This window comes from Telopea speciosissima, chromosome 4, assembly GCF_018873765.1.
Source record: "Telopea speciosissima isolate NSW1024214 ecotype Mountain lineage chromosome 4, Tspe_v1, whole genome shotgun sequence".
Lineage (NCBI taxonomy): Eukaryota > Viridiplantae > Streptophyta > Magnoliopsida > Proteales > Proteaceae > Telopea > Telopea speciosissima.
Genome location: NC_057919.1, coordinates 65,409,534 through 65,470,481, shown reverse-complemented (window position 1 = coordinate 65,470,481; position 60,948 = coordinate 65,409,534). Strand labels below are relative to the sequence as shown.

The window sequence follows — 60,948 nt, the reverse complement described above, 5'->3', positions numbered from 1 at the left end:
TAATATCTTTCTCCAAGCCCAAGAAACATCCCAAGAACAAGTAAACACAAACAATCACAATGCTCTTCTTTCTATAAGCAATATTCCAAATAAGTTTAATTACCCCCAACAATATTTGAATCCTTTACTCTACGGCCCTAAGCCACCTTCACCTTTTGAAAGACAAACCCTAACCCAACTCATTGGGATAAAGAAATCCAGAAGAATCTTGACCTTTCCAAAGACAAGAGAACATAAGAAAGTCATCAATCATGGAAGTGACTAAAACCTGGAGACCAAAAACTCTAGACCAATAAATATAAGAATTTTGTACCCATACTTGGACCTTCAAAAGAATACTTGTTTCTAAGATTCCATCCGCAAATAAATGGATATTTTTCTCAGCATATGGAAATGCTAGCCCTATAGCATAAAAAAAATATATATAATAGCACCTCAGCAACTCAACAAATTGGGGCTCACTGCATATTAATGCTGCATGGCAAGCATTCCTCTTGCATCAAACCTCAATAGCACCATGCCCTTGGCTGTTTTAAATCATTCCCCACTTGAAAAGTAATTAGTTGTTTCCCACTAAATTCAATTTGCCCCTTATTCTCCACTTAAGCTCCAATTGGTTGCAAGGGAAATCAAATCAAATCAATACTAAAGTAGAAATTGTAGTAACCATTACTAACTCCAAAACATCACAAATTTGACTATTAAATTTCATTTTACTTTGCAATAAATTCCTTTGATTTGAAAAGTAAAATACATTTACGATGAAAAGTAAACTTACCAAATTGGTATGAGTGTTAGATAAGTTACACAATGATAATTGCAAAACTTTACTTTCTCTTTTCAGAAGTTATTTCAGTTCCTTCACTTACAACCAAAACAGAAGAATGAGTGTATATGATACTTTAGACTTTACACTATGACATTTTTTATTTTTATTTTTTTTTGGGGGGGGGGGGGGGTGTGTGGGTTTGGGGGGTCTGACAGAAAAAAAAGATCCCACTTAATACTTAACCTGAGCATTATTGCTGGCTTGGAAACAGATCACCCTCAACAAAGAAGGTTCATGAGGGTTAACTTCAATAGCTACATGCATAGCAAATGAGAGAAACATTGTACCTCGTTCTAACTTTTTCATCATTCAAACAAAAACTTGGCTTTCTATTTCAGCTCAGTTAATGCCATTCCAAGAACACAAGCAACCTTGTCAGCTTAGGAACGAGTCAACCACTACCAGTTTTCAACCAAAAAATTGTATAAGAAAAAGGACTGTTCTAAAGTTTTTTTTTTTTTTAAATAAAAATCAAAATGGCATCTCACCAAATATTAGAGGTGCCACTTTGTAACCCAACATCGCACAACATATAAGCCCCTTCTAGGAATTTCATTTTCCCCCCTAATAACAGAAAGATGCAATGTCACCCTCAAAAAAATATAAAAAAAAGTGCCAGCCATATCTGGCATGAAGAAGAAATGGGGGAGACAAAAACCTGCCAATCTCCATGTCTTGCAATTCCTGGGCAGACGTGGTAAAAGAAGCATATCTAAATCAGATCTTGGGGAACACGCGCTACATTAGCTTTAGTAAGATGGAACCTATGCCATGTCAGAATGTCACAGCTGCTTTACGGATAATCTCTCTGAAAAGAAGAGAACAAAAAAATTTAAGAGAATTTTTTTGGGGGTTGGGGAGGGGGGGTAGTTAGTCAATATCAAAGACACTTCTAAAATCCAGTACAGTAGAATCTGATCAACATAAGATGATAAGAAATCTTCTTAGGATTATCTGCAGCCCAAATCATAAGATCGTCTTCCTAGAACTATCTGCAGTCCGAGTAGCACACACCAGAAATGGACTATCAGCAAATTATTAAGGATAGATGGTACATGTACAGTACGTGAAAACCAACCATTCGTTTGGTCCACCAGGAAGACCGTTGCAAGCACTCAACCTTGAGTTTTCCCTAAAACACTCACATGGTTCTGAACCATCAGAAACAATGAAGCAAAACAAAATTCAATTTTTCGACTTGGGAAATGTCCTAGGTGGGGCCATCGAATGGCAGGTCACAATAACAACTGTACATGCCATGTATCCTCATCTTGTGCTCATACAAATGATTCTTCTCTTCAGTAACCAAAGCATAAATCTAACCATCCTAAAGTGGAAGAAAAATTGGACTTGCTACATACTTATTAGTTCATAAGTAACAATCATTGAGGTCCCATAGAGTGACATATTCAAAAACCGGGGTCCAAACCCTCTGTAAAAGCCTCTCCACCCATCTTCATGAAGGAGTGCCTTTGTTGTCTTCATAACTGAAGGTCTTCCAACACCATAATTATCCAGGACCTATAATTATAGTACAAAACTACTTAGTAAAAATATGAAAATCCAATTTATAATTGTTTCACACTTGCAAACAACACCACTAGTCCAGAGAGACCGCAGCTAAGTTTCATGAGTATAGGATTAGACACACACTCAATCTTATAGTCCAAATGACAAAATTTAAAAGGAAATGAAAATAAAAACAGAGATGAGATTCACCTGAAGTCGTGTCTTTATGGTGTCTATTGGAGTAGTGAGTACTGAAGAACAAGCACCAGCCACAGTTCCTGCAGTAGCTTGGACAGTCACCATCTCCATATGTGATGGTTTCTTCTTTGCATCGTTTGTATAGCCCAAACTCCTAAAATCATGAGAACAAAAATTATAGATAAAACTAAATCATTAAAAACTACTTTCCATAAATCATTATCAGCTATACCTCCAAATGACATGCTGGGCAGCACCATATGCACCCCACCAAAGTGCAGAGGCGGGAGATTGGGTCACAACTGTTAACCCAAAACCTCTATACATACCACGAATCCCCTCAGACTTCATCACTTTATGGATAACATCAAATGGCCCAGTACAAACTGTTGTTCCCGGAAGGCCTTGTACCATTAGTCGTTGGCAAGTCTGAGAAATACATATAATTGAAATGAAATGAAGATGGAATTTATCTGATGAAAGAGAGAATAGAAGAAACCGATTTGGATTGAATTTTCTGTTGGCATTTCATTTTTCAAGATTTTCTACCATGCTTCAGGACAATCTTTCATGTCTCACAATTTTAGAACATAAAACACAAAAGAAACAAATGAAAAAAAAAAAGACAATCTTTCATGTCTCACAATTTTAGAACATAAAACACAAAAGAAACAAATGAAAAAACAGACAATCTTTCATGTCTCACAATTTTAGAACATAAAACACAGAAGAAACAAATGAAAAAAAGAAAAATAGAAGCAGCTAAACTTACCACATCTAAAGGCACATAGTACACACAGGAGAATAGATTTGACATCATGCCTGCCACTCCATTTGCAATACCAACACGTGTTGCTTCGGGAATATCTAAACCTTCAGTGTACTTCAGCATCATATCTTTTGATACCTCAAGTGAAGTTAAAGCCAAGACCCGACCAGGCAGTGATCCAACAGCAGAGGTACCAAAACCTCGGAAAATACCAAGGATACCATCATTCTTCAATATACGCCTGAATACTGAGACTCCACGCATGTGTGCCAGTCCAGATCCAGCTACTTGCATTCTAGTTTTTACAACTCCCGTTGGATGTAGTAAGGCCGATTGAGCAGTAAAGAGGATGGCTCCAATGACATGGAACCTTGACTTATCCAACCTTAAGTTGAAGCCCATTCACAAAGGGAAAGGAATAGAAGCATAGAAAGAGTTAATTTGAGTAATGCTGATCTTTACATATCACAAAGACAGAATTTGAAGTAAAAATAAAGGGAACAAAAGAACAATCTGGTCAAGTTTTGAATAAAACAAAATGATGAAAGTCTAATAGGCTACATAGGAAACAAAACAAAAGGCGGCAAATTTAAAGAACTCCTATTAACAAATAACAAATTGTAGCAATCATCCTCTAATACAACTCAATCACTTGATCTGTTGATCATGTTGCCCAAATGGATGTGGTCAGATCCTGACATGAACCTGTATATCACTTGGTACCATCCTTTAAAGAAAGAAAAAGTTTATGAAATGATGATACAGCTTAATCTATTAGAATTCATCCGAGCAGATAAAAAACGGGCCAAGTTATTTTAATCCATTTCAACCAGTAGGTTACTGGTTAACCAATTTGATCAACTGGGTGGACTTTGTTTTGTCACAATGTACTAGATGTCGGTCAAGGATGGGGTCCACCCAATAAAACCTCTGTAGCTTACAACATGGATGGTGATGCAGGCTGCTTACACCGTTATTAACAATATTAAATCAATTCCAGAGAGGTTCAAAGCTTATTTGAAACATCACCTGAATTTTCCCCAAAAATGTCAAACCAACAGTTCCTAATTTAGGAAGAAAGACACAGAAGCAAAAGGCAATACAATGTTTTTATTTAGTGATAAAGGAGATCGACATGAAAATGATTTAACTACTCATAAAAAGAGGGGGTTGAGAGGAAGAAAAGGAAACCACCATAACAGAAGGCATTAAAATGCTTCAACTACAATTGATCCCTTTGCACATTTGGAAAAGGAATGATTTTTGAATCTCAGTTTATGTCAAATGCAGTTTTGAAATCTTTCGAAATTGGGAGCTGATGATACTCATACAGTAAGGTAGTGATACAATAAAAGATCCAAAACTCATTATTATGAACTAGAATTATGTTGGATTTGGATTTTATGTTTTGTATTCTATAGTGGTTCACATAATTAGTATTAGGCTTGGGTATGTTTGGGTCGAGTTTTGGATCCATTAAATATACAGGGGTAAAATTGTAATTGTGCAGGGATTAGGTTTTCCTATACATATATTGTCTGTGGGGAAAAACCTAGACACAACCATCACATTGTGAAGTGGAGAGTGTTGAGTGTTTTTCTCGCTTAGTGAAAATTTTCTGGTTCATTGGGGTGGATCTAGGCATTCGTGTCGAACCATGTGAAATTCCTCACGTTATATGTGATTGTTTGCTTGATTTCTTCCTCGTGGTTGCACATTCATTCCCAACAAGTGGTATTAGAGCAAGGTTTGACAGATCATCACAAGTGGTGCGTGGAGATCTATGAAATGGGCGGTGCGCAAGAAGAGCGAAAGGAGGTACACCTGTAGGTCAGTTTTTTCTTTGTGGAAGTGTGTGGATCATTTTTCATTCACATACAAGGAAAATTAGTTAAGGAGAAACACTGTATGATTCTAAAATAAGATTCTGTTACGTGAGGGAGAAAGGAAAAAAAATAAAGAAAGCCACGATTTGAACAGTATAGGAGAGAATAGTGGGAGAGTGTGGGAACTTGGCATGGAGCCATTGGAAAATAAAGAAAGAAAAAGAAACAAAAACCAAACAATCAAGTAGGTTCGGTATAAAGAAGAGAAGGTATGAGGAAGATAGATAGGGACACCTACGGTGAGTTTTGGTTTGTGTTTGTTTGATTCCCCCCCCCCTTTTTAGAAAGTGGGTGTACTGTACACACTAGAAGGGAAAAAAAAGATTGGGTGGAATCCAAGACGTGAAGAGTTTGTTCAAGGGTAAAGTTTGCGATTCCAAGGTTTCTGATACTGCGGACGTAGTGGATCATGTGAATCGGGAAGATTCCGCTCCGTTGGTGTAGATCGTGCAAATCCGTGGAAGATCAACCATATACATTAAGGTTGATGGTGGGCACAGAGGGCATAGATCGGATGATTAATCGGATGGTGGTGAAGGGTTCAAGTTTTTCTAAAGAACCTTTCAATGGCCATAATAACTTCACCTTGTGGCAACAACAAGTGAAAAATATTCTTACACAGAATGGGATAGTCAAAGCTCTTAGGAAGAAATCAAACAAGCTGATCAAGATGACAAAAGATGAGTGGCTAGAATTGAGGGACCTAGCGAATACCACGATCCAGTTGTATCTTGCGGATAACACTCTACATGAGGTCATCCGAAGGAAGTCTAGGTAAAGTTGGAGAGTAGGAACAAGTCCAGGTCATTGACAAATCAACTGTTTTTCAAGACACAGTTATTTGGCCTTTGGTTGTCAGAGGGGGTGAAACTTGAGATGCACTTGGATGAGATCAACATGATACTGACAGAATTGTTGGCTCTAGTCGTTAAGATCCAAAAGGAGGAGAAAGCAATTCTCATTTGGCTTTACTACCTCCTTTATTTGATCACATTGTAACTACACTACTGTTTGATAAGGATACTCTCAAATTTGATGACATTACTGATGCTTTGTTGATGAATGAGACACAACAGAAAATAGCACTGAGGGAGCGTCAAAGGAGGGTAGTGCCTTGGTTATAGGTGGTGGTCAAGGAAAAGGCAAATCAAATGAGAGACATGAATAGTCTGGCAAGTACAAGGGTTGCTCCAAGTCAAAAGGTTGCAAAATAACTTGTTATTATTGCGATAAGGAAGGTCATTAAAGAGGAATTCTTCGAAGCATAAGGAGGATAAAAAGGAGATTGAAGATAAATCATCTAATGTTGTTATTGTGGAAGGGTCCCAGAGTGATGGAGATATCTTTCTTACTACTTCATCCGATATGGAAATTTCAGATATGTTCAGTCAGGGAATCATTATCTGGTTGCCCATTTCATATGTGTTCAGTCAGGGATCAGTTTCCTACAATCATACATGTGATAGTGGTACAGTTAAAATGGTAAACAGTGTTAAAAGCAAGATTGAAGGGATTGGAACTGTACATATGCACATGTTTGATGGGATTGTGTGAACTTTGATTGGAGTAAGGCATGTACTGGATCTAAGGAAAAAATCTGATTTCACTGAGAACACTAGATTCTAGAGGTGTTTGATGCTCATTTGAATGTGGAGTTCTCAAGGTCGTTAGAGGGACTATAGTTGTGATGCTTGAACGGATGATTGGGATTCTGTATAGACTTGCACGGAGTGTCGAAACAAGTGGAGCTAACGTTGGAACTCAAGCAAGAAGTACAGGTGAACGATGAAGGCTGTAGGATGTTAAGGTTGCGAATATATCCAGGTCTAGAAAGAAGTGGGTGTGGGTCATGCCGGTTGGTTATGTATGGACAAGCAGAGACAATAGTGGAGTTTGCAGAATCAACATCACCACCGATCTTCTTCAGGGTGGCATGTAGAATCCAAACCAAGGTGGAGATTGTGAGGTTTTATGTCTAGTATTTTGTAGTGGTCCACAAAATTATTATTGGACTTGGATATGTTTAGGTTGGGTTTTGGGTCCATTACATTTATAGGGGTAAAATTGCAATTGTGTAGAGATTAAGATCTCTAGGGTTTACTATACATTGTCTATGTGGGGAAAAAAGCCTATACACAAGCAAGGGAGATCACATTGTGAGGTGGAAAGTGGTATAGTGTGTTTTATTGGCTTAGTGAAAAAACTCTGATTCCTCGTGCTGTGTGTGATTGTTTGCTTGATTTCTTCCCCGTGGTTGCACATTTGTTCCCAACAAATTACTGTTAAATATTGCAGAAAACCTAAGAAGAGTTTTTAAAATATTTCAAACATAGTGAAGGGAGTAGTGGTTTATTAATCGAGAAAAGCATTTTAAGTTTGGGCATATCAGTGGAAAAACGAAAATACACAACCATTTTAAGCCTCAACCGTGAGAAGAGAACATCATCCTTGATTAATGTAAATATGTAATGCATGTTTAGGACTTAATAGCAGGCGAGCGCATCGCACTTACAGGCGTGATAGCCCCAATGACTGCGCCTGGAGGCTTTCTCCTGGAGACACCCCTCCAGCAAGTTGAAATCCATTAAAATCCAAAGGGGGAAATCAGATCAAGAGTAACGACCATACTGCAGGCGATAGAAATCCAATTCAAAGTTCAAAGACAGACGATAAAGAAAAAGCAAAACCATTTATTGTAACTTCTACTCTGAACCGAAAGAAATAAAAAATAAGAAATACGAAATAGAGAGAGGTGAAGTGACGAATCCGAGTCAAAGCTACAAGGCTAAAATTTATAACCTGATAGTGCAGATTGAAGAAGGAACTTCGCCAGAAACAAAGACTTTATAATACAAGAAGAGAGATGGAATCAAGGAGGGAAGAAAAGCAGGAAAACAGAAACAACCTGTCCCAATTGATGTCGGTCTCAGACAGAGCTAACTCCGTGGTTGCAGCAGCCTCAACTTCCACAGCCATCGGCTTCCCGCCAGTTCCTTTCTCCGAAGACCAAATGCCAACGATGAAGACGACCACAACCTCGGTTTTAGCAGAGCTCCACGAAGCTCAGAGATGATGGTTCTCAGCTTCTGCTGCCTCGTTAGAAAATAATTTGACCGGTTGAGCCAGAAGAGGTGAGAATGTTCCAGGCTTACAACATCAGAGAGAGACCGACACACGAATATTTGGAATTTAAATACCGATGCTGCGATGGACTGATGGAGTCGACGGTCAGAGACTTCAGAGGGGGAGGCAAGGACAAACACCAACAACACACGACGGTGTTACTTGTACTGGAGACAGGGATTACGTGCTTCGCTTTTACCCTTTTAGGGCAAGTCCCTTCCAATTTCTCGTCAATCTCTATGGGTGTGTCGGTGTGAGGCCCCATTCCTTTATTCCTTTGATGCCCAGCCGCAGATTCTCTCCAGTCCCTTGAACCCACGGGTGAAATAAAAAGGAGAGGGTTCCACGGATCAGGCTCATCTTCAGAGAGCCTAGCGCCCAGGGTACTGTCAGGGGGCATCCAACGGATGAGTTATATCGCACATATCTTGACACATGTCTAGGGATGTGTGCGACACAGTCCAACGGCTGGCAGCACGCACCCTAGGCGTGCTGGGCTCCCTGGAGACGAACTAAATTCGGGTTCCACCAGCGTTGTCGAAAGATTGGACATAATCTTTGGATAAAGAGAATGCCACTCGGTTGTGCAGTGCACATCGCCCCTGCACCTGACACAATGGCGCGAAATGATCGCCACACCCCTTGAACCCCAGAAATGACCAAGGGTGTGACGGTTATTTTACACACTCATGTATTAGGGCATAGGCGGCGTGTCTGACACAATTGGGTTGCATTCTTACATCTTTCTTTTGTTTTTGTTTTTGACATAATCGGTCCCCCACTATTTTAACACTGCACTATTTCCATATGCGGGCTTGGTAGATTGGTGCATGGTCAGTTGGCTATTCTGGCTTAAGGTAGTCGGACTAATTTGTGTATAATCAAATTTTAAATGGGCTAATTGATTGTTTGGGCTATAAACAATCTTTGAACGTTTTATAAATGGACTATATATATTCGGCCAAAATGAGATTAAATGGGTTAATCGGTTTATAAATGGTCAGTATTTGATCGAGTGATTGTTAGGCCATTTGTACTGGGAATGCCCTATTATTTATTGGTCGGTGCTTGAGTCCAACACATTTAGTTATCAATCAAGCCGATTTCAGGCTCAAACGGTCGAATGAAATGGGTTTTGCCAGTGTAGGCCAACTTTTGCCACCCCTAGGTTCCACATCCCCTTTGTTTCACCAGTACTTCTAAGTGACTGGAGAAGAGGTTTCTTGCCTCGTGGTAACCCAATCCCAATGGTGCATTTTGAATATCAAGCATAGAAAATCTCAAAAAATAGGTAGGATAATATATATATTTATTTACATAATAAGTAAAAGAGAAAAATCTCTCAGTCACCAATGAGAGGGTGGGAGACATATTCGTTGAGTAGATGCCCACATTTTATCTGAGGAAAGAGAGTGTCAATGTAGACTTTATGACTCATTATGTTAGAGGGCATGAAAGGAATCCCCACTCTGGCATCGTAGGGACCATTTATCTATAAAATTAATCTAACATTTGATGAAACTAGGATGCAACATTAGATATGAGATTAATATTCTTAAAATAAAAAATTTTATATTGTATTTGACATTGAAAAATCTTCTCATAATTAGATGATAATGTAAACAAGATATGCACAACATGCATGCATTGATAAGAATTTTTCCATTAGAACAATGTACATATCATCATAATTTGTTTAAGTGAATTGCTACCAACTCTATGTGCTAAGTAACATGTCCCATGTTCTCTAGACCGGCATGTTTAAAGGGTACCTTTTGATGAGTTTCCTTTGTGCATTTTAATCTACCACTCCAATATCAAGTTCAAACAAAATGTTGCAGTATCTATGCTCCTCATCTCGTCCCCCAATCCATTTATTCATCAAAGATAAAATGTTAAATCAAAGGCTTACAAGATTTACCAGACTAATTACTTTTTGCTCAAAACCCCACTTGGTGCACCAAGAGAAGAAAAATACTGAAATTTTTCTTTGTCCCCCCCCCCCCCCAAAACCCTTTTGTTTTCTTAAAAAAAAAAAAAAAACTCCTTATCTTGAGATGAAGAAAAGGTAGGAGTTCAAAGGCGTGAAACTCTCTTGGTACTCTTTATGGTCTTATCTAATCTGCCATTTAACCTGCATTTTGAAGATTTCCATTTAAAACGTATATAATTCTAGGGAGAATGTTCTGGTCATTGCGCCCACCTTCATGTGCCTGGGCGCAGCCTGCGCTACGACACAGAGAACAGCGCCCCATAATTCTATATCTCCTTTTTCGTCATGTTGACCCTTTGTCTATGCTTCTCTGGTCCATCTCTTTCTCCTTGCCCCACAAAACTGCATAGAGTCCCACTACTATCAATGCTGACCCCAAAGCACTAAAACCATAAAATTGTGAGTTAAGATGTCAATCGCTCTTTTACAGATATCAATATGCACGATCAATATTCAGTCGGGATGCAAATTTGGCCTAAGCACACCCCAAGCTTGAAAAAGATTTAGGTTGGGCTTTTCAGCCAGCAAAGCTGAGATTTTCAGGCCCAAGGTCACGTTGGGTCAGCCTGGTCAGGCCTAGGTTGATGGCTCAATCTAAGGCCAGTCCAACTCGGCCTGGCCCTGTACATATAAATATATCTGGAAAAAAGAACACTGTCTAGTCGTGTGCAGCCTGTACCAGACACAACACCTCTGAAATGACCACCCTGCCTCCTACAAAATGAAAACCCCATTGGTCGATGCGCCCTGTGTGTGCTCCCAGTGGCCCTTGCGTTGGTGCAGGGGACATACAATCGGTATATATATAGAAAAACTTGTTATCATCAAAGTGGTGAACTTAAAAATTGTTACCTTATTTTAATTGTCCCTTATCTTTTTCCCAAAAATTATTTAATGCAGTATATAACGTAAGGATAAAAAAAATTATTTTTAAAAAGTTGAAAGTTATTTAATACATATTTGGGGAAAGTTTTCATATACGGCTGTGTAAGCCGTGTATGTGAGAGGGTGGGAGTTTCAAGACATTAATTAATGGTGGAGGTTTTATGACTTTTCCAACTCTTTGTGAGAGGGGACACGACCGTGCATGCTTACATGGTCGTGTATGAAAACTTCACCTTTTAATAAAGTTTTAATGTGAAATGACAGGATTTAACATCATTGAAAAAAATGTATTATACTAAAAGGGCAAAAAATAAAATTACAATCTTGTTGTAACAAATCTTGGTTACAACAAGATTTTCCCTTATATATAATAAACATATAAGTATGGGAAAATCTTGTTATAACCAAGATTGGTGAAAAAGAAAATTATAACCTTACTTTTTTACCCTTTTTAGTATAACACACACTTCACCATTTTGGTGACGACAAGATGCACTCTATAATTATACATAATTACATCCTACGTACATAGAGATTGTCAAGTCCAACCATAGTCAATCAGGGTCGGACTGGACTGAGCTGAAACCAACAAGGCTAGGCCTGGGCTAAGATATCTTGGCCTGATCGACCTCAGGCTGGGCTGGGGTTTTAAAAAACTCAGGCCTAATTGCACCCCTACTTAATATTCACTAAATTTAGCTAAATATTAAGAATGAAAGGAATTATAAGAAAGAAAATACCTTCCCATGTATAATTTCTCACTCAATATTGCCCAACCTATTAAAGCCACAATGACTAGCACTAGTGGGTTGAACATGGAAACATAAAGAGGACCTCTTTTTTCTATACACCATGACATGATGCAAATTGATAGTGAACCCAAGGCTCCCTGAAAATCAAGAAAGTCTGAAGATTAGAAAAATTGGAATTGATGGGAGAATAAGAAAATAGGATCTTAATTTCAGTTTATGAAGCTTACATACACAGTAAAAAGCAGCAATGAGTCTAATGTGGGACTTTAAAGACCATCCAGAAATATTGTGCTCCACGCATATTCCAACGACTCCACACTGAGTGCTACCCATAAAACATAGTAAAGCTGTGCTTGAGTAAGGAGCTTCAAATGTCTTGCTCGTTTTAGCCTAAAATTATAAGAGAACCAAGAAGGATTAGGATAGAAATCATGGATTCAATCTCTCTCTCTCTCTCTCTCTCTCTCTCACACACACACACACGTTATCTTTCCACATGTATGCTCATTCCAGGTACATGTGAGGGTGGGGGTGTTGTAAGTGTCTTCATATACCATTGGGCTCTATATCTTATAGTTTGAGCTTTTTGTGTTGAAATCTAATATGGTATCAGAGTGGTCTTTAGTCCTCCCCGCATTATCTTTCCACGTGTACATTCATTTTGGCTACACCTGAAGGGGAGTGTTGGAAATAGTCTCACCTTCCACATGTATACTTATTCCACCTACATGTGAGGGGAGATGCTGGAAAGAGTTTGCAGCTACACCTGAGGGGGGAGGGATGTTGGGATTGGGTATGTCTTGTATTCTATAATGGTCCACATAATTATTAATTGGGTTTGTATTTGTAATTGGGTCACGTTTTGGGTCTATTACATGTAAGGGGGTAAAATTGTAATTATAAGGGTGTAGAGAGTTTTTTTTTTCTTTTCCAAAAAATAGTGGAAAATCTCTGGTTCTCTCGAGTGGATCATGGATGTAGACAATCTTGTCGAACCACTGTATATTCCTTACATTGTGTGTGATTGTTTGCTAGGGTTCTTTTTTGTGATTGCACATTCGTCCCCAAACGTGAGGGGAGAGTGTTGGAAAGAGTTTGCGACAACCCGTGAGGGGGAGTGTTGGAAATAGTTCTAGCTTTTGGTTGAGTTGGAATATAAAAGAATAGATTGCTCATCAGTCTGAATAACAATGAATTAATAAAGGAAATGAAGAAAGTAATTGATATTAATAATCCTTGGACTACAAACCATTGTGCCCAAGAGCTGCAAGACACAAACAAAAGCAAGGGCCCCAAAAACAAGTTGGATTCACTGCTAGAGTCTGATCTCTGCTGCATCCTCTTAGCATATCTCCAATGGATGTTGGATTTCATAATGTTGATGACCCTGCCTTTGTAAAATGTCATTAACATGGCACCACCAATACATAATATTGTTCCCAACACATTAGCTTGCCCTGATCTCCTCTTGATTCCCACTTTCTCCAATCTTCAAAAACCATAACATTCAATAAAAGTAAAACACATTTTACTCAACAAAGAAATTAATTATTAAGAGGACTTCAAAATATTAAGCAAATAAAAAGAATAGAACTAGTAGGATACCCAAAAGGAACAGCTATGATGAAGGTGATTGCTGGAAGTAAATTGCTTAATGCAGATGCTATTGTTGGTGTTGTATATTTGAGTCCAAGAATAAAAAGACACTGGTTAAGGGTTGCCCTGCATACACACAAAGCAATATATATATAAACTCCAATTCATTTTAATGTTGTCTATGGTTGAACAGTCTAGTTGGTGCTTAGAGATAAAAATAAAAAAAAAAAACTAGCAGGAAATGAAACTCACCCAAAAATGGAGCTTAGGAAAATCTGACAAAGAATTTGTATGGTGACTGTAGACATTGAATTTTGTCACCCCCCGACGATGATGACAACAGGACACGGACAGACATCGGTATCTCTCTCAAGAAGGACTCTTGTCCCTACATCTAAACCAAATCACCCTAACATCCCTAAAATGACTTATAAGACCCTTTTATCAAATGCTGAAGGAGGTACTGCTCACCCTCCCCCACCACGGCGGTCCCACGGCGCCGTGGATGCCTTCCCACGGCACCGTGGGTGCATTCCCATGGCACCGTGGGGATGTGTACCGGATTTCCACGACGCCATGAGGGGGTGTGACATCAGCCTGCTGACGTCACCCACCGCGCCATGAAAAAGTGTCCACGGCGCCGTGGAGGACTTATCTAGCCAGGAGAGAGAGGGGACCCCTCCCTATAAATAGGAGGGTCTCCCCCCCTCATTTCTCAAGCTTTTCTCGGGTAAGGAGACCCTCCAGGGCTTGTTTTGCCCCCTTTTCACCCTCTTTTCCTCCGTCTTTCCCTTTTGAGTATGTGAATGAGTGGAGTTCTTCGACTTGGGTAGATCCTTCAGTTACCCATCCAAGCATAGAGCGATTATGCTCTTGGGTATTGTTATCCCGTCAGTGTACGGATAACGAAAAACCCCCTTCATAGCCGTTATTCTATCTGTATACAGATAACGAAAATCTCTTATATAGTCGTTACTCTGCCCGAAGTCTGAGTAACAAAACTCATCTCTTATAGCCTCATTCTGTCCGACAAGAGAGAGACAAGACGATCGTCCATCTCCACCTGAGCCGTGGGACATCACATATTTTGCCCTCGGTGTGCTTTCATTTATTTCTTGCATTTCTAGACGGGTATCTGTCTCTTTCCCTCTCATTATTTTTGGCATAATGTAAACAATTAAAGTAACTCGTTTTAGTGTACATAGTAAATGATTTTTCTTTCTTTGTCATGATTAGTGCATCATAACTTAGCCTTACATGTTAGTATAAGATATATTATTAAGGAAGAATATTCGAAAACCAGCATCTAGTAGAAAGATCGATTTATCCGGGCGAGGTGGGTGCCTAACACCTTCCCACCCTTGTAACCTGACTACTTATCCTGAATCTTTGACCAGACCATATGGAATCACGTAGCCCTTTCCGCTAACCCCGGATGGGGCTACACCCATTGGGTCCTAGGCCCTAACCCTAGGTGGCGACTCCATTTCTTTATAAAGCATGATCCCAATCCCCATGATGATATATCGGAATGATACGCCGTTATTCATCGAAGCCAATCTTTGTCGCCATAAGGCTGAGGAACCCTCGTCCCGAGGACCACGGTACTTACAGTGACCTTTGGTCTGGTCTGCCTATAGAATAAATATGGAAAAGTGAGAGAGAGAGAGAGAGAGATGTTAAGCAAATAACACAATTTTGCAAAAGAAAAAACAAAGAGAAAGGGAAACAAGTACACAAGACACAAAGATTTTACGTGGTTCACCCTCATGAAGGAAGGTACAAACCCTTACAATAAGCTCACATCTCATAAAGAGATACATTTATAAGAAAACCCTAATCCAGGAAAGTACAAAAATGCCCCCCCAACAACCTACCCGGTCTGAACTAACATAGGGTGAATTATTGAATTACATATCAAATCAAAGATCTAAATGATTAGGATTGAGATCTGCATGCTTCACCAATAACGAGAGAGAGAGAGGATTTGGATCCTCTGCTGCCGGGTAGTTGTGCTGCCAAGGTGCGGCCTCATATAGGTAGGGTGCTCAGGCAGTGGGTGGGGCAGTCATTTGGCCCCTGCCTGTGTGAGGCTGCACCTTGGCAGCACAGCAGCTATCCGGCCGTAGAGGATCCCGACGACGCATGATATAGTGATTAATAAGAAGAGTAGAAGAGGAATATTATCGAACACTTTGAAGTACATACCTCTCCCTGAAATAAGTGACTGGGCTATAGTAAGGGCCGCGAAGAGATGTCGATAAGCAACGAATACAAAAGGGTTCATGCCTGCGTCCAAGGTGAGCTTCGATATCAGGTTCAGTCCAGCAAAGAAAAACTGAACCAAGATCATGGCCAAACAAGGTAATAACTGATCTCTCGCCATCTTCTTTCTCTTTTCTTTGTTGTGGTTCTCTCTCTTTCTCTCTCTTTCAATTTTGAAAGGACAAAGAAGAGAAGTAGCAAAGAGAGAGAGAGAGAGAGAGAGAGAGAGAGAGAGAGAGAGAGAAAAGATGCTGGTAAAGAGCTGGTACTTGCCATAACTGTTAAAGAGCAGAGAAACGAGGAAAGGAGGGGCTGACGTGTGTGCTAGTATTTCCATTTAGCATTCAAAGCAATCCTTAACAAAAAAGTGTGAAATATCCGAAATTAACCGTCAGATTTTTTCTACCACCTGGGCTTTTGCAAGAGGAGTGAGGACAAGCCTTGCCTTTCCACCCACTCATCATTCATTTCTACAATTCTATCTCCCTCTTCCTCTTCCAGTATCTCTCATTCAGTCATTCTCCCCTCTCATCTACGCGCTCCCCACAGTCTAGCCTTTCCCATGCATCTTGAGTCCGGATCCTCTACTTCCGCCTGCCCCTACTTCCGTGTGCGCCCTACACGCAATGGGGCACACAAAGACCGCCTTATCCCTGCCCGAGTGTCTTGCCCGATCAGAGGTAAGGCGATCTTTGCACACCTCATTGTGTGTAGGGTACACACGAAAGTAGGGGCAGGCAGAAGTAGAGGATGTCGATTGATGCATCTTATACTTCTGTTTTCTTGGGTGGATCGAGTTTCTCTTCACCATGGATATCTCAACCTCTGATTAACATTGAGAATGGTATATATATATATATGTAGGAATAGGAATTAATGATGACACAAGAGTTCAATCTACGATTTCAAAAATCAGAATTGCATTGGTCGAATAATTGGTTGATTCAGATTGGGATCGACTATAACTGTTCTCGATTCCAAACAATTCGACATGGCCAATTCTTGGTCCAAAACCCTAGAATCTCTAAGTTAATAGATATGAGGGTCAATTCTAGGATTTTGGGGAACAATTCCAGCCGATTCTGATATGATCAAGGACCAATTCGATCCCTAATTCTGTGATTTGAATCCTTGGTCCAATCGTAAAGTCACATCACCAGTGGAAATGAGATTCCTTCTTCTATATGTGTGAAGGAAAACTTGATACTTCTTGGATAATGTTGTGAGTGATAATTTTTCTTTCCTAGATAGAATCAATGATTCATTCTATTATTATTAATTTGTGATCCTTGTTACCTTTGTTTATAGAATGGAAAATGTTTTATCTACTCTAGCTGGTTAAGATCGGAGAGTTTCTCTAGCTTGATACCAATATTTGTCATGTGACAAATTGAGTATAGCTGAAAATTTATGAATTCAATTAATTGATTTTGTCTGGCCAATCTAGACCCTTTCCTAGATATAGAAATACTCGTAATCTTGCCAAATTAGAAGAGAAAAAAAAATATTTATAATAATGTGCCAAATAGGGATGTAAACGGATCGGATTCGGATTTTCGACCATGCGTTGACATCTCTGCCTTGTGTAACCCGAACCTTTCTCTTTAGCGGATACAATTCACTCTCAATCCATATCTCTTAGATCATGATTCTCTTTTCATCATATTCTAGAACTTGTTGAATCTTCAAAAACCCTCAAAATCATTATCTATTTAATTTTTTATTATTAAGTATTCGAATTTTTTTTCGGACGGATTTTAATCGGAGTATTTGGATTATTTTTCGGATATCTCTAAACATATACGGATGTCCTTAAATGAATACGGATTCGGATTTTGGTTATCCATTTACATCCCTATTGCCAAATATGAACAAACACATTATAATTTCCACACGTCAAATTAAGAGACGCAGGGGAAAGTACATATTAGAAACATAAACCATATTAGGAGGGATAAATTGAAATACTACATGCTATTGAGACACCCAACATGATTCACTTCACGATATATTCCTTGGATGCATTACAAAACCACACTAATTCGATATTTGATGTGACTTAATATTGATTTGTGATTACTTGATGTGGCTTAATGCTGATTTTTGATGACTTGATGTGGTTTAATGTTATATAGAATACTCTATATTGTTACATACTAAATAATGTTAGAAAAGAAGAGAAATAAAAAAAAATAACACACTTGGGCGCCTTTGTTCCACTTACAAGATTTATGACACTAATTACTTTTTGCTCAATCCCCATAAACCCTTTGTTGTCTCAATTTTTTTATTTAAATTCCTTTTCTTGAGATGAAGAAAAGGTACTAGTTCAAATCTGGGAAACTCTCTTTATACTCTTGTAGTCTTCATTTCTTCTCCCACATTTCGAAGATTGCCATTTGAATGCACATGGTAATTCCATATCTCCTTTCTTGTCATGCTCCTCCCCTTATCTCAACCCATTGTCTATGCTTATGCGATCCATCTCTTTCTCCTTCCCCCGTAGAACAACGTAAAGTCCCACCACTATCAATGCTGACCCCAAAGCACTGAAAATACAAAATTGTGAGTTGAAATGTGGATTGATCTTTTACAAATATATCAATATGCTTAATATTAGGGTGCAAGTTTGGCCCGACGAGCCCAAACCTGCCTGAGTTTGACGGTGCTTGGGATGAGCTTTTTAGCCAGTAGGAGTAGATAGGGGCAGGGTTGAGAATTTTAGGCCCAGGGTCAGGATGGGCCAAGCATGGACTAAGGCCTCGATCTGAGCCCAGTCCAACTCAGCTCAATTCTATTACTTTTGTACATATAAATATGGGGGGGGGGAATGATGCCTAGTCGTGTGGCCCCTGTGCTCAGACATAAGAGCATGCGAAACCACCCCACCCCTGTGATACAAAAATCCCATTTATGTTGATGCCCCTGCATGCGTTCTCATTGGCCCTTGCCTTGGTGCAGGGGCCACACGATCAGGCAACGATCTCTACCCTATAAATATATTAATTTTACGACAAAAGGTTTTGTACATAACCGTGTATTTACATGGTCGTGTCTTCAACCGTTACACATTTTCCCCTCACAGCTCCCATCCAACGATTGAAGGCATGATCGTGTACATACACAGACCAGTGCATAAAAATTGGGTCAAATTTTTTTTTTTATTATAAGAGGACTGTTTAAATGACACATCTATGGGTGTATTTAGAATTTGTAATCTTCTTTTGATTACCCCTTATATTATTCCCAACATAGCAACACTACTTTAAGTTACGAGTAAAGAAAAGGGGATTTTACAAGCTGTCATTGTCTTTGCATGTTTTAGAATATACATGTGAAATGATAGGATTTATCCTTTTTTAGAAGAAAAAAATGTGTTATACTAAAAGAGCAAAAAAGTAAAGTTACAAATTATTTGACACCTCAAGGGGTGTCAATCATTGTTGGAAAACCAGGTTTTCTGACTCAACTCGTCTTCTAGAAAAACCCGGTGACTTGGCCTAGTCAAACCTGGTCAAGATGAGTCACATTTTTTAATTTTATAATGCAATAAATATGTATAAAGTAATAAAAAATCATAAAAATACCGAAAAATATGGGGGAAAAAAATCAACTAATCACATATCAATGTATTTTGAGTTTATATCATTGAACAAGAGAAGGGAGTCGTATTGTTTTAGATTATGGATTTACTATTTAGTTAACTCCGTTTCTAAGTGAACTAGTTGTATAATTTTTTTAAAAACGATTAAACTTGCCGATTTTGTCATAACTCTGGTAAAAAATACCGAGTCTTATTTGACTTAGACCATTTATGACCCAGTCTCATCATTTTTTACCCTGGCCTAATCTACACGACTCTTGACAAGATTTTCAAAATTTTGACTCAACTCGTCCCAGCCAAAACCCGGTTTTCCAACTATGGTGTCAATAAGAAAATACCATATATACGATATATTATCATAATATTTACATCTACCATAAGGTTGCTAGAGCCAATCCGGTCTAGTAGCACCCCTACTTAATATTTACTAAATTTAGCTAAATATTAAGAATGAATGCTGCAAAAATAATGAGGAATAATAAGGAAAAAACAACAAAATACAAACCTTCCCATATATAATTTCTCATTGAGTATTGCCCAACCCATTACAGCTACAATGACGAGCACTAGTGGGTTGAACATGGAAACATAAAGAGGACCTCTCTTCTCTATACACCATGACATGATGCAAATCACTAGTGATCCCACAACTCCCTGAAGATCAAGAAAGCCTGAGGATTGGAAATTTTGAAACAAATGGGAGAATAAGAAAATAAGGATCTTTTTAATTTTGGATTATTAAGCTTACAGAGCATAGAGCTGTGATGAGTCTAATGTGAGACTTTAAAGACCATCCAGAGATATTGTGCTCCACGCATATTCCAATGACTCCACATTGAATGCTAGCCATGAAACATAGTAAGGCCGTGCTTGAGTAAGGAGCTACAAATGTCTTGCTCATTTTAGCCTAAAAAAATATCACCCACAAGAGAACCAAGAAGGATATTATTAGTAGAGAAACCATGGAATCAATCAATCAAATCAATGTGGTGTGTGTTGTGTATATTCGTTATTCCACGGTACTAAAAGTCGGTTAACCTTTTGGGATTGGTGTGTGGTTTGTATGATTACACTGTCATCAAAAGAAAAAAATTGGGACCTTGAGTATTTTCATATACCAATTGGATCTACATTTAATAGTTCACGTTATTGTGTTGGAATCTAATGGTATCAAAGCAGTCTCTCGGTCCTCCCCTGCATTATCTTTCCACATGTATGCTCATTTTAGCTACAAGTGAAAGGGAGTATTGGACATAGTCTCCCCACCTACATGTGAGAGGGGGGAGGGGAGGTTTAAGAACTCGATTTTGGTACAGTTTTCACCCAGCCAAAAAACCGAGTTGGGCTGAGATCTCAGTGAGTTGATGTAATTTGTTTATAAAAAAAAAACTCGAAGGCTGGTTTTGGTGGGTTTTAGATCTAGTTTGGGCCTGAAACTTGGTATTTAGCATATTTTAGGTCATTTAAACACAATGACACTATCAGATTTTACAAAAAAACAAAGTCCAAATAAGAGTTTCACTTTATACCGTAGGTTGTTAGGCAACGACGTACTAATAGGCCCTATTCTACACATAATTTAGTAAGTGAAAGCAATCAAAACATACAATTAATATAAAATAACTTAAATAAACATTACAAATGTAAAAAGTATACAATACATCAATCTTAACATATTACATATATCTCTATCATAAACCATCATAAAAAAATTCTCAAAAATTAGGTCAAATGCACACTTCTCTGTCGAGTTCTGGAGAGATCTTGACTGTCTATGTCGAGATATATACATTATAAACGTTAGTTTGATCCAATTCTCGGTCAAACCAAAATATCAAACAGAGATCTCGACTCGACCGAGATGGGGTAATATTTCATTTCGCCTTAAGTCTCGTCTCGCTTTTTTCAAAAAAAGAGATATTACCGAGATCTCGACGAGTTCCTGAACTATGGGGGGGAGTGTAGGAAAGAGTTTACAGTTACACGTTAGGGCGAATGTTGAAAAGAATTTGAATTTTTGGATTGGAAAGAGTTTGCAGCTACATGTGATGTAGAGTGTTAGAAAGTTAGCAGTTACACGTTTGGGGGAGTGTTGAAAAGAATTTGAGATTTTGGATTGGAAAGAGTTTGCAGCTACACGTGAGGAGGGGTGTTGGAAATAATTTGAGCTTTTGGTTGAGTTGGAATATAAAAGAATAGATTGCACATCAGTCTGAATAACAATGAATTAATAAAGGAAATGAAGAAGATAATTAAAATAATCCTTACTTGGATTATAAACCATAATGACCAAGCGATGCAACCTGCAAATATAAGCAAGGGACCTAAAAACATATTGGATTTAGTGCTAGAATCTGTCTTGTGCATACTCTCAGCATATCTCCAATGGATGCTGGATTCCATAATGTTGATGAATCTGCCTTTGTAAACTGACATTAACATGGCACCACCAACACATAATATTGTTCCCAATACCTTAGCTTTCCCTGATCTCTTCTTGATTCCCACTCTCTCCAATCTTCAAAAACCATAATATTCAATAAAAGCAAAACACATTACACAAAAGGAACTAAAAAGAAGAGAACCAGAGTGGGATACCCAAAAGGAACAGCTATGATGAAGGTGATTGCTGGTAGTAAATTGCCCAATGCAGATGCTATTGTTGATGTTGTAAATTTGAGTCCAAGAAAAAAAAGGCACTGATTCAATGTTGCCCTGCATATTTACAAAAATAATTAACTATTAATTTACTCCAATTCATTTTAATGGAGTTAAAGGAAAACACTACTAGGAAATGAAACTCACCCAACAATGGAGCTCAGGAAAATCTGACAAAGAATTTGTATGGTGACCCTTGGTCTGGTTTTCCTATAAAATAAACATGGAAAGGGTGATATACTAGTGATTAATAATTAAGAAGAGTAGCTAGCTGGAAGAGGAATATTGTCGAACACTTTCAAGTAAGTACGTACCTCTCCCACAAATAAGCGAATGGGGATATAGTAAGGGCGGAGAAGACCTGTCGATAAGCAACAAGGACAAAAGGGTTCATTCCTGCGTCTAAGGCGAGCTTTGATATCAAGTTAATTCCAGCAAACCCAAACTGAACCAAGATCATGGCCAAACAGGGTAACAACTCTCTCGCCATCTTCTTCCTCTTTTCTTTGTTGTGGCAGTTCTCTCTTTCTCTCTATCATATATATAAGCGATGATGGCTGGCTGGTGCTTGCCATAGCTGTTAAAGAGAAAGTAAGAGAGAGAGAGAGAGAGAGAGAGAGAGAGAGAGATAAAGCAGAGAAACAGGAGAGGGAGGGGGTGGGGGTGACGTGCTAGTAAATTACAAGCAAAGCGACGTTGCAGTAACAGAAAGCACAATCTTTTTTCCATTTAGCTTTTTTTGATCAGCAATTTCTTTCCATTTAGCATTGAAAGCAATCCTTAACAAAAAGTGTGAAACCGTGAGATTTCTTGTACCACCTGAGCTTCTGCACGAGGACAAGCCTGTGCCACCCACTCATCACTCGTTTCTACAATTCTCTCTCTGTCTATCTCATTCTCTCCTCTCATCTGCGCGATCCCATGCATCCTTGTTTCTTGGGTGGATTTGGAATAGAGAAACCCTTTAATCTTGCCAGATTAAAAGGGAAAAAAAATCGAGTTGGATTCCTCTGCATGTACCAATAGGTGAACCGTGCACGTATATGTGAGAGCCAACCACCTGTCCTATTTTGGCATTTACAAAAGGATGAGAGGTTTTATGGAAATAAAATTAAAATGTGATTGGCTCTGAGATGTACGTTCATATGTTGGTACCTGCAAATGATCTATTCTCCAAAAAATTCTACACTCATGTGCCAAATATAAACATTGTAATTGCCACATGTCAAATTAAGAGACATCGGAAAAAAACACTTGTTAGAAACATGAACCATAAACGTGAGGGAAAAGTTGAAATAATACATGTTAGTGAGACACCCAATTTGATTCACTTGATGTACATCTCATTTTAAATCGTTTTCCTTTATGGCAAATAATCCAACTCGACTCAGTTCAGTCTTATCCCAACTAAATGTGGTCGGTTACTTCATCCATGCAAAAGGGATGGGCCAATACTTTAATAATGTCCACGGCCAATCTAACATAACAACCCTCCTCCTTTATCAAATTAATTAACATTAAAAAAAATCTTATTTTATAGAAAATTATTACCCTTTTTCACCTTCTTACATGAAGCAAACGAAGCCTAAGAGCTTTATAGTAACTGTGTGAGATCATTAATTATGTACAGAAAATATATATAGATGTCTGCAGCCTTCTTGAAAGCGCCAAGTTGCACTGCATTTTAGCATGCTTTTGGAAGATTGGCGATTAAGAACGCATTGGGCTCCTCTACTGCCGTGTGCCCCCCAGACACTGAGACACAACAAGGTGGCAAAAAGACCGCCTTACCCCTACCTGAGTGCCTTGCCCAAGTGGGGGTAAAGCTGTCTTTTCTGCCTTGCCGTGTGTGGGGCCGCACGGAAGTAAGGGCAGCTCGGAAGTAGAGGATACAGATCCGTTAAGAACGCTTCAGCATTGCCATAGTTTTTTTTTTAGGGTTTTTCACAAATGCCCCCTTACAACTTTTCTAATTGTAAACTCCCTCTTATTTTCAAAACATTGTAAGAGTTTGGTCCAATCCGTTAGAATGGAACGTTATATATAAACGGCTGGACTTTTTTTACCATTATGCTTTTGATATGATAGAATGACCAAATTACCCTCAGTAACCCTCAACCCTGCAACTCATCTTCCAAACCCAATCCAACTCCCATGATGGGTACTTCTGCAATATGAACTTCTCCGATTCATCCCATGGAGGCTCGTTGAAATCAGATTCAGGCGAAGACCCTGCAAACCATCTCCTTCTTCATCATCCTCAACCTCAATTGAACCTCAGCAATTGTTTGGGCTTTTAACGAAGAACTGCTCTGCCCCTCCTCCGTCTTTGTCCCTCTGAAAGCAATAAGTAATCTTTATCCTGAGTGTTCTCATCCTCAACCTCAACTGAACCTCAGCAATTGTTTGGGCTTTTAACGAAGAACTGCTCTGCCCCTCCTTCGTCTTTGTCCCTCTGAAAGCAATAAGTAATCTTTATCCTGAGTGTTATCTGTACCTTTCTCTTGACCTCGTTAAGTTAATCTAATCCAATTGAGAATGCAAATTGAATGCAAATTAATATAAGTGATTCGGTTCCCTGATCCTCTCCTCTCGTTCTCCCCCTTTTTGTTTTTCTGTTTCTTACCCAATTGAAATCTGTAATTCGGTATTCTGTTCATTCGATGCCCTAAATTTGAGTGTTTGAGAAGAACGATAGGGAGGAAAGGCATGGAACTTTGGGGAACTGGTCTCCGATTATGGATTCCAACTGTACTTTTGCCAAGAGAGAAGAGATAGCTAGGGTTAGGAAGATGAGTTGCAGGGATTTAATGGAGAGATGGGTTCGGCTAGGTTGAGATTTTAGAAAACAAAAAAATAGAATGAATTTGTGCAATACCCGAATTAATTCGTTCCATTACCAAGATTTTCATAACCAAATTCACCCCATCCCAAAAAAAAAATTTGTAATGTTGATTGAATTACATCCATTTTTCTTCATTTTCCTTCAAAATTATTCCCAAATTCGAATTTGCTAAGTTATGGATTTGTACTTCTGCCTAATCAGAAAATCTGGGAAAAACCTTCAGAGCCAGTTTAGGAAGAATTCCAAACAGAAAAATGACGGAAGGTGAAGAGTGGTAGAAGAAAGGAAAGAGCTATTGGGATCGTATTCATGTTTTGAATCCCTTTTCAGTGGTCGACAGAGGCAGCGGCAATTCGAATTTGAGAACTGTTGGAGGAGATGATGAGCAGTATAGTTGCAGAACAATTGCTGAGCTTAGTAATGGAAGTTAACTTTTAGAACAATTGCTGAGTTAAAATTGATTAACAACGGCGATTCGAATTTGTGGAATCGTTTAGGTTTAGGGTTTCAGTTTCAAACCTAAACTATTTGGGGAAGATGAGGGTCAGTTGATAACTTTACCCTTTAATTTTTGTTGGTTTTTATCATAAAGTATTTTGGTCATTAGATTCTCTAAAACTAACTTCTAATGTTCCATTCTAACGGATTGGATCAAACTGCAATAATGTTTTGAAAATAAGGGGAAATTTACAATTAGAAAAATTGTAAGAGGGCATTTGAAAAAATGGACATTTTCAAAGAGGCATTTGTGAAAAACCCTTTTTTTTTTATGGATTCCGTGAGACTGAAACATTATAACTAAGTAATGCGAATGTTTTTCATCAGTACTGCAACAAGCAATCCCACAAATAATTGAAGAAGGGCATTCAAACAAGATAAATGCAGCATTGCTCCATTCCAATCTTCTCAAGATGTCTAGGGCAGGTAAGACCCAATTATTAAGTCAGTATAATTCAACCACCATACCAGAGGACGTATAATTTATAGACTCCACATCAAAGATTCTAACAAGTGCGTGCTTTTTTTGACATGACTTTCTTTCATATCAGATACAATTCATAAGTTTGTACTTAAAATTGATCTTGATGCTTTTGTTTCTAAAAGTTTTACTAAACTCTGCCTTTAATACCGGCTTATGAAGGTTCTAAGACTGGAGGCATGAACATTGAGAGGAGTCCTGATCCTCTCCAGCGCGTTTCAGATGGCTGGGCAGGCTGACACGGTCCCCAAGGCCAATGCTCAACCATTCGTTGCATGCTAGACACACTGGCGCACGCCGGAGAAGATTTTTACATCATTGTGTAAGAGAGATGTTTTTTTTTTTGATAGAGAGAGAGAGAGAGAGAGTTAATCCATGAACACAATGCGCTTCAGGGAGAAAGTGTGTGGGTGTTTACATCCCTTTTGTTATCACTATTGTGTATGTGGGTGTTTACATGCCTTTTTGTTATCACTATTATGATGAGAAGTGGTTCTCTGTCCAGGAGCATAGCCTATGCCAACTCTCCCTGTCTATCTCTCTCATCCCCAAAACAGAGGGTAGAGGCGCATTTTCACAAGAAGAGAAAAATAGACACATGGAGAGCATTGGCATCGGCCACACTATTGGACATAGTTCTTTTCCTATTTTTTTTGGGTAATGGTTCTTTTTCCCTATTGTTATTTAGGAAAATGTTCTATGAGCCGCCATGGAAAGGTACACCAATACACACACACTCTCTCTCTCTCTCTAGCAGCTCAGGTATGCCAACACTCTCTCTCTCTCCATATGAAATAAGGATTTGGATCCTCTATGGCACGGCTGCCTGTCCTGCATGTGCTAAGCAGACACAGGGCTGCGCGCAAAGACCGCTTTATCCATGCTCGAGCGCCTTGACTGAGTGGGGTTAAGGCAGTCTTTGCGTGCGGCCCTGTGTCTACGCAGCACAGGCAAGACAGACAGCCGCATCGTAGAGGATTTGGATCCATGAAATGATCTCCGTCATCCTACGTAGGAAACCATTGCACCGCTCCTCTGTCACTTGCCCAGAAAACCCTCTCATTATTATTAATCCAACATTGTTTCTTTTTTGGTAAACCGAAATTCATTCATAGGCGCAGGAAAAACGCAAGGTATCAGATTTACATAGATCCAAAACCAAGGAGGGGAAATAACCCTCTCATTATTATTTATCCAACATTGTTTCTTTTTTGGTAAACCGAAATTCATTCATGGGCGCAGGGAAAGCGCACGGTATCAGATTTACATAGATCCAAAACCAAGGAGGGGAAATAAGCCAGTTAATCCCACATTGACTACAAACAAAGGAAGCATCTATTATAATGTGAAGTCAACCTAGTTAAAATCACAAAATATTTTTTGCTTGATATTTTCCCTTTTTATTATAATCTCAAGTCAATCTAGTTAAAATGGTGTGAGTGCAAAACTTAAAATTTTCTCTTCTTTTTCTTCTATTATCCCCTTCCCCTCTCTATCGCAAACCCTCTGCCCCCTCCACCCCTAAACCTATACCATGCTAATTTAACAACTGCACTAATTGTTGGATCAAATTAAGAAAGCTATACATGTAACTTTTAATGTTGGTAAGTTGAGTTTTCTTTTCTGTTGAGTTATTCATGGTGTTAATTGAATTTTGACATTTCACTCTCCTACTCTCCTATGGTTCAGATTTTTCAAAACTCTGTTTGGGCTAAAATTTGATATGTTAGCAGGGGACCTTGGGTTCTATCTATCCAGGCCACCAAAAAGGTTTCCTGCGCCAACCCACCTAGAAACTATTGGCAGAAATTGGGAAGTGAATAGATGGGTTTTAATTTTAAGGTAGTTGAGATTCAAAGATAGGAGATAGAATGCAATTCCATTTCAAGAGTTAAATATACAATTTATAGTCAAGAATTAGAAATAGGCAAGATGCTGGGCATACAAATCTAAAGTCGCATCTCAATTACTTGGGATGGTAGAGATCATATCAGAATGCCCACCAGCCATCTTCTCCGCCTCCTCTCCTCGCTGACCTGAAACTCACCTAGTACTTTTGTTAAATACAATTTTATATGGACATAGAACAAGAATTCTGCCAGAATGGAATATATAACTGTAAGAGTAAAATATCATGGGCAGCAAGTATAAGACTAGAAATACAATAAACAAATAGTAAATACAAGACTTATCTGATTGGTATGACAATAGTATCGCACCGCATCAACAATACACATCCTCTTGTGTAACCTAAACAATAAATGGTAGAGTTGAGTCGCATCAAACGATGCTCTCCTTAAGGTTTTTAGATGCCCCAATTCTGCAATCGGGGTTGACCATGCATCTATACCCCCAAGATAAAACAACTCTCTAATCACATAGGTTGCAGTTCCAAATGTGATTACAAAAGGCGTCCAAAGGCTATATTCATTAATTCATCGATACTGACCGACTACGATGGGTAGGAAAAAATGTATTTTAAAAACAATTGTTAGAGAATGAGCAAGACCTCCTCTCTTTATATAGGAGAGGAAGAGATACCCCTAAGGGATGTCTCCAAGAGATACCCCTAAGGGATGTCTCCAAGAGATATGTCCCAACTCATGTCTTTTCCCATTAGGCTTGTTTGTTAGCCACTCAAACAAGTCTTCCAATAGGCACCTATTGGCTATTTAAGTGTCTATAAGGAAAGACATAACCCTCTAACACATCCATAAAAAACGTGTTTTGAATCTTTAATTTTAAATACAATTAAAAATCCAACAATAACGATAACCACTAAATGAACAGTTTCCAATAAACATGGCAGAAAACATACCTGTGCGAACTCTAATTACATCTAAAATAGGCACCACTGGACAAGTAATGAAATATCATTTTAAAAAAAAAAAAAAAATTTTGACGCATTAATTCCTAACTATTGAAGAATGGATTTCATTAATAATATCGAGAAATCATAGTTGTCACGGCATCTAAGCGACCCAAGGTGGTGAAGAGGGACAAAAAACAAGGCAACACCAATTAGGCGGACAAGTAGACCAAGGCGTCTGGCCGCCTAGGCGACGCCTTGATAACTATGTGAGAAATAATGATGATAGGAATAATTAGTTTCCTGCTGTAAAAATATATCGTGGGTAGTGTGGTGTAGCATGGTATGGTGTTTGCTGTATTGTGGGATAGTATTTTAGTTGTAACTAGTAACTAGATTAGCTCTTATTGTAATCTGCAGACTTAGTATCATATCTTAGCAGGGTAGGATTCCATACTAAGAGCTGTTTTGACTTGGAATATATATATATATATATATATATATACTAGACTAGCCCAGCCCATGATAGGGAGATTATCCTATCGTGTTCTAGCTTTCTCTCCTCTCCATCGACTGTGCTCTTCACCTTCTTCTCTCTTTCTCTTCTCAAGCTTGGTAAGTACTAATTGCAGGTTTCTCTGCTGCCACATGATATTAGAGCAAATTTATATCAGTATTTACTCCCCTATATCTCTGGTTTGATAGTCTTTTAGAGACCTTTCATTTTGTAGCAGCAACCTATGCTGCTATATACAATATATGAGACTCGATCTAGTTAATGGTTATATGAAGATAAACTACTGTCTCCTTCCACATACTGCTTACTTCTGGATTTCTATCGAGCTGTTCATCTACAGGATTTAATTTTATCAACAAAAAGCTGGCAACTCCCTGTTTTGAGCTGTTCATCTGCATCTATGTTTGGTATTTTTTTTTTAAAGAGGAAACATGACACAAGGCTTTGGTAGCACAGTAACTTCATTGTAGTTTTTCGAGTCCTTAAGAAATAAGATATAAAAATGATTTAATATAGCAATGATATGGTTTTTGGAAATATAAATCAAAATTTATGCTATCTGGAAGACTTTTGACTTGACATGTTCTGTCGTTTCTTGGCTGAAAATTGGAAAAGTGTGCCCGATAAAAACTCCTCTATTCGTTCACTATGCTTTTTTGTAAAATTGGAAAAGTGTGCCAAACATATCCTTTTGTTAATTTTAAAAAAAAGAAAAGAAAAAAAGAAAGGGTTTTGCTTGTTTTCAAGAACAGGTTTACCAAGCCGGTCAAAAACGGTTTCTCAGAACAGAAAATGAAAAAACTGTTTTGCTGTTTCTCAGCACATATCCAGAACAGAAACACCCGTAAGGTTTTCAAGCGGGCACTTAGAGAGAGAGAGAGAGAGAGAGAGAGAGAGAGAGAGAGAGAAATCGTTTATATTCAAAGTCTGTACCTTTATAGCTTAGGCTCTCTTTGGTATCATTTCTAATTTTTATTTTTATCTATTTAACAAAAATCATTAATGAAAACCATTTTTAATCAAAAACTAAAAATCTTTTGGTAAACATTCGACAATATAGATTGAACAATGGTTTGGTATGGTCATATGTAGAATAGTTTTTTGAAGAAATGGTGGGTGACGATATTCTCTCTTCACCCATCTCCCTTCCTAGAAAATGGAAAGGGATGAGAGGAAGCTCAAATTAATCAAATTGATACGGTAAATTCGATTAATAAAAGAAGAAAAAAATAGTTGGAATAATTGAAGAAGCCAAAAGGAAAAACAAAATTGAATAATTCATGGGAAAGCAGTAGAAAACACCATAGTTATACCCATTTCAGAATGTATGGGGCGGCAGAAATTCTCACCATAAATCTTAACAACTTGCCGCTGCCATCTCGTCTCAGAGGTTGAAGCAGAGAAGTTCCGATCATGGCGTTAGCTTCTCGTCTCTTATCGAGATCCAGACAGCTCTATGTTGGTCAGATAATATTACAACAGGAGCATGGTGTTCTAGTTCGCTTCTTTGCTAAGGAAGCTGCGCCCGCAGCCCTTAAGGGAGATGAGATGTTGAAGAACATATTTCTCGAGGTAAAGAACAAATTTGAGACAGCCCTTGGGATTCTGCGTAAAGAGAAGATCACCATAGATCCAGCTGATCCTGCTGCAGTGTCTCACTACGCAAAAGTCATGAAGACCATTAGAGAAAAGGCAGACTTGTTCTCAGAATCCCAACGGATTCAGTACACCATTGACTAAAGCGAACATAACTCCTGACATTGAAGAGTATAAGAATCAAGAGAGTTTCAGGGTTTTGTTTCCCTGTGATCATGGTCTCCAACGACACACCCCATCTTCTGTAATAATTAAAGTATTCATCTCTCTGTTGATCGATGAAGGAGAAGGAGAATAGGTCAGAGGCATGCTTTTTTAAAAAACAAAATCAATTTACTCTTTTACCCTTTAATTTTGGGCTTTATGAGCACATGCTCGTTAAATTGTCCATATACATAACGAAAAACAGTTTTCAACGAAAAACTATAAGAGCCCGTTTGGTAACACTTTTGTTTCTTATTTTTGGCATTTTTCTATGCTACTGGCACAGAAAAATGGAATAAAGTGTTTGGGTTCACTGGATTGTTTTTTTGTGTTAGTGAAGCGAATCGACCAAAAAAAACAACTAAAACACCTATTTACGAAACAAGGTTTAACTTGGTTCTTAAGTTTTGAAACACTTCAAGTGAAACAAAAAGTGAAAAAATTCGAAAGTGTGCCCGATAATTTCTTGTGACCAGCTCCAGAGTCGCTCTTGTTTGCTCCAACGAGAAGCCCCCATTGACATCGTCTTCTCCAATGACATTAGCATATGCGACATCGTCTGCAACTTCTTCTCCTTCTTCCTCTGTGCATCTTCCCTATCCCGAAGCCGAAAATCCGTGAGTGGTCCGAACGAATCTACGCATCCTCTTCTCCTTCTTCCTCTGCGCATCTTCTTCTCTTCCCTTTCTTTTTCTTCTTCTCCTTCTTCCTCTGCACATCGTCTTCTCCAACAAAAACTGATCTGTGCTCTCATTTTTGCAGAAACCCTAAACATTCAAGATTTGCTTTTCCCCAATGATCAAAGGTCGACTCAGAAAATCCAACCTCTCACACACCGATCTAAGCTCCACAGGTAAAACCCCTCTATGCTTCCTCAAATTCATCTAAAAAAACCCCTTTTTATTTTTTTGTCTTCCTATCTAGTTCTCTGCCGCCATATTCTTCATCTCTCTTAGTGCGAGAGGAGGAGAGACAGAGAGAGAGAACAAAAAGGGAGAGCCATTGAAGGGTAGAAGGAACGATTACTAATGGGGACAGTAGCAAAACAAGCTCTCAGAATCGCAGGGAATTTGACGGTTCCATCGGTAAGCTTCAAATCCATGAAACATGTAAAACTTTCTCCTCTTTTGGTTCTCCTATGGTGATATCAGAAATAATAATCTATCGTCTTTGGCTCTTCGCCCTCTGAATTCCATCTCTATTTCTCTATTCAGCTTAAATGGCTGAAATATTTATCCGAATCTTGTCTTGTTAATAATCTGATTGAAACAGGAGAGCTGCTGCTTCTTCAATTTGGTTATTGTTATTCTTCTGTTCTGTTATATTTATATATCCTGTGCTTCCTTGGCAATTGGAATCTTTAATCTCGTTAAGAGGAGACAGTTCCTCTATGGTTTCCCTCTGCATCTCCCTTGCCAAGCCTACTACCTTAGAGCTTTACAGAAACGGTAATGGCTATAGAATATTGGAATATGGAGTGACTGCCACATACATTGTTGTCTTCAACCCAGCCAAGCTCAGCTCAGAAATTTGTCTCCATTCCCCCCCCCCCCCACCACAAAAAAAGAAATTTTGTTGGGCTAAGGCCTTAGGGTGGGTGGTGGTTGCCATGATGGGGAGAGGCTTCTCTTCATAGCCTATAGAGCCTCTCTGTACAAGTTTGTTTTCTGCCATACATGGCAGCTTAGTTGGCAATGAAACTTGTAGAAAACCATCCATATCAGCCTTTACTAAGGCGAGAAGTATCAGCTGAGACAAACATTGCCCCATGATAATAAAGATTTGAAAGAAAAAGACTCATAATTTTGAAAACAATTTGTTAAAATGTAAAAGAAAAAAGTCAAATAAGGTGAGTCATATGGTTGAGATGGACCATAAAAAATGACAATGAGTACAACATATAGGACTGATAAAAAAAACCTACCAAACCAAAGGATGGAACTATTGGATTAGCCATATACATTGCAGATAAACATGGCTTGTTGAGAGTATTTTTTCCTTCAGTTATTTAATTTTGGTTGGCATGAACCACATAACAAATATGATTTAAATTTATGAATCAGAATTGAGGAAAAGAATTGATCTTTTTCTTGGTGAGCTGTAAGAGTGGAAAACATGCAGGTTTTTGTGTTTTGGGAAAGATGTGACAGGCTTGAACCAACTCATTTATTAATTAAAGAGGGGTAAGCATGCACAAGGTAAGCTCATTTGTAGTAGGGGCAGCAAGGGGTGGGGGTGAGTGTGAGTTTGTGAGTGTGTGTAGGGGCAATAAGGGATGGGTGAGTGTCTAAGTGTGTGTAGGGGCAGCAAGTAAGGTCTATGTTGGTGTTGATAATCTCAGCCATAGGAAATGAATTAAAAAAATTGTTCTGAATATATAAGGAACAAGGGAGAGTTTAAAAGACTTTTTATTTTTATTTTATAATAAAGCATATATTAAAACCACTGAAAAAACTACAGTCCTAAAAGACTTGGGAAAATTGAACTCTGGTTTGGAGATCCATGGATACAATGAACTTTATTTTTTATTAGCACTTTTTGTTCTTGCTTATATTGTTCTTGAAATTGACACCACATTGTAGTGACCTATCTGTAAATGATTTCTTTTTCATTAGCACCCCATTGATATTATGTTTGTAGTTCAATGAGGTTTGGATTTCATTTGAATCTGTTCATTAGATTTTGGTTAGGTTTGGGTTACTTGTAAACTTCAAACTCTACTAGTTGGGTCTTTAGCTCAAATTGGTAAAGCACTTGGAACATGCGCATGTCTCAAGCATGTTATAAGGGGATGGTGGTTCGACTCCACCAAGATCCTTTTGGCATTGTCATACATGATCATGGTGGATGTTTTCATCTTATTTTTAACTGTTTAAGTAAGTTTAGTCAAACAATTGCATTTCTGTAATAATTCATTGATTTGGTAAAAAGTGTTTCAAAGCAGATTTGTGTTGTTTTTTTGTTCTAAAAACGTTTTTGGAACAAGTTTATCAAACTCCATTTTAGAGCCTAGAAACATGTTTCTAGCACAGAAACAGAATAAAATGATAAAGGTCAAAAACATGTTTCAATATATTTTTTGTTTTTTTCAATCTTTTTTAAATAGAAACAAGCTCCATAAATGATACCAAACGCAAACAAAAAACATTTTTTAAGACAAAAATAAAAAATAAAAACTATACCAAAGACGCCCTTAGAAAAAAGGACATAAATCGTTTTAAGTCTCTATCTCTTTCTCGCTCTTGCTCTCATCAACATTGAAAATGAATCATTCACTTGAAGTTGACACGAAGGTCCTCTGTAATGTTTTTCAGTAACCTTATCTTTTATTTCACGGAAGAATTGACCTATGGATTTTTTTTCTCCATTCTTTATCTCCTCTCACACCCTGCAATTCTGTTTGCAAATTAAGAAAAAAAAGTTAACCATATTTTTGTTGTTGTTTTGCTTTATATTTCTTCTCTTTCTTCTATCCGGAGACTCTCCTGCTTGATCCCATTCCTTCTGCATTCTGCTTTTCAGTTCTTTTTCACATTTCCGTTAAGCTTGTCTTTTATTGTATTCTGCTCTCCGAAGTGTGCGGGAAATGAATTTATATTTCTCAAGTCGAGTTCATTTTACATAGCTTCTTAACAAAATGATCCCATATGGGATGAATTGGGACTTGGAGAATGGATAGATTATTTAATAGACCATTCCTCTACTTTCTAAGAGGGAATAATGGTGGCGGCGGTGGTGGTGCTGGCGATGGAGGAAAGATAGTATTGGGTGTTTTAGGTTGAAGATGAAGAAAGGGGTAGCATTGTAATTTACTTCTGCTGTTTTAGTACAAGGGTAAAATAATATTTTCCAAACTAAAACTAACAACAGGTTAACACCGTCATCCAAAGGGGGTCTGGGTGTAATTGGGGAAAATACATGAGAGGAAGGTGTAATTAAGGCATAGTACAAGGGAGGGGCATGTAATTTTTCCTTTCTTTTTTAGTATAAGAGTTCCTATGACATTCCCACACATTCAATAATTTTTTGCCACTTGAACAAGATGATTGGCATTCTTTTCCATAAAAAAAAGAAAAAGATGATTGGCATTCTCACTATTGGACAGATGGGTAATTTTTTAACTAGAGAAGCCAAGTATCAAATTTAGTGACATATCTCAACCAAATGATCCATTGTGCATGAGATTCACTCTATTATTTTAACAAAGAACTAAATTTTCATACAATTTGTTGACCATTATAACGACTTGTGGAGAAATCAAATTGGTCTAAAAATTTTCACATGGTCGCGTGATGCTATGGAAAATATGTCAATTAAATTTAAGATCTTTTAAAGCTGGAAGCAAAAATTATTGCCAAATAAATTGTGTTAGGGAAAAGGTTCCTATGTGTGTCGGTATTATAACATTTGTATGTTATAATTTTGAGATAGATACACATGTCCTTGAAATGGACCCAATATTTCTCATGCACCTTTAAGGTTTTGATAATTTTACACACACCTCCTCAAAATTTCAGTGTACCTTTTACATTTCAACTGAAAACCATTTAAGTCCATTCCGTTAATTTCAGACGTTAAATGTTAACATGAAAAAGATAATGTACAATTATACCTTTTCTAAGGCGTAATTACACAAAAACCTTTTTTGGTTAAAACGAAAAACGAGAAGAGTAAAATACCCATATCGCCGTCCCTTCTCATTTTCTCTCTCACTTCCCCTTTCACGATCGAAGAACAGGGTAGAACATTTCCTAAACCCTAGCTGGAGCTCAGCGGCGCCCCCCCCCCCCTCTCGTCTTCTCCGATCTTTCAAGTTGTTGGAGGCTTGGAGTTCAGCGGCGCTACTACTCGCCGGAGACGACAACGACGCAAGTAATCATCTTTCACATTACCCTCTCTCTCTCTCTCTCGGAGCTACTGATTGGTTGAGAAATAATGGATTCTCTCTTAGGGTAACATGGAATAGTTGGATCTGAGATTTTTCTTTCTTTAATGGGGAGCATATTTCCCGCAGGACAATTTTCTTTTGTTCCCCCCGCCCCTCAATTATTTACAGTTTTATCTGTCTTGTGTCTTTCTGGTCCAGTAGTTCTTATACTGTATCTGCTGCCAGAGGTGGTGCTCTGGCTCCTTAGGCGGCCGTTCGCTGGCGAATGCTTTTCAATGTTTGTGGAGGCTATTAAATAAGTATTCTGTTATGTTATTATGTTGAAGGTCATATTTTCTAATGCTATGCTCTGATTGTTTGAGTCTCCCCTTAACGAGACCCAATACTCAAATCCTGCTCTGCTATGGTTTGTTATTCCCTGTTTATCTGTCTCAATTCTCCACTAAAGGCAACCATTTCCATTTGCAATTTGTTTCTGCTGATAAGCATGCAACCAAGATCCTTCGTGCTATTCAAACTGCAAATTTACGGAGTTTATCTTTCTCAATTTTCAACATCTGTTCCTCCCTTTACTTCTTAACATGTAATTTGTACCAGATATAACTCATTGGTACAGTACGTTGTGCTTATTGGAATAGGTCAACCTCTATTTCTACGTCGATAGAGTTTGACAGAGTGGAGAGTGGAAAATTTTCTTTGTATTGAATGGAGCAGGGCTGATCATTGGGTTTGTAGGTAAAAAGTATTAGTCCACAAGAGTGTGTGGAATGTTGTTGTCATTGTTGGCAACGTATTTGGTCATAGTGGTGTTGTGACAGTAGCTATTGGTGGTTTGGTAGAGTTGGAATGGTCAAACGGGTTTCTACACAGTGTCAAGGGCAGTTTGGTCATTTGATAGCATTACAGCGAAATCCAAGCATGGAGAATGACTTTTTGAAGTATATTAGGTCCTTATACAGTGTTTGGCAAAGGCTCGAAGCAACAGGTGAAGGCCTTGTACATAAAAAGTTGGGATTTCATAGGATCGTGCAGTGGGATCCACTTTGAATATATTTTCGTAAGTCTTAATGGCCGAATTGGGCAGAATAATCTGCACAAGAAATGTAACTTGTCGAATAGTGGTTACAATGCAATTTGTTTCACCTATTTTCGATGTCAGATGAGGAAGTTATTGAGGTTTTCGTGAAATCGCATGAAAATGGAGCGAATTGAGAAAGGGTTGAATGGCTTTGAACGGATTTTGGGAGTATTGTGTTGTTTATTTATGCAACAGGTCTGTAATCACGTGTTTGTGGTTACAGAGGTCATTCTCAAATTTGTTTGGGTCGATTTGGGTATAAAATATGTGTTCTATGATAAAGATTCCATTTCGTGAGTTTTGGTAGGCCAGAAGGATGGTGTTTAATGTGTTATGGTGTCCACCATATCAGTAAACAACGACTGAGATTAAAAGATTCCAAGTAAACAAATTTTGTGAAGCCACACAGAGGCATCCGTGTTAGATTCTTACGTGAGATTTTTAATAGGTGCGGTGCACCGTGCCTCACATGGATGCGCTACGTGGAAGTAAATTTCTGTTCTGGTGTATGGCACATATACGGTAACCATTGAGAACAATTCTGTTTTGTTGTCTGCTAGCAAACCCTCTCTACTTGAGGTGGAATCAACAAAATCTAACAACTTTTAATAAGTTTGAAAATATAAGCTTAATCGGATAGTCTAGAATAGACCCGTTGTATGTCGTGATGCGTGGAACACCATGCCGCCGCCTGGTGAGTGGCGAACTGTCACGAAACATTTCTGAAGTGACTAAAATGCTCATAGATCGTAGGGTTTCAGTAAAACAGGGATATTTTCCTCGTTTTAGATCAGAATTGAGATCCGCGAAGTGTTGCGGGTTCACAGAGACGAGACCCATCTTTCTGAAGAATAAAAAACGTGAAAACCTTTTGCAGAACACGGTTTTGCATAGAAGACTTATTTTTGTGGTTTTCTTGATTCTTGTGCACATGGGGATGCGTGCAACATATTGACTGCGCGTTAGAGATACAGTAGAGTGTGGAAATATCCAAGGAAAGGTATTTCAGAATTGAAAAAACCTTGTCTCATGGTGTTGAGGGTTTTTCATTCTTGAGGATGTGGATTCACCTAGAAGGGGGTGAATAGGTGAAGGTAGGGAATAAAAAAAATTATTACGGAAATAAACAAGTTATCAATGAAATTAAACAAATCACAAAGATAACACAAGAGATTTATAGTGGTTCGACCAATATTTACGTATGTTCACTCCTCTCACCTTAGAGAGAATTTCACTAAAATGAATCTTGAAAATTTCTTGGATAAATAAGCGATCTCATCATCAGACAGTTCTTCTTCATCGCTGATTTCATATGATTTGAATGCCACAACTTTCTTCTTCGGTTCTTTTGGTTCATCTTCCTTGGTGTCCTATTTGAGTTCCATCTCATGAGTTTGGAGTGATCCCAACAGCTCATCTAGACTTAACTTGTCGATGTCCTTAGATTCTTTAATTGTTGTAGTCTTGGGTCTCCATTCCTTTGAGAGAGATCTCAATATCTTTCGAACATTTTCACCATTGGAGTAGACCTTCCCTAAACCTTTCAGCTTGTTTACAATGTTAGTAAACCGGGTAAACATAGCATATATGTCCTCATCATTTTTCATTTTAAATAACTCATACTCATTTATCAGCATGTCAATCTTAGATTGTTTGACTTTCGAAGTACTTTTATAGGTAACAACTAGCTTGTCAAACATCTCTTTAGCGGAGTCACACATACAAGTCCTATTATATTCTTTTTTTCCTAAGGCACATTGGATGTAACTTATTGCTACATAATTGAGTTGAATCTTTGTTTTTTCAGCTTGAGTCTACTCTTCTTTGGGTTTGTCTATTGTGTTTGGTCCATTCTCAATGACTTCTCATGCATCAATGTTATTGGCACAAACGAAGTTCTTGAAGCGATTCTTCCAATAGAAAAATCCTTCACCTTTAAAGAAGGGTGGTCGGATAATATTGTATCCTTCAATCTTACGATTGACAGAGGATCCCATGGTCTTAAACTCTTAGTTGGATTGAAAAGTAATCACGGTCTTGAGCTCCCGCTCTGATACCAAATGTGGATTCACCTAGAGGGGGTGAATAGGTGAAAGTAGGGAATAAAAAAATTATTACGAAAAAAAACAAGTTATCAATGAAATTAAACAAATCACAAAGATAACACCAGAGATTTATAGTGGTTCAGCCAATATTTGCCTACGTCCACTCCTCTCACCTTAGAAAGAATTTCACTAAAATGAATCTTGAGTATGAGCAAGAGAACTCGTATAAATCTTGAGAAATGAGCAAGAGAACTCAACAAGAATTAATCTTGATTTTTGAGCAAGAGGACTCAACCTACTCTTGATTCCGAGCAAGAGGACTCAAACAACCATATAAAATAAAATGGTATTAAGATTAGGATTCCTTCAACCTTAGATGTATGAAACTACTTTTCACCTTTGAAGCTTGAAGCTAATTGAGGTGGAGTAACAAGAGAGGAAATGTACTTGAATGAATGTTTTGATGAAGAGTGCACACTTTGAATGATCAAGTACCAATGTCTTTTTTATGGCTTTGATTAGCTTTGATTAATTGTAATTAGCTTAATTGAGCTTACCTATTTATAGGCAAAGTTGCTCAAAGCATCTAAGACTTAATGCTAAATTCAAATACTAATCTGTCCCAATCCGGTATGCCGTTTCCCAATCCAGCATGCCGAATCATGATCCAGCATACCGAATTGGCATATGACTGTTATGAATTAGCCGTTGGTCAACGGATATATTCCATGATCCGACATACCGAATTGGGAAACGACATACCGGATTAGAACAGATTAGTATCCGAATTTAGCATTAAGTTTTAGATGCTTTGAACACCTTTGCCTATAAATAGGTAAGCTCAATTAAGCTAATTACAATTAATCAAAGCTAATCAAAGGCATCAAAAAGGCATTGGTACTTGATCATTCAAAGTGTGCACTCTTCATCAAAGCATTCATTCAAGTACATTACCTCTCTTGCTACTCCACCTCAATTAGCTTCAAAGGTGAAAATTAGTTTCATACATCTAAGGTTGAGGTAATCCTAATCTTAGTACCATTTTATTTTATATGATTGTTTGAGTCCTCTTGCTCGGAATCAAGAGTAGGTTGAGTCCTTTTGCTCAAAAATCAAGATTAGTTATTGTTGAGTTCTCTTGCTTATTTCTCAAGATTTGTACGAGTTCTCTTGCCCATACTTAAGATTCATTTTAGTGAAATTCTCTCTAAGGTGAGAGGAATGGACGTAGGCAAATATTGGTCGAACCACTATAAATCTCTTGTGTTATATTTGTGATTTGTTTAATTTCATCGATAACTTGTTTATTTCCGTAATAATTTTTTTTATTCCCTACCTTCACCTATTCACCCCCCTCTAGGTGAATCCACAGAGGAGATTGAATACATTGTTTGAGCGCGTTCAAGGTTGCAAGTGCACGTCAAACAATTGATCAACGACGGAAATACACGGGTAGAGGTATTCCGCAACTGAAAAAATCCCTTTATTATTTTTTTGGGTTTGTTGAATGTTGTGAAACCCTAGGTTGTTGATTTAATGGAAGGGATTTAATTTTTGAATTTATATTGTATTTCCTAGCAAGTGGGGGCTTGTCTAGGGTTTGGGGTTGTTGCCCTTGTCTGAGTTGTACCTCAGATTGAAGCAGGGATTGGAGTTCCTGGGTTGTTGTTGCAGTCAAAAATTTGAGTAGCGTATTGAATAATATACGAAACCCTGGGTAGGGTATTGCTCCGTGGACATAGGCAGTTTGGCCGAACCACGTAAATTTGGTGTTTTGTCTGCTTTACTTTCTATTGCATATATTGGAGTGTGTTTGATCTGCAGAGTGGGGTGCATTGTCTGGTAGACCTAGCCAAACAGTGGTTGCGAGGTGGACGTGCATGTATGTTGTGGAATTGGTAATTACGGGATTGCCCCAGCCAATCAGGTTTGCTTGAAGTCTTCTCTATCGACGTCATCACAAGGTTGAAATTTTGGGATTATTTTGGATGAACACAGATTCACCCCCTTCTCAGTTTCAACTTGGGATCAACAAAAAGATCCTGGATAAGGAAAAAAGAAGCAGAGAAGGAGCAGAGAAGAAGGAGAAACAGAGAAGGAGAAGAAGCAGAGAAGAAGAAGTAGAGAAGGGGAAGCATAAAAGAAGGTACCTGCACAGGTGGTCGCCGCCGGAGCAAGAGGTGTTCGCTGAAGAAGGAAGTCGTCACGGAGCAGGGAGGTGGTTGCCTAGCCGGAGCAACAAGTGCTCGGCACTCTTCGTATTTGGTTTCTCTCTCCAAGTAGGTTATAGGTATGTGATGGTCATATTGGTTGGGGTTAGGTTTTAATAACAAGTAGGGTAGGGCAAAATAGTCTTTTCAATTTATGAACAAATAGGTCAGGACAATAAGGTCTTTTCAAAATTTAAGAGTGATTAGAAGAAAGGGTAGTTTGGTCAATAAAAAAAGTTTTTAGCATTTAACTCCTGAAATTAACATAATGGACTTAAATGGCTTTAGGTTGAAAAATAGGGGTGTACGCTGGAATTTTGAGGGTGTGCGTGTGGAATTGTCAAAACCTAAGGGGTGCATGAGGAATATTGGGTCCATTATAGGGGGGTATGTGTATTTATCCCTATAAATTTTCACTTATTCTATATTCGTTCATACTTTTCTAGTAAAATAAACCAAATTAACATGGCAGTATGACATACCATGATGCCAAAATTCATAGAGATGAAGGACAATTAAAAGGAAAATCATAGCCTTGATCCAAGTTTTTTATATTATGGGTGGTATATATGTTAAGAACACAAAGTCCAAAATGACGATTTGCAGAAGAAAATACAAAGAGAAAGAGAAACGCACACGCACAACTCAAGATTTATGTGGTTCACCCCCAAGAAGGAAGGCTATGCCCACGACCGAGAGATAGTAGGAATCAACTAATTTGTGAAACAAATACAAAACTCTATCTACCATCTCTCAAAGAGATAACAATAATATATAAGAAAACCCTAACCTCAGAAAGAACATAAATGCCCCTCTTTGTAATCTACCCGGTTTGGACCTAAACTGAAATTGGTCGAAATACATATCAAATCGAAGATCTGGATGAGCTCTACAATATACTTCAAGATCCATTCTGACGCGTTTCGAAGGTGAAATGACCTGCCAAAGAATCACCACAACACTTTCTGGACTGAGATCTGGCTTCACCAATAACAATATACTTCAAGATCCATATAGTTGTCAAAGCGACGTCACTAGGCGTCCAAAAGCCCTTTTCGGGAAGGCACATTGGTTGTCCATAGATGATGCCTTGTTGGTTAATCTTTTTTTCTTCTTCCAATGCCTAAGATCGCCTAGACGCCATGACAACTATGTCAAGGCCTAATTTAGAAGTTAAGATAAATTGTTTATTAGTGTGTTTTCTACTTTTGAAATGGAGATTTATCCTCAAAACTAGAAAGTTAACCGATGGAAAAATGAATATGGTTCACGAGAGATTTGGGAAATGGGGTAACTGGAAGGGTTGGAGGACTTGGGATAGTTTTGTCTTTTTTTATAATATATTAAAGTATAAAAGGTATTTTAATAAATCTATGTTTTCTGTTAGCTAGGTAACGGTGAGTTCCACTGAAGAAAAAAAAAAAAAGGTAACAATGAGTTAACTGTGTTAGCTAGGTAACGGTGAGTTCCACCAAAAAAAAAAAAAAAAGGTAACAATGAGTTAACTGTGAAGTAACTCAAAAGGTTTTGAAGATAAAAGGGTGTACATGAAAACGGGTCATAGTTGAGGGGGTGTCCCTATATTTTCCCCTAAAATTAACTTGTGAGCAAGGAGACCATGGTTTTAGTGCACGGTATCGGAAGGGTATCGGCGACCCATAAAACCGATACGATATCGAGTGTCAGCCTAGATTGGCTGTATCGGATAAAAATACCCCTAAATTTTCTTAAAAAACGAGTTTTTGATCATTTTACCCCTTATCCGTACTATGCTATTGATACGGTATTGATATCGACGACTAGTAAAATCGATATGTATCACCCGATATGGACGATACGATACCGGTACTTAGAACCATGAAGGAGACATGATCGTTCAGAAAATCTTGTTCTCTTTAAAAGACATTGGACAAGGAAATACTGAGGACCTTTGTTTGTGGAATTTTATCCTCTCCTGTTACAGCACGGTGCTGTAATGCATCGTGTGGCGCTGCAGATGTCATGTGGCACAGTGGGTCTCACATGGTGCACAAGACTTCTGTATCTGCCGTATGATGCGTTACAGCACCGTGCCGTAAGAGGAGAGGATAACGATTCTTTGTTTGTGTGTCTTGCCTAGAAAAAGAGAAAGAAAAAAGAAAAGAGCAACGAAAGCCTGCTGTTTAAAAGAAAAGCTGCCCATTCTACTTTTCCAAAAAAGCAAAGGAAAAGATAAGATGTCCCCTATCCCATTGGCGAATGGACTTCCAAGATAATAGTCTTTGCATATGATTGGAAAAGGAGCTTTTGGGACGTGGTAACATTTTTTTGTTTTTTTGGTGCAACGTGGAAACATTGGAATGGTTTTTTGTTAAAGTTGTCACAGAGATGCCAATTATACAAAACTTTAATGTAATGGGGTTTTTGTTTTTTTTGTAGTATAGATGTAATTGGGTTGGAAAGCTGTGTTAGATTACGATGACACGAGCTTTTTGTAACCTTTTCTTTTTCTTTGTTCTTTTTTGGTACGATTCTGACATGGTAACTTGGTATGGCATTTTTATAATGTTACAATGAAAATCATCATGTCCTCCTAATTAGCTATTTATAGGGCCTCTCTCAAGCCTCAATTATCCAGTCTCAAATCTCAACTCTCAACTCTCAACTCTCAACTCTTGTGTCTTCACTCTCATCATCTTCAATTTGGTTCATTCTAGCTACTAACTATTTTTTTTTCTTGCTGCCCTTTCCATCGACTCCTTCTCTCAGTTTGATCTACGTAAACTTTCAATTCTCCTTCATCTTCATCAAATCTTTATTCCCATTTGCTCTGTATTATCCTTTTTCTATTTTTCCATCCTCTTTCTCATGGATTTCGTTGGGCCATTCGTAAGTGTTATTGACACATATCTGATAGCTCCCCTTGGTCGACAGATAAAATACTTGATAAGGTCCAATGACAATGTCAATGGCTTTAAAACTGCAGTTCAAAAACTAACGGCAAAGAGGAAGGATGTGGAAATCAGTCTAAAAGCAGAAGAAAATGCTGGACAAGTGAAGACTGCCGTAGCAAACAATTGGTTCGAGGAGGTCGATGAAATCGAAGAGGAAGCCAAAGTCATAGAAAGGGAGTATAATCAAGGCATGTTGTGTGCAGGGGGTTGGTGTGTGAATTGCTGGTCACGCTACAAATTTAGCAAGAAGTGTTTCACACTCGAGCAAAAGGCGAATGACAAGTGCAACGAACAATTTGCTGTGGCAAGGCAGCCTTCTCTAAAGAAAGTGATAGAGATGCAAACCGAACCAATAATCGAGGATCAGCCATCAACTCAACTCATACTGAAGCAAATGCTCGATTACATAGATGATCCAGAAATTGGCACCATTGGAGTATATGGCATGGGGGGAGTGGGTAAAACCACTCTCGCCAAACAAGTAAACAATTACTTCAAAGAGAATTCTTGTTTTGACACCGTGATAATGGTCACAGTGTCTGCCACTCCCAACATACGAAGTATCCAAACCAGCATCGGTAAGCACCTCGGATTACTTATATCAAATGATAAAGATATTGAGGCTGATGCAAATGAGAAGCTGTTGGACGCCTTAAGGAAGAAGAAATTTCTTCTAATTTTAGATGATGTGTGGTGCAAATTAAAGCTAGATGATGTTGGAATCCCTCGGCCTCCAAACAACAAAGGAAGCAAAATTCTTGTGATCAGTCGGAGTCAAGATACTTGCACTGATATGGGTGCAAGTAGAACAATAAAAGTGCAGCCATTATCTGAATCCGAGTCGTGGGAGCTGTTAGTGAAAGTAGCTGGGGAACATGTTGCTAACGATGAGATAAAGCGATTCGCTTGAGAAATCGTTGGAAGGTGCAAGGGTCTTCCTCTCGCAATTGTCACCGTAGCTCGCGCAATGGCAAATCGACGTGGAGTTGGAGTGTGGGAGAATGCGGTAAGGGAAATGAAGCAATCAGCAATAGATCTCCGAGGTATGAAAGATGAAGTATTTGTTCCTTTGAAATTCAGTTTTGATAGTTTGGAGAATGATATGCTTAGGAGTCTATTTCTTTATTGTGCCTGTTTCCCTGAAGACTACAACATAGGGGGAAACGCATTTTTCCCTTTGTACTCTATTTACTCTGCGAGAGGGGAAACCCAAGTGTTAGATTATTGCGTTGGAGAGGGATTAGCAGATAAATTGGGGAGTTTCAAAGCTGCTAGGAATAAAGGTGAGGATCTAATTGAGAGCTTGAAAATTGCCTGTATGTTGGAAGATGGAGAGTATGGGTGTGTGAGATTGCACGATATGATGAGAGAGTTGGCAATTTGGAATACATCTTCAGAGTCTGGTAGCAGTATCCCCAAGTTCTTGATTAGGACTGGTGAATCAGTTAAAGATGCACCACAGGCTCATGAGTGGGTAGATGCAACAAGGATTTCATTAATAGAAACCGAAATAAGGAAGTTGCCGCAGTTGGGAGGGACATGCCCAAAACTAACCACTTTGTTATTCAGGAACAATAGGATCCTCTCTGCTATTCCCCAAATAAATTTCTTGCAACACATGGATCATCTTAGTGTACTTGATCTTTCTAACTCGGAGAATTTGGTATATCTCCCAGATTCCTTGTCATGTTTGGTTAATCTTCGGGTACTTAGGCTACTGTGGTGTACAGGTTGAGATCATTGCCTCCCCTGGGAATGCTCCGACGACTCCAAGTTTTGGATTTATATTCTTGTTTGATGTTAGACCAGCAAATCATCGGATCTGAATCCGTAGGAGATGTAAGTAATTTAAGATACTTGGATGTGACACATTCGAAAGTTTTTATTCCGGTGGGGGTAATTTCTCGTTTGCACAAGTTGGAGGAATTGAGATTGCTTGGAGCATCAAAAATAGATTGGTGGGTGAGTGGTGAAGATGAAGAAGGAGATGGGAGTAGTGGGTCTACCCCCACTTACTCTCACCCCATCATTGATGTGGGGGAGTTGTCGCAGTTGACCTATTTAACATCTCTTTCCATTTCCTTCCAAGGTATCATTATTTCTGATTGGTTCAAACCTTTGGCCAACAAGATTATGGGCTTGGAATTGAAAATTTGTTATGTCTTAAAACAAGACGCTCTCCAACCTCTCAATGAATCCCAAAATTTACAGTCCTTATTTATTCATGATTGCCTGGGTGTGACATGTGTGCGCATTGGTGCTGTAAGAACTGAAATAATTAACTGTGAAGACTTGGAGGTGGTGTTGGATGGAGTGGACGTCTACCACCAAGATTCCTATTGCATTTTCCGCCTATCGAGATTGCCTAAATTGAAGAGTGTATGTCGTACCAGTCTCGAACCTCAAAATTGAATTAGTCAATTGTGGTGGATAATAATTGAGCAATGCGAGAGCTTGAGGATGATCTTCGCCAAGGGAATGCCATGCCTGTTCAACAACTTGGAGAGACTTGAAGTTAGGAATTGTGAGAGAATGGAAGTAATAATTGAAGCAGAAGAAGAAGAAGAAGAAGTTGGGCCGGAGTTGGGAGAGCAGAATAGTATTATCCATGGAGTCATCTCACGGTTCCCAAGAATGAAGAGTTTATGGCTAATTGACCTACCAGCATTACATGACTTGTGCAGCAACCACACCTTGCATTGCCCCCTTATAGGATATGTGGAAGTGAGAAACTGTCCGAGGTTAAAGAAGGATCCTCTCCACATTCGAAACACGGACAGGTTACTTGTCATCGAGAGGGGAGAGTGGTGGGAAGGCTACAAGGTCATGGAAGAGGAAATTCAACCTTCTCTGTGAGGCTTGTGAGCATCGTTGCATGAGGAAATTCAAGTTTCTTTGATTCATTCCTTGCTCTGTTCTATGTACTCTCACCTCACTCCATTGGTCTCTGTACTTTTCTCTTTTTGTAATATTTTTTTTTTTTTTTTTTTAATGGTATGATTGTATTGGGTGATTTCCTTTATTTTTTTTCTTAATTTCAGTTCTTTATGTCTGTCTTCTACTTCTCTGTAATTACATTATTGGGTGATTTGGGTCTTGTATTCTCGGCATCTATCTGGGTACACGAGAGAGACATCTCATTGCACTCTTCCTCTAGTTCTTTTTTATCTTCTCCCCATCATAGATTGTAATCCATTCTTATTAAGAATAAATCACATTTTCTGTTTTTCCCTTCTCAACTTTATTTATTGACCATATATATACATATTTTTCTGCCACAATGCAAGTCCGATGCAGTTGAAATTATTGGTCATGATGGGTGAAACAACTATTCACCTCTCGAGGAAAGGGAACCCGAGATGAAGAAAATTTTAATAGCCTTGTAGAAGTCATCAGACACAATCTCCCAACACTTTTTGAAAAAGAGCTCATGGGAAGCCATCAGGGCCAGGGGAGCCATCAGTGCTAAATCCCAAACCGCACTTTTAATTTCATCATTAGATGGAATAGCATCCAAACCCAAAGAATCCACTTCATCCATCACTTTGGGAATACAATCAAGAATCTCATTGTGAACAAACAAGGGAAAGGCTTTGTGAAAATTCTCCTAAAAACTCACCACATGAGAAGCAATCTGAGGCTGGTTAGAGATAATCGAACCATCCTCCTCCTTTAAAGATCTAATGGCATTTTCACCCTCATTTATTTTGAGAGGTGGAAAAACTTAGAATTTCTATCTCCTGTAGTTATTTACCTGATGCGCAATTTTTCTACCCACAGCTTTTCATGATTTTCTAGAACCTTCACATAGGTTTTTTTCGTATCTGCCTCCATGCTAAACAAGCGATCATTCAAACCCTCCCTTTCAATTCTTTTATGCATATCATCCAAACATTTTTTTGTTTCATCAAGAGCTGTTTCAAAATTTGGAAACGTCGATCTCACCCAAGAGCGAAGGAGTGGTTTTAGGTGCTTAAATTTTCGGGTCAAGCAGAAAATAGGATTTCCCTACGTCTCTTCCTGCCACGCATAAGAGACCACTTGCAAAAAATCCAAGTGCTCCATATAGAACTTGTGAAAATGAAATGGACAATTTTTTGGTTTGAGAATAGCGTCAAACTGGATCAACCAGGGAGCATGGCTTGAGGCTATCCGTTGCAGAACCTGTTGGGCATTTCCCTGGAAGAAAGATAACCAATTAACTATCATTGCAAGAACTTCTATCAAGCATAGCAACAACATTACCTCTTCTTCTGTTATTTGACTAAGTAAAAAAACTTCCTTGAAAGGGGTATCCTAATCAAAGAGCAGGAAGAACTTCTATCAAGCATAGCAACAACATTACCTCTTCTTTTGTTATTTGACCAAGTAAAAAAACTTCCCTGAAAGGGGTATCCTAATCAAAGAGCAGGAATCAACCATTGCTTGGAAGTCAATAGTTGAACCCAAGTTGAATCTATCTTGTTCATTCATGGCAGCCTCTTCTCCTTTCACAGTAAACTCCGCTTGTGATGTCTCTTCTCTAGTGACTCTCAATGCCTCTCCACATCTTCCTCTGAAGTTGTCTTCTACGAATTATCTTCTTTGGCATGCACAGTTTGTGCCCCTTCTCAAAGGCTATGATCTGCTTGGTTTCGTTGACGACAGTTATCCTCGTCCGACAATTGAATCCTCCAATGGATCCTCTCTCTCTGGGCTCTGGGATTGGCAGGATCAGCTCATCTTGAGATAGATCATCTCCTCTCTATCTGAGGCCGTTGTATCTCATGTTGTTGGTTCTCCAACTTCTCATCACGCCTGGTAGACTCTTGCTCGGATATACGCACCGTCGTCTCGTACTAGGGTTCTGGATCGAAAAAGAACACCTCTTTCGTTTGCAGAAGGGATCTAATTCTGTTGGTGCTTACCTTCTTAAGCTTTGCTCTGTTGCTGACGCGCTTGTTGCCATCAATCAACCTATCAGTGATGAAGATCTGGTGTTGAATACCCTTCGTGTCTTGGGATCTGATTACTATGATTTTGCCACCTCCATTCTTCTACGCGCTGAGCCAGTCTCCTTTGTAGATCTAACGGATCTGTTGCTTAGTCATGAGAACTTTCTACAATCTGTGTCTGATGACTTTCTTTCTTCTGTTTCCACGGCGAATATGGCGACAGCCGGACAGAATGACTCTTCCAAGAATGTTCTGTTTCAGAGCAACAAACGCTATGTTGCTTCTCGGTTTCATCGATCCCGGGGCAATCGTCGCTCTTATCAGCGCTACAATGGCCAGTCTACCACTCGATCTTCTGATAATCAGCAGAATCCACGCTATGAAGATTAGAATCACTATCAAGATTCCACTGCTGGTTCTCGTTATCAAGATCAAATCTGCTTGCGCTTTGCTGGTAAATCTGGATCTCCTCAATCTGGTCAGTCTGGTGCTACTTCTGGATTTTCCAATTCCTCTGCTCGTTCCTCTTGTTAAATTTGTGGGAATGAAGGACACTTTGCTTCACTTTATCCTCAGCATTATAATCATGCCTTTCTTGGTAACAATCTTTGTTATTCTTCTTGTGCTTCTACTACTTGGCTGTTAGATTCTGGTTCTAATAACCATTTAACTGCAAATGTGAGCAATCTTGCTCTTAGTGCTCCCTTTTGTGGCCCATAAAAATTATAGTAGGCAATGGGCAAGGATTGTCTATAACAACTTCTAGACTTGATGGATAGCATTCTAGACTTGGACATCCCTCTTCTAAGACTGTCAAGCATGTTGTTAATGCATTTTCTTTGCCTCTTACTGGTTCTTTGCTCTCTTCTTGTAAGGCATGTAATTGTTCTAAAAGTCACAGACTGTCTCTTGTTTCTTCTCCTTCTGTTCGTACTACTGCACTTGAACTTTTACGCTGTGATGTTTGGGGTCCAACCCCTGTTACCTCTCATGACATGTATCGGTACTATGTCTTGTTTGTGGATGACTCTAGCAAGTATAGATGGTTGTTTCCTATTGTTCGAAAATCTGATGTGTTGCCTATTTTTACAGAGTTTAAACTTCTTGTTGGGAACTTCTTTTCTTCCAAGATTAAATGTCTTCAGACTGATGGGGGAGGGGAGTTTCAAAAATTGGATTCCTATTTGGGTTCTCATGGCATCTCTCGCCGCATATCTTGTCCTCATACTCAGGCCCAAAATGGAGCGGCTGAGCGAAAGCATCGCCACATTGTGGAGGCTGGTCTTGCTCTTCTTTTACATTCCAACCTACCCTCTACATACTAGTCTTATGCCTTTCTTACAGGCATATACCTCATTAACCATCTCCCTACACTTCTTCACCTTGATAACCCTTTACACCGTCTTTTTGGGACACAACCAGATTGCACTTTTTAAAAACATTTGGTTGTCTGTGCTATTTTTAGTTCAGACCTTATAATCATAACAAACTTGAACCCCATTCTCTTCCCTGTGTTTTTCTGGGATACAGCCTTTAGCAAAAGGGGTATATATGCCTTGACACTACTACTAATAGGCTTTACATCAGTCGCCATGTTTTATTTGTGGAAAATGTTTTCCCTTTTCAGAATTTTTCTGTCTAGCCTTCCGCCCTTTCCTCTACCGTTGACTCTTGGTGCACTGTTATTCCCCCTATTTTGTTGCCATGTTCTGCTAGTGTCCCAGATCCTCTGCCTGATCCACTCCCGGATCCACGATCTAGTACACTTATGCATGCTCCACAGCCTTGTCCAATACCTGGAGCTTTGCTGCAAGGCTCACAGTCTGTTCCTCTGGCGCAAGGCCCATGGCCTGGTACATTGGTGCATGGCTCCCGGTCTGATCCACTGGCCCAAGGCCAATGGCCTGATACATTGGCGTAAGGCCCCTAGTCTGATCCACTGGCACAAAGCCCATGGCTTGATACATTGGCGCAAGGCCTACAGCCTGCTACCTCAGTATAAGGCACTTCGGCCCAAGGCTCTCTGCCTAGCCCACCCACCAATTCCTTTGTCTATGATGCTTCAAGTTCTTTGCCCCAGGGTTCTACAGTTGCTTCTGGCCCACAGAACGATCCTACATCTAGACCTTTGGCTCCTACCTCCTACCATCCAATGACAACACGCTCTCGTACTGGGTCTCTTAAGCCACTGAGCCAATTGAATCTCACTGCCACTACTTTGGTAGGAGAGGAGCCAACATGTTATACTCAGGTTGTGTACTCTCCAGAATGTCGTTTGGCAATGAATGATGAGTTTGATGCGCTCTTACGCAATGGTACTTGGTTGCTGGTTGCACCCATAGCCCAACAGAATGTCGTGGGGGTGCAAATGGGTTTTTCGAATAAAACATCATTCAGATGGGTCCATAGAACGTTATAAAGCCCGGTTGGTAGCAAAGGGGTTTCATCAACGCCCTAGGATAGATTATACGAAAACTTTTAGTCCAGTTGTGAAACTGGCTACCATTCGGTTGGTTCTCTCCCTAGCGGTTTCTCAGCAATGGCCGGTGCATTAGTTGGACATCAATAACGCATTCCTTAATGGTTTTCTTACCGAGGACATCTACATGATTCAACCTCTGGGCTTTGTAGATCCGGCCCGTCCAGACTATGTATGTAATCTGCATAAGTCCCTCTATGGCTGAAACAGGCTCCTAGAGCGTGGTATACTCGGCTTCGGGAATTTCTACTTGCCTATGGTTTTGTTGCATCCAAAACCAATACATCTTTATTCATCTATCGTCATGGTACTCTGGTTTTATATTGTTTGATTTATGTGGATGATCTTCTCATCATGGGCAGTATTTCTTCAGCAATACAATCTCTTATTGATGCTCTCTCGGCCACGTTTGCACTAAAGGATTTAGGCGACCTCAACTACTTCTTGGGCATCGAGGTCTTTAGATCTTCCTCTGGATTTTTTCTTTCGCAACGTAAGTACATTACTTGAGGCCAAGTCGGTTTCGACAACAATGGCCACGAGTCCGCCCCTCACCTTGCATTCGGGTGCTCCTCTTGTTGATGAGTCTAAGTATCAACTGGTTGTGGGTGCCCTTCAGTACCTTCTTATAACTCGACCGGATCTTAGCTTTGTCATAAATAAACTGGTACAGTTTATGCATTGCCCCACAAAGTTGCATTGGACTACTGTCAAGCGTGTTTTACGCTACCTCAAGCACACTTTGACGGATGGTATTTTGTTTCGAGGATCATCTTCCCTTGTTCTTCAGGCGTATGGGAACACTGATGGAGCTGGTTGCCCAGATGACCACAAGTCCACCTTCGCTTATGTTGTTTATCTTGGACCCAACCTAATATCCTGGAGTTCTAAAAGCAAAAGACTGTTTCTCGGTCTTCCACTGAGGTTGAGTATAGGGCTGTGGCCGCTGCTGCTATTGAGATAGTCTGGCTACGCTCCCTTCTTCAAGAATTGGGTGTGTTTCTTGCTCATTAGCCGGTTATTCATTGTGACAATATTGGTGCAACCTATTTGTCGGCCGGTGTTTCATGCCTGTATGAAGCACATTGAGATAGACTTTCACTTTATGCGGGATGTGGTTGCTACAAAGCAGTTGGCTGTTCATTATGTTTCTACGAAGGATCAGCTTGCTGATGCACTCACCAAGAGCCTCTCTTGGCTACGCTTTACCTGGTTGAAGGGCAAGCTCACTGTTGGCTCACCATTGTTTCGCTTGAGGGGGGTGATATATAAGGATTAGCCACGTGTAATAACTGTATTTGTATTACTCAGTTATTCTCTCTCTCTCTCTCTCTCTCTGATATGTATATATATGTGGATGATCTCATTTAATAAAGTGCGATTCATTTCCTAACACAGAGAGAGAATAACTGAGTAATACAAATACAGTTATTACATGTGGCTAATTCTTATCACGGACTCCTCCTCCAGATTAAGGTCATATCGTTCTCCGAGACGAATTGAAAAACAACAAAACCCTTCCCCAAAGGAGTAATGACGATTCTTTCTTTTAGATTCCAATTTATACTAGCAAAGTTCCTTTGATCATCTAAGGATGCAAAACGAAAGTTGACCCGACCGATCAATGCGAAACGGAATTTAGCGAGATTCTTCTCGTAGTGTTCCTGAGGAATTATAACCCTTATGATGTTCCCAGCATAAATGGGATCCGGTAAGGCACTGATGTTTGGAAGAACAGCCCCTCCCACTGCTGCAGCATAAGATTCTGGCCAAGAAGAATTTCTTTGAATATCCTCAACCCTCCCCCCATCACCACCATTCTCAATCAGTGTGTTATCTCCAATGGCCACCGTTGGACCTCCCTGAGCATCCAGAAGCCTTGAATCCGAATCCACTTCCAAAGCATCACGGTTCTCTACAGTTTCCCCTACCAAAGCCATCTTTTCGCTCATTTAGTCATATTAATTATCAGGTAAAAAAAAATTCTTGGGGATGATCAGAGACCTAATGGAATCAATTACCTCCCTGAATGACTTGTTGTCATAAGATGTTGTGGAATAAGCTGAGCCCATAGGTCTATGTGGTCAAAGCTTAACGTAGTGCTACACTCCATGAAGGCCAAATCCCTCTTCCAAAGCTCCAAGGCTCCACACTCCTAAAGCAAAAGTACTGCTCTATCAAAAGCGGACGAAAACACTGGTGAAGAAACAACGCCACTATCAATTGGACCCTTGCTTTTCCTCAATTCTAACTCCTCACTTAAATGGGAAATCGGACTACTCTTGTTTGACCCTTAATTATTAGTTGTGTAGATCATTTACAACAAATCAATTTATAGAACATTTACAGCAAATCAATTTATGAATCTAATTAACGTTAAGGACAATTACCTTTTTCTTCTTTTGTTGTGGGGTTGTGGATTATTTCATGTGCATGAGAGCATAATGGGAATTGGGAAAAGAGAAATTTTAGTAGTTCTATTAGACTTCAGATGATCTCTGACACAAGGGGTAATGGGCATTTGGGCTTCTCTCCCATTATTGTGTTTTGAGAGAGTGGGGGAACATCGTTTTAGACCCAAGACTCCTTGATTCGTGAATTGAACCACTTAAAGAAATTTTTTTGAATCAAACGTTGTCTTTCAATTCCTCTTTGAACACACACTTAAAATGAGTCCGGAAGGCCTTACCCCTCCTCTTATATATATATATGAAAGTATAACAATAGAATATAAGATAGGATAGACCCAGGAGATATTGAAGATAAGAGTTCACCTCACCCTTAATCTTACGGTGATGTTGTATTTATATTGTATGTGATATACACGTTACATTTGAATTTAAATTTCAAACAACAAAGAGGAGTTGAGCTTGAATGTCGCACAAACTCCTACATATAAGGAGATGAAGAGAAGAGATAAGAAGAGGATAAGCTGTTAGCACTTTGTGTGGGATAAGCCTTGACTAGATCAACATGCAAACCGTTGATGGAGTTCAAATTCAATTTTGAATTTGAATTTGATTTTTCTTCTATATCATTAATAATATATATATAACTTTGGATCAAATTTCCAAACACAAGTGTTGATTGTTCTTAGAAAAAAAAAACTTTATGTATTGAGATTTAAAATTGGCAAAAGGTCTTATGGTCGTTCTCTGTGGAGTATTAAGGGTAATTGGGTGATTCATTTAGTTATGCCTTTTGGATTGGTGATCATGTCACAATTATGACTATTAGATGTTTAGAGAAATAGTTTGGATTGGTCACTTGCCAAATCTCATACAAAAATTTAATCATATATATAACTTCTCAATTTTTTTTTTGCTAAATGCCAGCAAAGAATATATTAAAAGAGAAAAAGATACAAATGTTTAATGTCCAGGCATACCCAGACAATTACAAAAAATCACCAAAATAGGGAAAAACAACCCTACCCAAACGGTAAAAACTCCAACAAGGGCGAAACCCACTAGCAAAATCTATACCAGGATGGCCTAAAGCATCATCAAGCAAGGACGAATTAACAGAAGAGGGAAAATCAGGAACCGAAGAGACAGATACCCCACATTTCGTTGCTGACTTTGCCAGAAAATCCGACATAGGGTTTGCCTCCCTAAAGCAGTGAGTGATGTTCCAGTGTATGGAATTAAGAAAAGATTGGAGCCCCATCCATTGTTGCCTAACAAACCAAGGGATGACTCCTGAGTTGTAATCTCCAACCACCACCACCAAGTCACACTCAATCCATAAATACATCACACCCGTCTCCTTAGCCCTAAGAAGACCATGCATTATCGCCTAAAACTCCGCCACAAAGTTAGTCTTAGTACCAAGGAAAAACTGAAAGCCAAAAGGGGAACAGCTTGATCATTCTGAAAGATACCACCCATACCAACCCTACCTGGATTCCCTAAAGAACAACCATCAACATTTAGCTTTATCCAACCCATTGGAGGTCTACACCACCAAACCTCCCTAATCACCAGAGCCGGTTTAGGAATCCAAAGGATATTAAACCACCTAGCACAGACCAAATCCTGAGTCGTTGACACCGGGATAGTAAAAGAACCCGAGAGTTCCCTAAGAGAATAAAGGGCCTCAAGCAGGGCCACAGCCACCTATCTGGTCTTCACCTCAAACTTCCTGGAGTTATGCTCCTTCCAAACAATATAAGGGATCAACACCACTCCCAACTCCCACACACTAGACAAAGGCGCCACTTTGGATTTCCTTTTCCACCAAGACACCAAGTCCACAAAAGACGCCACACCCGGCCAAGTGCAACCAAAGAAATCCATAAATCTCTGCCACAAAGAACAAGAGAAAACACATTCAAAAAATAAAAGAGTCGCTAACTCTACAACACCATTATAGAATTCACAACGGGACACCATCTGCAATACTTTGAGCGATAGGGCAACCTCGGTTGGAGTTTTATTATGCATCAACCTCCATGCAAAGCATGAATGCCTCGGCAGCAGGTTCTTATTCCAAATGACACCACACCAAGGGACCTTGGGGTTTCTCTTTCTGATAGCTTCCCAAGCAGACTGGGTTTTGAACACCCCAGAAGGGATAAGGCCCCACAAACAAAGATCCGAACAAGGCTGTGAAGGGAGAGTAATTTTCCTAATAAAAGAGAAAATATCCCCAAGAAAAGTTGAATTTACCTAGGGGAGGGACCAAGAAGAATCCAAAATGAAGTCCGCCACCTTCGACGATTTATCCACAAAACACTCCATCCCAAGACCCGAAGCCACGGCAATAGACTCACTACCCATCCAGCAATCCTTCCAAAAATTTACAAAAGACCCATCACCAATAACCCAACATTCATTCCGTTTCACCACATTCCAAACCCTTTTAAGGCCAGTCCAAATCAAGGAGGAAAAATACTGATTTTTCAAAGACCCATCACCATTAACAAACCTCGTCCTGAGAAAGTTACAGACCAGTCTTCATGCATAACTGACCAAGCTAATTTTCCAAGAAGAGCCATATTGACATCATGAAGGCGTCTCAAGCCCAATCCCCCTTCAGCTTTGGGACTGCAAACCATATCCCATTTAACAGTCAGCATCTTCCTTGACTCTATGTCCCCAGACCATAAAAAATTGCGCATCCATTTCTCCATCAACGTCACCAGAGAGGCAAGCCACCAAAAAACTTAGAAATTATGAATAGGGAGACTCAACATTACCGACCTCACAAGCTCCACCCTGCCAGCAAAGGAGAGAAGCTTTCCTTTTCACCCTGTTAGACGATTCTTGAACTTGTCAACCAAAGGCAACAACCTAGCCTTGGTAGCCCTTCCCTTAAAAAAATATCCACACCCAGATACTTGGTAGGAAGGCTGCAGAGAGGAATATTCAACAAATCAGAAATTCTTCGCCTTCTAGAGGGGATGATGGATCCGTAAAACAACTTGCTCTTTTCTAAATTGATTTTTTGGCCTGAAAAACATTGATATTTTTCCAAAAAATCCTTCAATACCTGAACATACCTGAAAGCACCATTAATAAAAATAAGAACATCATCAGCAAAAAGGAGGTGACCAGGGGTATGAATACCCCTAGGACCCCTCAAAGGAAGAATTTGCTGCTCCACCACCATCCTTTTTAGGCTTCTACATAGAACTCCCTCCGCAATAATAAAGAGCAACGGGGAGAGAGGATCCCCTTGGCACAACCCCCTCTTCACCCCAAAGAATCCCACCGGACCACCATTAACCAGAACTGATATTCGAGTAGAAGAAAGCAACTGGCAATGCCACATAACCCAGCTCTCACTGAAGCCAAATCTGCCCAACATCTTGAATAAGAAATCCCAAGAAAGGGAGTTATAAACCTTCTGAACATAGCTTAAGGCCAATACCACCATCCCTCCCCGTCTTATGAATCAAGTTACTCAATTCCGAGGTCAGGCTAATGTTAGAAAAAATCCCTTTCCCCTTCTGAAAAACCCTTTGGTCCTCAGAAATAAGCCTAGGCAAGAAGTCACTTAGCCTATTAGCCGTGATTTTTGAAGTAATTTTGCAAACAAAATTACTCATACAAATAGGGCAAAATTTATCAAGAGAGATAGCACCCTCCACTTTAGGGATCAAAGCAAGAAAGCAATTATTAATTCCTTTAGGAATGATATCTTCCATAAAGAAATTAGAAACTGCCTTACAGACATCCACAACCACCACCTCCCAGCAATGCCTGAAGAAAACACCTTGGAACCCTTCAGGGCCAGGAGCACTACTAGGGTCAAGATCGCACACTGCCTTCTTAATCTCCTCCCCTCCAGGAATAGAGTCCAGCTTTACCTTATCTTCATCACCAAGCATAGACGGAATCACATCAAGGATATCCAAGTGCTCCTCAATGGGAACGGACTTGTGGAAATTTTGAAAATAGTCACTTATATACTTTGCCACACCATTCGGATCAGAAACCAAATTCCCATCACCATTTTTAGGACACCTGATCTGATTTTTAGCTCTTCGTAACTTCACAGAGAGGTGAAAAAATTTGGAGTTGCGGTCCCCTTCTTTCAGCCATTTAATTCTCGACTTTTCACACCAAAGTCTTTCACAATCCTTCAAAGCTGATAAGTATTTAGTCTTGGCATTCCCCTCCAAGCCAAACAAGGAATCATTAACCCCTCTCAATTAATACTATATATTTTCTTGTTAATCTAAGCATTGTTATGTTACTCATGGCAATCTAGAATTTTTCTAAGTTTCATTTTGCCACTTTGCCAATTCCAATTGAGCTTAAAACTAAGGGGAAAATATTGGGACAACCCTCAACTATGGCCCGTTTTCAAGTACACCCCTCATCTTCAAAACCTTTCAAACACACCCCTTCATCTATTGAAAGCATGTAAATTAGTCCATCAAACTAACTGTAGTTTAGTTTTAAACGTCAATACTCACCCAACCATTTTTTTAGGACTAGATTGCGTAAATTAAAAGTTTGAAGACAAAATTACCCTTTTAGGGGTAAATACGTACAAACTCCTACCTTTTTTTTCCCCTAGCCTACCCTAGGGTTGGGCACATTTGCGCCTGGGTGTGGCCTGAGCACATCTGCATCTTGGGCATGGGCTGGATTACGAATTCAATTCTGATTCAAGGTATAGTCAGACCAACCCAAACCATTTGAGATCTTTCTCTTCTTTCTTTTGGCTGATATTTGCATCATTCTTCTTCCGTTGGTACTGCTTTGTTTCTGCATCAGCTAGCTTGTGTAGAATGAGTTAGGATAGGTTTTGGAGGTTTTGTTACAAGACTTTATCTCTTGAAAATGTAAGGTGCGTTTGGTTGTGTAAATCCACAGATGATAATTTCGTGGAATCGTGATTCTCAACGTCGGTTCGCTGATGATATTGTTTTGATAGATGAGACAGTGGAAGGAATTAATGCAAAGCTGGAACTATGGAGATCAAACTTGGAATCAAGAGGTTTTAAGTTAAGCAGAACAAAGACAGAATATATGATGTGTAACTTCAGGCAAACCAAGAGAGATGATGAAGTGGTGAAACTTGAGGAGAGAGAGCTACCACAAAGTGAATGCTTTAAATACCTAGGGTCAACCTTTAACAAAGAAGGTGATATAGAAGATGATGTTTCCCATAGAATTAAAGTAGGATGGTTGAAATGGAGAGGAGCATCAAGAGTTTTATGTGGCAAATGTATGCCTATTAAGCTTAAGGGGAAATTCTATAGGACAGTAATAAGACCAGCGATGATTTATGGGGCGGAATGATGGGCAGTTAAGAAGAGTCATAAAGATAAGATGACTGTAGCGGAGATGAGGATGCTGAGGAGGATGTGCGGTAAGACCAGGAGAGATAGAGTAAGGAATGTTTGTATTAGAACCGAATTGGGAGTTGCACCAATCCAGGACAAACTTCGAGAGAGCAGCTTGAGATGGTTTGGTCATGTACAAAGGAGACCCACGGATGCACCAGTAAGAAAGAGTGACCAGATTCAATTGGAAGGATCTAAAAGAGGTAGGGGCAGACCTAAAATGACTATTGGAGAAGTGATAAGAAAGGATATTCATATGGTAGGGCTAGATCCTAGTATGACCGCGGATAGAGTTGTTTGGAGGTCAAGGACCCGTGTAGCCGATCCCGCGTAGGGGGATGTTCCTGGGATGCTGCTTTGACTAATGCTTAAACCCTTTTTTTTTCTTTTTTTTTTTTGGTCCTTTCGGATCCATGTAGCCGACCCCATTTAGTTGGGATAAGGTTATGGTTGTTGTTGGTTGTTTAATTAAAAGAACCACCTGTTCCACATTTTGTACTAAAGTTGTTTAATTCCTGAATTCACCTTAACAGGTGAATTCACATATGGACCACCTGATTCTACCCTCCATTAAATTTCATGATTCAACCTAGAAGCACCATTTTTAATAAAATATTTTAATAATTAATATTTTATTAAAATAATGCTAATATATACTTGAATAATAAAAAATGCTAATATTTTATTAAATAAAACACTAGAATTTTTAAATAAAATATTAATATTTTATTAAAAATTGCTAGTATTTTATCAAATAAAATGCTAATATTTTATCAAATAAAATGCTAATATTTTATCAAATAAAATGCTAATATTTTATCAACTGACAGACCCAGAGTAACCAAACAGTTTTTCAGATAGATTCAAGATGAATCCAACTGATAGACTCAGGTAACCAAATAGTTTTTCAGGAAGATTCACGTCATAGAATCATGATAATCAAACAATTTATTTTGCAAAATAACAAATCCACATATGGTAACTCTGTGGTTAAACATCCAAAATCAATACAGACTCCAACAGATTTACGCAACCAAACACACCCTAAGGAGGTTGCATGAAATGATGTCCTAATGACAGTGAGAAAAGGAAATTTCAATATTGAAATATTGACATATTTCCTGATGTACATGTTGGATTAGGTGCTACTAGCTACAATACTATTTTACAAATTATAAATCGAAGTTCCACTCATTTTTGAGAAACCTCCATGAACATTTTTCTACCATGCTAGAATTGAAGAAACTATATTACCAAAAAAAAAAAAAAAAGAATTGAAGAAACTAACTTTCCATTTTGCCTATCATAAAAAAAAAATCCATTTTGCCAAAGACAGCTTATGTTGGGGGGGGGGGGGTACATGCCCTTTCAATTTACCCATTGCAGAAGCTGCACTATATTTTGAGAGTCTATCTGTATAGGTAAACTTTCAGTACTTTCAAGATTTGAGTTTCATTTGAGCTATTGATCATTTAATCTCTGTTCGAGTCTATTACTTGTGAATGGATCAGATTTGAGTTTGATTTGGATTATTACTTGCTCAAGTCCCTGTTTTGGTCTATT

At 39.0% G+C, this 60,948-nt stretch overlaps 4 protein-coding genes, 2 long non-coding RNA genes, 1 other non-coding gene and 1 pseudogene across 8 annotated transcripts; 4 read left to right on the top strand and 4 right to left on the bottom strand.

The window, feature by feature from the left end:
- Positions 1 to 1,274: 1,274 nt before the first annotated feature.
- On the bottom strand, positions 1,275 to 8,419 carry LOC122658604 (solute carrier family 25 member 44-like). 2 transcript variants are annotated; one of them, XM_043853629.1, is made up of 7 exons: positions 8,097 to 8,418; positions 7,704 to 7,818; positions 3,307 to 3,690; positions 2,769 to 2,963; positions 2,549 to 2,690; positions 2,191 to 2,350; positions 1,276 to 1,637 (listed from the first exon to the last, which is right to left on the bottom strand). In XM_043853629.1, the coding sequence occupies exons 3-7, from the start codon at positions 3,597 to 3,599 to the stop codon at positions 1,612 to 1,614; spliced, it is 816 nt and encodes a 271-aa protein (XP_043709564.1). In that variant the 5' UTR covers positions 3,600 to 3,690; positions 7,704 to 7,818; positions 8,097 to 8,418; the 3' UTR covers positions 1,276 to 1,611. The 2 variants fall into 2 exon arrangements, with proteins under 2 accessions (XP_043709562.1, XP_043709564.1); XM_043853627.1 differs by lacking the exon at positions 7,704 to 7,818 and having other exon boundaries at positions 1,275 to 1,637; positions 2,769 to 2,965; positions 3,309 to 3,690; positions 8,097 to 8,419.
- A 3,791-nt stretch (positions 8,420 to 12,210) lies between these two features.
- LOC122659551 (WAT1-related protein At1g09380-like) lies at positions 12,211 to 13,848 on the bottom strand. Its single transcript, XM_043854653.1, has 4 exons — positions 13,793 to 13,848; positions 13,550 to 13,666; positions 13,194 to 13,433; positions 12,211 to 12,334 (listed from the first exon to the last, which is right to left on the bottom strand). The coding sequence occupies exons 1-4, from the start codon at positions 13,846 to 13,848 to the stop codon at positions 12,211 to 12,213; spliced, it is 537 nt and encodes a 178-aa protein (XP_043710588.1).
- A 1,349-nt stretch (positions 13,849 to 15,197) lies between these two features.
- On the top strand, positions 15,198 to 22,479 carry LOC122658606. Its single transcript, XR_006332468.1, has 3 exons — positions 15,198 to 15,218; positions 15,695 to 15,709; positions 22,339 to 22,479. It is a non-coding gene; the product is annotated as an uncharacterized LOC122658606 (long non-coding RNA).
- LOC122658603 (WAT1-related protein At1g09380-like) lies at positions 18,255 to 22,587 on the bottom strand. The gene is made up of 7 exons (XM_043853626.1): positions 22,382 to 22,587; positions 22,215 to 22,277; positions 22,008 to 22,124; positions 21,678 to 21,927; positions 20,158 to 20,316; positions 19,915 to 20,063; positions 18,255 to 18,354 (listed from the first exon to the last, which is right to left on the bottom strand). The coding sequence occupies exons 1-7, from the start codon at positions 22,555 to 22,557 to the stop codon at positions 18,255 to 18,257; spliced, it is 1,014 nt and encodes a 337-aa protein (XP_043709561.1). The 5' UTR covers positions 22,558 to 22,587.
- Positions 22,588 to 27,753: 5,166 nt separating this feature from the next.
- Positions 27,754 to 28,767, bottom strand: LOC122660211. Its single transcript, XR_006332646.1, has 2 exons — positions 28,710 to 28,767; positions 27,754 to 27,927 (listed from the first exon to the last, which is right to left on the bottom strand). It is a non-coding gene; the product is annotated as an uncharacterized LOC122660211 (long non-coding RNA).
- Positions 28,768 to 30,591: 1,824 nt separating this feature from the next.
- LOC122659664 (probable ATP synthase 24 kDa subunit, mitochondrial) lies at positions 30,592 to 30,996 on the top strand. Its single transcript, XM_043854764.1, has one exon. The coding sequence runs from the start codon at positions 30,631 to 30,633 to the stop codon at positions 30,955 to 30,957; it is 327 nt and encodes a 108-aa protein (XP_043710699.1). The 5' UTR covers positions 30,592 to 30,630; the 3' UTR covers positions 30,958 to 30,996.
- A 13,089-nt stretch (positions 30,997 to 44,085) lies between these two features.
- Positions 44,086 to 47,027, top strand: LOC122659550 (annotated as a pseudogene).
- Positions 47,028 to 49,126: 2,099 nt separating this feature from the next.
- LOC122660677 lies at positions 49,127 to 49,265 on the top strand. The gene has a single exon (XR_006332778.1). It is a non-coding gene; the product is annotated as a small nucleolar RNA Z247 (small nucleolar RNA).
- Positions 49,266 to 60,948: the final 11,683 nt, after the last annotated feature.

What these genes read in the sequence shown, in the direction of transcription:
- LOC122659551 (XM_043854653.1), bottom strand. Translation starts at nt 13,848, where the DNA reads ATGTCTACAGTCACCATACAAATTCTTTGTCAGATTTTCCTAAGCTCC. An exon ending in TTCCTAAGCTCCATTTTTGG is followed by an intron (nt 13,667 to 13,792) that starts GTGAGTTTCATT and finishes GTGTGTATGCAG; the next exon opens with GGCAACCCTTAACCAGTGTC. An exon ending in TGCAGCTCTTGGGCACAATG is followed by an intron (nt 12,335 to 13,193) that starts GTTTGTAGTCCA and finishes TTATAATTTTAG; the next exon opens with GCTAAAACGAGCAAGACATT.
- LOC122658603 (XM_043853626.1), bottom strand. Translation starts at nt 22,557, where the DNA reads ATGGCGAGAGAGTTGTTACCCTGTTTGGCCATGATCTTGGTTCAGTTT. An exon ending in TTCCTGAGCTCCATTGTTGG is followed by an intron (nt 22,125 to 22,214) that starts GTGAGTTTCATT and finishes GTAAATATGCAG; the next exon opens with GGCAACATTGAATCAGTGCC. An exon ending in ATCATAGCTGTTCCTTTTGG is followed by an intron (nt 21,928 to 22,007) that starts GTATCCCACTCT and finishes TGGTTTTTGAAG; the next exon opens with ATTGGAGAGAGTGGGAATCA.
- LOC122659664 (XM_043854764.1), top strand. Translation starts at nt 30,631, where the DNA reads ATGGCGTTAGCTTCTCGTCTCTTATCGAGATCCAGACAGCTCTATGTT.
- LOC122658604 (XM_043853627.1), bottom strand. Translation starts at nt 8,167, where the DNA reads ATGGCTGTGGAAGTTGAGGCTGCTGCAACCACGGAGTTAGCTCTGTCT. An exon ending in ACCGACATCAATTGGGACAG is followed by an intron (nt 3,691 to 8,096) that starts GTTGTTTCTGTT and finishes CTTCAACTTAAG; the next exon opens with GTTGGATAAGTCAAGGTTCC. An exon ending in GCCCAGCATGTCATTTGGAG is followed by an intron (nt 2,691 to 2,768) that starts GTATAGCTGATA and finishes TCATGATTTTAG; the next exon opens with GAGTTTGGGCTATACAAACG.